Source organism: Hibiscus syriacus, unplaced genomic scaffold (assembly GCF_006381635.1).
Source record: "Hibiscus syriacus cultivar Baekdansim isolate YM2019G1 unplaced genomic scaffold, ASM638163v2 tig00110013_pilon, whole genome shotgun sequence".
In the NCBI taxonomy this organism is placed as follows: Eukaryota; Viridiplantae; Streptophyta; class Magnoliopsida; order Malvales; family Malvaceae; genus Hibiscus; species Hibiscus syriacus.
Genome location: NW_024062563.1, coordinates 2,615,714 through 2,687,802, shown reverse-complemented (window position 1 = coordinate 2,687,802; position 72,089 = coordinate 2,615,714). Strand labels below are relative to the sequence as shown.

General features: G+C 34.3%; 3 protein-coding genes, 1 long non-coding RNA gene and 5 pseudogenes across 4 annotated transcripts; 3 read left to right on the top strand and 6 right to left on the bottom strand.

Moving 5' to 3' along the window:
* Window positions 1-9,086: 9,086 nt before the first annotated feature.
* Window positions 9,087-10,864, bottom strand: LOC120212417 (annotated as a pseudogene).
* A 3,726-nt stretch (window positions 10,865-14,590) lies between these two features.
* LOC120212415 lies at window positions 14,591-16,023 on the top strand. Its single transcript, XM_039210724.1, has 4 exons — window positions 14,591-14,909; window positions 14,995-15,097; window positions 15,207-15,338; window positions 15,426-16,023. Exons 1-4 carry the CDS (start codon window positions 14,591-14,593, stop codon window positions 16,021-16,023), a joined length of 1,152 nt encoding a protein of 383 aa, XP_039066655.1.
* A 2,137-nt stretch (window positions 16,024-18,160) lies between these two features.
* Window positions 18,161-20,411, bottom strand: LOC120212308 (annotated as a pseudogene).
* Window positions 20,412-21,605: 1,194 nt separating this feature from the next.
* Window positions 21,606-22,143, top strand: LOC120212360. Its single transcript, XR_005524696.1, has 3 exons — window positions 21,606-21,776; window positions 21,853-21,914; window positions 22,000-22,143. It is a non-coding gene; the product is annotated as an uncharacterized LOC120212360 (long non-coding RNA).
* A 7,887-nt stretch (window positions 22,144-30,030) lies between these two features.
* On the bottom strand, window positions 30,031-36,066 carry LOC120212524 (annotated as a pseudogene).
* Window positions 36,067-54,305: 18,239 nt separating this feature from the next.
* LOC120212523 (hypersensitive-induced response protein 1-like) lies at window positions 54,306-55,751 on the top strand. The gene is made up of 5 exons (XM_039210799.1): window positions 54,306-54,548; window positions 54,634-54,754; window positions 54,846-54,937; window positions 55,036-55,132; window positions 55,205-55,751. The coding sequence occupies exons 1-5, from the start codon at window positions 54,360-54,362 to the stop codon at window positions 55,564-55,566; spliced, it is 861 nt and encodes a 286-aa protein (XP_039066730.1). The 5' UTR covers window positions 54,306-54,359; the 3' UTR covers window positions 55,567-55,751.
* A 271-nt stretch (window positions 55,752-56,022) lies between these two features.
* LOC120212353 lies at window positions 56,023-56,861 on the bottom strand (annotated as a pseudogene).
* Window positions 56,862-60,221: 3,360 nt separating this feature from the next.
* LOC120212307 lies at window positions 60,222-61,064 on the bottom strand. Its single transcript, XM_039210665.1, has one exon. It carries the CDS (start codon window positions 60,877-60,879, stop codon window positions 60,328-60,330), a length of 552 nt encoding a protein of 183 aa, XP_039066596.1. The 5' UTR covers window positions 60,880-61,064; the 3' UTR covers window positions 60,222-60,327.
* A 1,646-nt stretch (window positions 61,065-62,710) lies between these two features.
* On the bottom strand, window positions 62,711-65,133 carry LOC120212522 (annotated as a pseudogene).
* Window positions 65,134-72,089: the final 6,956 nt, after the last annotated feature.

The following is a 72,089-nucleotide window of genomic DNA, read 5'->3' as shown; positions in this document are numbered from 1 at the left end:
ACAGGCACCCTAGGACCGACAGGATCTGCAGGGTCAGACTAGGCAACGTCATCAACAGAACCGGTGGTTGAAGCGCCAAAATGCTGCGATGGGTATCTCGGGCAGAGCATGCGTAAAATCCGGGACAGCTGGCTAGAAAATATCTTCTCTCTCCTTGTATGCTCCTGAAATGCCATTTGAACTTGGCATTTTTATTTAGCTCAACAATATCCTTATATCACGGCATTTTAAATCCTCTTTTCCTTGCTTTCAACACCTGCACATCATCAGACAAGTACCTTTCCCATAAAGCAGTACCGCTGTAAAAATAAAATGCCACGGTAAACTGAAATCCACCACATGCAACTATATGCTCCTAAATGCATCTAAATGGTCCTAAATGGGCTCTTATACATTCAATAACTTAAGTTAAAATGTCCCAAAATATGACCTTTTCAAGGAGTTATCAGGGATAAAGTGTTTTTAAAGGTATCTCTATGGAAGAATGTGTTGAGGTTTGGTCGGAAAGGAAAGTTAAGTCCCCGGTTTATTGGACCATATGAGATTGTAAAAAGAGTGGGACCCATAGTATACCAATTGACTTTACCACCAGAAATGGAAAAGATTCACAATGTATTCCATGTCTCAATGCTTCAGAGATATCGATCGGATCCCTCCCATATCGTAAACCCAGAAGAGATCGAGGTACAACCAGATTTGACTTATGAGGAAGAACCGATTCAAATTTTAGCTCATGAGGTTAAGCAATTGAGGAATAAGACTATCCCATTGGTTAAAGTTTTATGGAATAATCACAAAGTAGAGGAGCAACATGGGAGCGTGAGGAGGATATGAGGAATCAGTATCCCCATCTCTTTTCTTATTAAAAATTCGTGGATGAATTTTCTTAAGGGAGGGAGATTTGTAACATCCTCCATGCCGGGTTAGTGATTAATTTTTAAAGTTTCAGCATTTGGTGATTTAAAGTAGAATGATGGAAAAGTTCAATGACTTATTTGAGTTATTTTGTGTAGGATTGAATTATAAAGAAGGAAGATTAGAAGGACAAAATGGTCTTTTTTATAACAATATAATTATTTGGGGTTAGTATTATATTAACCACATGAAAGTATAGGAAATTAAAAACAAGCTTCCAGAGTCCTCTTCTTCTTTCTTCTTCTTCATACGTGAGACCCAAACTAAGGTAAGATTCTCTTGTTAGTGAATTTATTGATGAATTTATGGTTGATTCATGACCATTAGGCAATAGTTAAACTTAAAGGAAGTTTAAATTGTTTTAAAACCTCAAGATGAGAAGTATATGAAGAATTAAAGAAAGGAAGTAGAAAAGTGAAATCTTAGATTAGAGTTCATAATAAGAATTGGAAGTGAGATTTGACTTGTCATCAAGTTAATTAAGGGATAGGAAGTGTTAGAATAGGAATTTGAACATGTTGCAAAACTAGTATAATTTTTGCAATTACATAGGAATGACTAGATTTGGAGTTAAAGAAGTGATTATGGAATAGAAATAAGTTTAAGTATGTGTATTAAAGTTAGGAGTATTAAAGGAAGTGAAATAGGAAGGTTTGAGCTGAAATAAGGTGATTTTCGAGCTCAAAATGGGATTTCTGGGCTAGGGGAATCAGTACCCATTCAAGGGGAATCGATCCCCCCTCAAATGAATATGAATTTCCAGAATGCTAGAGGGGAATCGATACCCCCAGGGGGAACCGATTCCCCCATAATAAAAAAAAGAAAAGAAAGAAGAGAGACTAAACTATCAATCCCTTAAATTGGTAGGCTATTAGAGGTTAATTTCAAGACTTAGGCATCTGATAATCATCTTGAAAATTTTGCTTATGTAGATATTGAGCCTAATCGAGTTCCGAAACCATCGACAAGTAGGATCAATCGAGGGAAAGAAAAAGAAATCTAGGTGAGTGCATATGCATAGCATGAATATGTATTTTATTCAGTTCTAGACTTGTGATAAGTCTAGATTCAATATTTTGATACATGATCGTAGTTCATATGATGATATATGACATGAATTCATACCATATGCATTATGGGACATGAATATGAAAGAAAACGTTATATGAGTTATATGATAAAGGTATGGAAATAATATGTCTACGTGATATAAATTAGATAAATTGTGAAAGCCCATGATATGTAAATGAGAACTATAGGTATAGTTGGCATGCCAAGGGTAGATGGACTATGTGGTCCTTTGGGACATATATGTATTCTTTGGAACATGTGTGAGGTCTGGTGAGACACATACTTGATCCTTGGTATATCTATATGATTCTTAAGGAATGATATGTGGTCCTTCGGGACATATATGTATTCTTTGGAACATGTGTGAGGTCTGGTGAGACACATACTTGATCCTTGGCATATGTATATGATTCTTAAGGAATGATATGTGGTCCTTATGAACATTATTATATGGCACTACGATGCAATTCTACGCGGAACTCCGGTGCAATTCTACGTGGCACTTAGGTGCAATTATATGAGCTGTGGTGACAGCATAGTGCACAACCTCACAATACTCACATACCTTAGGTTCTCTGTATGGTACCATGGGCTAATGAACTTACTAAGGCGAACTTATGAATGTGAATTTGATAAGTATATGTGTAAGAAACATGGTTTTGGTTATTGCATTGTTTACATACATCTTATTATTGCAACCCATCTCATTTTGGCATTTACTTTATATTTATTGATATTATTATTATATTGCCTCACTAATTCGATGACTTAGCGTGTGAGTGTTTCACACGTAGGATCCGATAAAGTAGACGATCGAGGTTAAGTAGCTGGACAACATTACTCCTGTAACTATCAGATCAGAAGCAACTTAATCAGTAGGTCATTTTGTTATGAAAATGGATGTTGGCATGTAATTAAAGAGTTAAGTTGTGTATGCTCTAAATATTTTGGTAAAATTATATTACCATATGTATATTATTGTATTTTTCGTAATATAAGTTCAAATATTTTACTTTTATTTGTAATGAGTTGTGTTTTAAAAGTCAATGTAATATCTCTGACTAGTATCCGGGTTGGGATACGGGTTGGGGTGTTACAAAGATATTTTTGGTTTCTAAAGGATCTTTGTACAACAAAGATGAAGCTTTATGGGGTCGAGAATGTGAATTTGGGAGAACATGTCTCAGCTGTCTTCCAACGAAAGTTACCACCGAAACTGAAAGACCAAGGTATGTTCGCAATACACTGTAAAATTGGTAAAGTTGGGATAAAACGAGTCATGTGTGACCTTAGCGCTTCTATTAATGTAATGCCTCTCTCTATTTACAATATGATTACTAACAAACATTTGAAGGATACAAAAATATCAATTCAGCTTACCGACATATATGTAATCTATCCGGAAGAACTCTTGGAAAATGTGATGGTGGAGGTAAACGATTTAATATTCCCCGCTGACTTTTATATAATTTATATAGAGAATGATCGCACCAACACATATTCTGATATCCTATTGGGGTGTTATTTCCTAAGTACTGAACACACAAAGATTGACGTAAAAAATTGAATTTTACCCTTGGAATTTGATGGTGAGATCGTTAAGTTTGATGTGTATGGCAATGAGATATCCTGATAAAGTGGAAAGTATAAATTCTGTTGGTATAATTGATCCATTAGCTGATGAATTTTTAAGGACTAATTTTCCTTTGATCTATGCAGGGAGTTAGAAAATCATGATGAGGAAATCAGGAAGTTGAAAATAATATATTCAGATTGTGCCAAATTAAAATTGATTTATTCTAAGCTTAGGGTTCTACATTCTGTTTTGCATACGCCTGAAGTTGAACTGAAACCATTTTCAGATCACTTGAAGTACGCTTTCCTCGGGGCAAATAACACTTTGCCAGTGATCATATCAAAAGGATTGTCCAAAGAAGAAGAAAAAAATTTAATAACGGTTATGTGCGCACACAAGGAGGCTATAGGATGGACCATCGCTGATATAAAAGGATTAAGTCCATCCACATGTATGCACAAAATTAAAATTGAAGAAGGCGCAAAACCGACCCGTGAAGGCCAACGCCGACTAAATCCACCAATGATGAAAGTGGTAAAAAATGAGATACAAAAACTCATTGATGCATATATTATATATCCAATTTCATATAGTAAATGGGTAAGTGCAACACATGTAGTTCCTAAAAAAATAGGAATTACTGTGATAAAAAATTTTGAAAGAGAATTCGTACAAACACGAGTTCAGAATGGATGGAGGGTATGCATCGATTACATGAAGTTGAATTCATTAACCCGAAAAAACCATTTTCCTCTTCCATTCATAGATCAAGTGATAGAAAGACTAGCTGGTAATACTCACTATTGTTGTATTGATGGATTTTTAGGGGTTTTTCCAAATTCCAGTAGCACTTGAAGATCAAGAAAAGACGACATTCACATGCCCCTTCGGCATATTTGCTTACCGACGAATGCCTTTCGGACTTTGCAATGCACCTGCCACATTCCAACAGTGTATGATTAGTATTTTTCTGATTATATTGAGAAATGTATTGAAGTCTTCATGGATGACTTCACTATTTACAATAATTCATTTAATAAGTGTCTATTAAACTTAACAAATGTGACGCGTCGGTGCCTAGAATTTAACCTTGTTTTGAATTATGAAAAATGTCATTTTATGGTTGATAAGGGTTTAATTCTATGCCATATTGTTTCTTCAAAAGGAATGCGGTAGACAAGGAGAAAATTTATATAATACTTTCACTTCCATACCCTACTACTGTGAGGGAATTCCACTCTTTTCTTGGTCATACAGGATTTTACCACATGTTTATTAAGGACTTTTCCATGGTGGCGCAACCATTATGTGAATTGTTAAAGAAAGATAAAACCTTCAATTTCGATCAAAAATGCAGAGAATAGTTTGACGTTTTAAAAGAGAAGTTGGTTTCGTCACCATAGTCCAATCGTCAAATTGGGACTTCCCCTTCGAAGTCATGTGTGATGCTTTAGATGGAAGTGTTGGATTTGTACTCGGACAAAGGATCAGAAAAGAACCTCACGCTATCGCCTATACGTCACACACCTTAGATTTTGCACAACGAAATTATTCAACAATAGAAAAAGAATTATTTGATATCATTTTTGCATTAGATAAATTTAGATCGTATCTTGGCACTAAAGTATTTGTTTTCTCTGATCATGCAGCCTTGTAGTATTTGCTTAGCAAAAAAGAGACGAAACCACGACTAATTCGTTGGATCTTACTCCTCCATGAATTTTATTTGGAAATCAAGGATAAGAAAGGATGTGATAATTTGGTGGTCGATCACTTAAGCCAGCTTCCAATCACTACAATTGATCCTCTCATTTGTGAGGAATTCTCGGAGGAAAGCTTGATGATGGCGCAGAAGTCAATGCCTTGGTTCGCAAATATAGTTAATTTCTTAGCTAAGTAAATTACCATATGATTTGACGAGAGCCGAAGTAAACCGCATTAAAAGAGAATCTTGATTTTTCATTTGAGATAATCCATATCTTTGGAAGCATTGTTCAGACCAGGTAATTCGGTGATGTGTTGCTGAAAGTGAGGTAAACTCAATTTTAATTTTTTGTCATTCTTATTCGTGTGGTGGACATTTCAGATCAAAGCGGACTACTCATAAAATTTTGGAATGCAATTTCTTTTGGCCTCATATTTTCCGTGATACTTACTTATTTTGCAAATTCTGTGATAATTGCCAACGTGAAGGTAATTTGACTCGAAGAAACGAAATGCCCATTAATCCTATTTACATATATGAAATATTTAATGTTTGGGGACTCGATTATATGAGTCCTTTTGTTTTTCCTTTGGCAATTGTTATATAATTCTTGCTCTTGACTATGTTTCGAAGTGGGTAGAAGCTAAAGCCACTAGAAACAACGATGCCAAAACTGCTGTTCAATTTCTAAAAAATTGTATTTTTCCAGATTTGGCACACCAAAAGCGATAATAAGCAACTGCGGCACACACTTTATCAATCGGGTAATCGATGCTCTTATGAAAAAGCATGGAGTAAATCACAGAATTTCCACGGCTTATCATCCGCAAACGAACGAACAAGGAAATCAAATCGTGAAGTAAAGACAATTCTTGAAAAGATAGTCAAGCCAAATCGCAATGATTTGAACTTGAAAATAATTTATGCTTTTGGGCTTATCGAACTGTATATAAAGGACCTATCGGCGTGTCACCATATCACCTTTTATTCGGTAAGCCATGTCATTTTCCAGTCGAGCTGGAACACAAGGCATATTGGGTTGTAAAACAATGCAATATGGAAGTTACATATACAGGAAATTGAGGAAATTCGGAGAGATGCTTATGACAATGTCGCGATATATAAAGACAAAACAAAAGAATTTCGTGATCGAAAAATTGCTTTTAAATATTTTCCTGTCAGACAAAAAATTCTTCTTTTTAATTCAAAGTTAAAACTTTTTGCATGTAAACTTCGATCAAAGTGGAGTGAACCTTATACGGTAACTGATTTTTTTTCTCATGTCGCAGCCGAACTTGAAGATGATTCGGCCACTTGATTTAAAGTTAATGGACACAGATTAAAACTGTATTATGTGAATAGTTAGACTTGCTTAATTGAAGATCTCGACTTAGAAGAACATGTAGTATGAATCAAGTCGTCGAGCTAACGATAAACAAAAGCTCTTTAAAGAAGGTAACACATTGTTTCTAATTCTGTTATTTTTTTTTTTATTTCGTCTAAGAAAATTTCATATTTTTTCCAGGAACCAAATGTTTTTAATCAAGCTTAAATGATGAAAGTTTGCGTAAATTATATTCGAACAATGCAAAATTCGGACCCCATGAGCAGTAAAAATCGTGCAAGGCATTGGAAAAATCTATTCCAAAGCCGTGCGCACCGTTTCTTTAATGTCGGCACACGTTAGTATCTCCCTTGAAGATCGGCACATATTAGCCGAACACAAATCACTTTTTTCCCCTTTTCGGTAACATTTCTACCGCCACATCTCCTTTCTTCTTTCTTTTCTTTTATGTGGGCCTCTCTCTTCCTTATCTTCACTTTTTGAATTTAAAACCTTTTCTCTTTTCTTTTTACTAAAACGCCTACTCCCAATCATATTCCCTATCACATATCATTTATTTATTTATTTTAACCACCCAATTTCACCCAAAATTAAAACTCTTTCCCTCAACGTGTTTTTGAAACCGCACCAAACCAAACTCACCCATCTTCCCCACATTATTTCATCCCTGTTAAACCTTTCGCTGGCTATACTCCAAACCGACGAGCCCTGCCTCCACCACGTCGAACGCTTTCCTTTCTGACCCAGCCACCGCCATGTTCTTACTCGGCTGCTACTCTCAACAATGGTTCGCACAAGGCACCAACAAAGCATCGCACCACCAATCTTCCTTGGTGGACGTCGCCTCCTCAACTCGTCGGCTTTCGTGGAAGTGCTCAGCGATTCGAATTCCCTTCCGTCATCGCCTAATCCTTGGCCGATTCAAGGTCGAGGCCATGCACCAAACGCTCCACCTTCGCCGTATCACTCGGTATTTTCACCCACCGCTTTACTCCACCCGGGCCAAGCACTGCCCGTCGTTCCTCTTCGTCATGCTAGTTGTCTCCGTCATTCAAATCTATGGCAATTGTGGCCACTTCTTTCGAAAGTCGATCTTCCCCTCATGTCCAATCATTTATCGGCATCGGATAATACTCCTGAGGTAAATTTCGATCCTATTTTCGTTCAACTATTACTAATATATTATCCCGTTTATAGTTTTACAAAGGATTTAGATGTTGGTTTTCCACCTGCTGCACACTTGATGATGTTTCTAGTTCACAACATCAACTCAGACAACCCACTTTTTCGTCCCAGCGGTCGTGGCCGTGACTGTGGTCGATAATAAATCCGGGAGTACTATTTTCTTTCTCATGTACTTTAATTTTACATTTTGAGGAAAAACGCTTTAAGTGAGGGGGAGTAGAGTCTATGTTGAAATTCCCTTTGTTTATCTCTATGTTTTAATGCTAGTATGTGTTGATTGGACTTGCATAAAATTTCATTGAATTTCTTTTTCTTGTTGAATATTTTTTGTATGCCTTGCTTGTTTGGGAACAGGTAATTATTTAGGTTAAGATATTTTTGATAGTGAATATCATGAATTGTGATCAAGTTAGATTCCTTGTGATATTCCATTATTTTGTTGGTTGAAATATTCTTAGCTCAATGCATGAAAATTATTTATTGAGATTTGAGCCTTTATGAGCATATCATTTTGCTCTCATTTTGTTAGATTGAGTGTGTCAAATTTGACATTGGCATTCTAGAATTTGTATTTTAAATACTGTTGAGATTACACATGAACATGATGCTTAAAAATGATTTGGGCATCTTAGGATTAATCACTCCGTTTTCCCGCACTATATTGCCTACCCTTATATTTTCTCATAGTTAACCACTCTTGAGTCTACTCATATTCTTTGTTTTCACCACATTTATAAACTCGAGTCTTTTTATTTTATCACTCTTTTCTACCATTTTCAGGAAAAGTGAACAGTTAATCCGATGTATGCTCCTGCAGTCATTTCCGATAGCTTTATTTTTGGTAATGATAGGGTTGGTTTTTACAACAATGTCGTAGAGACAAGGTGAGTCGACTTTGGCTTCATCTTACGATCATAAAATGCAGTCAGAGCTTCATTAGTAGGAAATAGTTATAGACATAAATAAGTTTTCTTTCATTGTTTGCAGTTGGAAATGATGGCAGACATTTCTTTTTTCAGTTTTGTGGGGAAGCATAAGTGTTGGTATTGCAGCTTTTGTGAGGGCTAACGGCATGATTTTCTGCAATCGGCCTCGTTTGCGATTTCATAGTAAATCTGGCTGTTGAGATACATCATTTACTAAGACGATTGGTTCACAAAATGTTTGGTTATCTCCGATAATAGATTCGGGTATGCTATAAAGAATGTGAAGAAAGACATTGTGTAGTTTATATTTTAAGCGGCTCGCGACGTTTCCTTTACAATAGTTATTATTTACATTAGTTAATCTTAAGGTTGGAATGCGTTAGACTGAACATTCAGCTCTTTCTGATGTGAGATCTTGACATTGAGCCATGGATGTTGTAGACACTGCTGGCAGTCGGTCGCTTCTCTGGTGCAAAATCCAGGAGAGGACAAAGAAAACCAATGAACTCACGAGCATCATTCTCTGAAATTTTGTATTTATCCACCTAAAATCTAACCAGTGGCCTTAACTTCAGCCTTCAAATCCTCTTTAGATCCCCATGTCTGTCGAAATAATCCTTCGATCTAGCCATGCCAATGGCAATCTGCTTGCAGGGAAGCATCAGATGACGTGTGTGTATCAGAACAGTTATATAAACATTAGAGGACATTACCTTTTTAGGCATCTTTCCAAGAAGTTCCATCATAAGAGCAAGGTGATCCTACAAAACAAAACCAATCACAAATGTTATTTGTGGCAGTCTTTTTCCCTTTTTATTTTATTTATGATCATTACTTATGTTACTCGGATTCAACTTTGAGTGTCGGATATGCATATATGTCATATTTATACATGATGCATGCAAAATATAGGACAATGATGCATGTATAGAATAGTGATACCTCATCTTCACTGAATCCTTTGCCAGCTTTAGGAGCAAACATCATATCACCAATAGCAAGCTCAAAGGCAGTACAAGCAAAAGACCATATATCAGCTGGAAAGGAATAACCAGAACCTAGTATCACCTCCGGAGCGCTATACTGTCTGGTCTGAATTTCATTGACAAATAGTTTGTTGGCCCAACATGCATTCCCGAAGTAAACAACATTTGCACCTCAAATCGATCTCATACATAGATTTCTCCAGTTTTGGAGCTTCAGCTTCTCATCCTATAGAAGCTCTTCTTGCTCTCCTTTTTAGTCTATTCTCAACCATGGACATGGATCTTCTGTTTAGACCACTCGCCATAGGCCTTTTGAGTATCGATGTTAGAGCGGACCTGATCGGATACTTGGCGGGATTAATGGTGGATAAGAGAAGGATATTTTCGTGTTTGAGATAGGTGTGAATGATGTCGAGTTCCCTATGCAAGTAATCCAGAACTATCAATACGTATTTGTATATCTCCCGAACTTTATTCAATTCAATCCCTTTGTAATGTCGGAAACTGATTAAACGGAGTAAGTTATCACCGATGAATTCGAGATGTTGGCCATTGGGGCCACTGTGCTTAAAGTTATTGATCAGGTGCACCTGACACTTGGAATCTGCAGAGTCACCATTGGTAATTGAAAAAAGCACTTCAATCTCATGAAGGGAAGCTTGAGCAAAATGTTCTGCACTTTTCTGAATCTTTAGAGCAACATATTTCTGATTGAAACAGAAAGGATTTAGATATCATTGTTGTACATACATACATATATACATATATATATATATACATACATACATACATACATATATACATACATACATATATACATACATACATACATACATACATACATACATACATACATACATACATACATACATACATACATACATACATACATACATACATACATGCATGTATACATGTATACATACATACATACATACATACATATATACATACATAGGGGAAAAAGACTTACTGAGGATTGAGTATCCTAAGCAAGCCATACGGTGGAGAAATGATCTCATCCCAGCTTCCGTTGAGCGATGTAACGAGAGGCGGCGAAAGGATCTCCTATTTGTACCGCATGATATCCCCTTTCCTGTATGAATCGAACCCCTCGTCCTCGTCCTCCGAACCGGATGACGATGAGTACGACATTTCCAATTACCCTTTTCCCTCCTTGTTTCTCTGTTAATGATATCGTTATTATTGGATCTCAGATAATGTTGAATACTTGGAGAAGCCCCTATTACATTTCAAAGGGTGAGTCTGTTTTGGTTTTTAAATGGTGAAATAGGGATGCAACAAATGTGTTTTATTTTTTGGTTTCCCACCTTTTCCTATTTTGGGTTCTCAACTTCATATTTTTCTATACGAGACAGACCTTGGGGCGAATTCAGTTCTAGAATTATAACATGAGACATTGTTTCGACAGCATCCTGTTGCACAGCTATGTCAGTTTCCAAAGCTTTTTCGATGTCTCTTTGTATCGAAATAGAAACTAACTCGATCACTATCATGCTACATGCTCCAGATCGTGGACTGTCTATCATCATTCCTTGCATCTATATATTCTAAGCTTTGGCGATCCAATCAAAACCAAAGTGTGGTTGGCTCCTATAGCTAGAATGGTTGCTCGAATCCATTGAGCTTGTTGCACAAGGTCCGTCCGCATAAAGATGAAAAAACAAAAAGACCTTTAAATTATTATTCAGCTTTTTTATCATTTCAAATTATGGAGATAGCTAAAAGGATATTGTTCTGGTTTTACACCTAATTTTGTATTGCAATTGTAGAATCAAAATTCTCTTCTTTCATGCTTGAGCCGAGGCACACACGAGGAGTAGTTGGCGATGAATCCTCTCTGGGTGCACGTTAGCATGACTAATGGGTCTTCAGGGTTGCTTCTTCGTTGCTGAATCTTTCTCTTTCTTTAGTGATTCTGAGTACTTGCGATCAGTTTGGTGGTGTCTATGGATTCAACGGCTTCGAATTTATATTGGAGGAAGTTGTTTGTGGAGAAGATGAGTAATCCCTAAATTACTTTCCACCTGAGGTCTCGGATGTGATTTCTATTGTCAAACCTCCATCTGCTGTGATTGATGAGGGGATTTCTGAATGGAGCCATGAGGTGGTGAGGCAATTCATAGGAGTGGCTCCAAACTTTAGCTCAATGCAGAGAATCACTGAAGTCCTTTAGGGGAAAGCTTCGACTGTCAAGGTAAGTCTAGCCGGTTAAAACATTTATGCATTTTCTTTCTCGAACAAGGATATGAGAGACTAGATTCTCCAGAATGGGCCTTGGCATGTGCAAAACAAACCGCTTGTGCTGAGGAAATGGGAGCCAAGCTTACAGAAACTTGATTTTGATCTAAAGAACATACCGGTCTGGGTTCAATTGTATAATGTACCCCTATAGCTCTACACTAGGATGAGCCTAAGTTACATTGCAAGTGTTGTGGGGCGTCCTCTATCTATGGATGCCATTACAGCATCCAAGGAGAGGTTTGAGTATGCCAAGGTCTATGTGGAGATCGGGGTAGGTGCTGAAATTCCTGAGATGGTCAATGTGGTGCTGAGTGATGGATTTGTAGTGAGGATTAGGGTTCATGTACCCTGGTTGCCTAAATTTTGCTCGCATTGTAAAACATTTGGGCACCACTCAAATTTGTGTGTTGAGGCAGCCATTGTTCCTTTGAAGAGCAAGGAAACTCAAATATGAAGAAAGAAAGTTAACTCTAATCCTACTGAGCTTAATGGAAGGGAGAGGCTGGCTGATAAGGAGAGAGAAAACCTTACTAGCTTATGTATCTGTTCTAATGCAGTTAAATCTAATGTTAGTATTGAGTGTACAAGGAATACTGAGCTGCAGGTTGGTGATGCTGAGGAGATGACTGTAAAGTCCCTCTAAGAGAATAGTGATGATACACTCATGACTGATGCAAGCCAAGCTAAGATGGATCAAGCTGATAAGGGTGAAACAAAATGTAAGTGATGAAGTAGTTGAGCAACTGGAGAAGGGTATGGCAGCTCCTAGTGGTATCTAAGATGTTCCTCCTGCTGGTAGTGAGTTTCCTTCCCTACAGGACTCCATGGTGCTTAAGAAGAAAGTTAAGGGGAGGAAAAGGAAAATGTTGGATCTTCTAGTAAAATGGAAATGTTGGCAGGTAGTGGAGGTTATGAAGAAGAATGATATGGTTGACAAGGTTAAAGGTAATAACATAAGTGCTAGGGCTGCTAGTGGAGGCCCTCCTTTCCATGCTTAATGATTATTTGTTTCTGGAATGTGAGGGGTATTAACAACTCCCTCAAGCAAGGAAAAGTATTCAAAAGATTAGAGAACTTAGGGGTGGATGTGGTCTGTTTCATGGAGACTAGAATTAGGAGAATTAATGTTCCTAAATGGGTTGATGCTATATCAGATGAATGGAATCATAAGGCAAATTATGATTTCACTGATGGTGGAAGAATTTGGATCCTGTGGAAGAAGAGATTATCATTTTCTATGACTGGGGGGTGTGACCAAACCCTTTCCATTGTAGGTGATATTGCTGGCCAAAGAGTATTGATTACTGCAGTTTATGGCAGTAACAACAGTCAATTAAGGCAGGGTCTGTGAGAATACCTAAGAAATCTGGATAGTGAGGCAGGCTCTAATCCTTGGGTAATTGGAGGTGATTTCAATGTAATAGCTGAGGTCCATGAGAGTTCTGACTATATTTCATTGGGATCACATTATTCTTCTGACATGGAAGAACTCCAAGGTTGTATGGAGGACTTGAAGTTACAAGATCACCCATTTGTAGGATTTCTATTCACTTGGTCTAACAAGTAAGAAATATCTTATTTAGCTATGAAACTGGATAGGATTCTAATTAATCCTCAGTGGCTACTGGAATTTCCATATTCTTTTTCTGAGTACAAGGCCCCTGGAGTGTCAGATCACTGTCCTGGGATATTTTGGACTCAGAATGAGGCTCATATTCATAAGCCAAAACCATTTAAGTTTTTCAACTGCTGGATTGCAAATGATAATTTTTTAAGCAGTGTTAAAGACTTCTGGTTGGAACATAGTGATGGTAATGCTATGCAGGTGTTGTTTAACAAATTGAAAAGATCGAAGCAATTTTGAAGGAGCTGAATATGACTTGTTTTTCTGATATCTCTGCTAGGGTAGCTGCTAAGAGAGCTGAACTGGAACATATTCAGCTCTCAAACCTTTATGTTGCTAATCAAACTAGGATGGAGGAGGAGGGGGAGAAGGCACAGACTGATTTAGTTGATCTTGAAATGGCAGAATTAGATTTTTACAGGCAGAGAGCAAAGGTACACTGGTTGCAGTAAGGAGATTTAAACACAAGGTTCTTTTCACTAGAAAGTTGAGTCTCAAAAGAAGAATAACACTATTAGAGTCCTCAAGAATGAAAATGGGCAATTTCTTGAGACATTTGATGGTATGGCTACAGAGCTGGTGGATTTTTACAGCAAACTAATAGGTGTTGTTGACCCTTTGGTTAAGGGATGCCATCCTGAATGGTTAAAAGACCTTCTAAACCAATCCTTACCTGCTGGTGCTGAGAGAGTCCTAGATGGTGACATTTCAGACAAGGAAATCAATGAAGCCTTGTTCATGCAAGGGAAAGATAAAAGCCCAGGTCCTGATGGGTATACCTCATGGTTTTTCAAGGTGGCTTGGAAATTGTGAATAAAGATTTCCTAAATGCAATGAGGTATTTTTTCCAGACCACTTATCTTTTACCAGACTTTAATGCCACTACTATAGTCTTAGTACCAAAGTCCTTGAATGTATGTATGGCCAAGGAATGTAGGCCTATCTCTTGTTGTTCAGTTGTTTACAAAACAATCACTAGAATCTTGGTCACTATGCTAGATCAGTTTTTTCCTGGAATGATTTCTGCTAGCCAGTCTGCTTTTGTTAAGGGCAGAAGTATTGCTGATAATACATTGTTAGCACAAGAGATAGTTAGAGGGTATTCAAGGAAGAACCTCTCCCCTAGGTGTGCAATAAAAGTTGACCTGCAGAAAGCATTAGATTCAATTAGCTGGGAATTTTTGTTGAATGTTCTTGGAGCTATGGGGCTTCCTGATAGATTCTGTGGCTGGATAAAAGCTTGTGTAACAACTTCTAGGTATTCAATAGCTTTGAATGGCAGCCTAGTAGGTTACTTTAGAGGTGCTAGAGGTGTTAGTCAAGGGGGCCCATTATCCCCTTACCTATTTGTAATTTTCATGAATGTGCTCTCAAACTTACTTGATGTTGTTGCCAGGAGTAGAATATTCAGATTCCATCCAAGATGTAAAAGGATCTTTCTTACACATATCTGCTTTTTTGATGACTTGCTATAGTTTTGTCATGGATCTTTGGATTCAGTAATGGGTGTGCTTAGCATTTTAGATAAATTTTATGAATTGTCTGGGCTTAAGCTGAATGCTTTGAAGACTGAGATTTATACCTTTGGAATTTCTGGGGGTGAATTAGAGTAGATTTGGAGAGCAACAGGTTTTATATTTGGTCAACTCCTTGTAAGGTATTTGGGGTACCCTTAGTGACTCGAAAACTCTCTGGGACAGATTGTAAAGCTTTGTTGGAGAGGATCAAAGACAAGCTGAGGCAATGGTCCAGTAGGAAACTGAGTTTTGGGGGGAGGTTGCAGCTTGTTAAAGCTGTTTTGTTTAGTATTTTCAATTACTAGAGCAGGCATCTTATTTTGCCTAAGGGAGTCATCCAGGATATTGAAAGATTGTGTATGAGGTTCTTTTGGAAGGGCAATGATTCATCTGCTCTAGGTGCTAGATTCAGTTGGAACAAAACATACTGCCTTATGCTTGTTAAAAACATCTTGGCTGGTGAAGGCTCTCTGTGGATTGTCTGGATCAAGGCTTACAGTTTTAAGCTTGAAGACTATTGGAGTGTTGAAAGCAAGCCTCACTTCAGCTGGACTCTTAGGAAATTGATTAATATGCGTGAGGAGGCTAAGAGTCTGTTTACTGCTTCTGTTAATTGGTCACAAGCTAGGGGAGGCTGGATATGGGACAATATTCGGGATAGGAATGAAAAAGTTGAATGGCATCGACTCATTTGGTTCCCTGCACACATCCCTAAGTTCTTTTTGATTACGTGGATGGTTATTCTTGACAGGCTGCCTACTAAGGAAAGACTTGTTCAATTTGCTATGGTGACTGATGCTAGATGTGGATTCTGTGGTGCTAAGCTGGAATCGAGAAATCACCTCTTCTCGGAATGCTCATACTCGAGGGAGGTCTGGGATGCTATACTGCAATCTTGTGGGTTGTAGCAGCAAAGTTTGAGTTGGGATGATTTGCTGTGTTGGTTGAATAGGAATTTAAAAGGCAAGTCTCTGTTAGTTCGTGTTCTTAAATTAGCATGGACAGGATATGTTTACTTCATTTGGGAAGAGCGCAATCACAGAATTTTTAGAGGATTGTCGCTTTCGATTGATACTATTGTAAATACTATTAAAGGGGCTATTAGAATCAAATTGTATAGGTATAGTATAAATACGCTGGATACTGTAAATAGGCAATTGTGTACTGATTGGGGGCTTGTCTAGTTGTTTGTACGTTTCTTGTAGTAGCTTGCTGCTTTCTTTGGATGAATACAAAATTGATTATCCAAAAAAAATTCTCTTTTGTTTCAGTTTCAAATTTTAAACAACAAATTCTCCAATCGTAGATGATCCTATAAAGAGGGGTTTCATAAGATGCTTTTGTCCCTTTGCCACTTCAACATCATTTTCAAAACTCCTAACCAACAGATCACATTCCCTCTGCCTATACATCAATTTTACTGGTTCAAGTTCATGTCCCAACTGGTCTGGTTTGGACAGTTTTTATTCTTCTAAATATATATTCACAAAAATCAATTTTACTGATTACAATTATAGATGGAGAGGAAATTAATTTGAATACAAACTCATTAGTCCAGTGATCAAATTAAGATTGAATATTGAGCTGTAAAAAGGATTTAAGAAATAGTTAAACGAAAAAAAATTAAAAATTAAAGTTTAATTTGATTAATTTAAACTATTAGGACTTAAAATTAAAAATTAAATTATCTAAAAGATTTTGGGGACGGTAGATCCCCTACTAGAGGAGCTTATCAAGTGAATCGATCACGAGTTGGGTAATTTTCAACTCGTGCTCATTAAAAAAATTGTTGCTTGATTCAATTCATTACTTGTTAAACTCGTTAAAGTTTTGCTCGACTCGTGCTTGTTAAAAAGGCTTGTTGCTCATTAAGTTCGATACTCGTTGCTCATTAAGCTTACCGAAATTTACCTTTTTTTAAACTATAAGTAAAATCTATTCATACTATATAAAGCTTACTATAAACTTAAATTAATAAACTTAACCCAAAAATTATCAAAAGAATGTACAAAACAATTTCAAAATCTAAGCACTAAAGTAATAATCCATAAATACGTTAAAATAATAAATATTGTTTAAATTTTGAGTGTAATAAAATATTAATTAATAATTTAATATTTTTTATTATTTATTAAAAAAATCAATAGTTTAGTAATTTAATAAAATATTTTTTTTAAGATGATCACTAAAAAATTATATAAAAAAATTAATGAACTACTTGGAACTTATCGAGTCGAGTTGAACTTTACTCGACTCAACGCGTTAAGGTCTCAAATCGAGCTTGAGTTCGAGTCGAGTCAACCTAAATCGATTTTTTTCCAAACTTTTGATCAAATCGAATTCAAACTATTCACAAATTGCTCAACATATTAATCACCCTAGCCCTACACCTTCCATTTGCCCCTGTCCCTGCATTAATCCATCTATAACCCTCAATTTTAGTTGTTTTATTCGATTTGCATATATAAGTACGTAAAAACAAAAATATTTTATTAATTTGTGACATCAAATTCAATCAAGACTATTAAATAACTTATGATAATTAAAATAATTTTAATTCTAAATGTTAATTAAATTGTTTTTATTAAATTATTTGTCAGAAAACATTAAACGGATTCTTCTATTTGAATTTTTTCTTAAAAAAGTTCAATGATTTTATTTCAAAAAATATATAAAACTAATATATGAGAGCAAAAATTTAGATTTACAAATTCCACACCCTATATTTTAATTAGAGTATCTTTACATTATTTATAATATTTATTTATTTATTTTATTCAACGTTGTCAACCAGACTTCTTATCAGATTTTAATTTACTTATTTAATTTTCTGATTTCATACGGTTAATTTCAACATTTTTTTACTATTAATCTCAACCATCTACCAAGTAGTCACCCAATCATCCAACAAAAAGGATTTTATCACATAAGAAATAAATATTGAACAAAGAGCTTGATCAAGTCACATTTCTATTATTAATAGACTAAATGGTTCCAATTATCTGAACATAAAACAAAATATACCACTAACAATAAAAAGAAGGGTTGGTCCTTAATTTAATTTTGGGTAAAATAGATGACATTGTGCACTAGAATGACCAAAATTAAAATATTTTAATCTTTAAACATGATTACCCAAATAACTTCAAACCAGGGCAAAAACAAAACAGAAAACATATACCAGAATCCTCTGCAGTAAAGATACGGGAACAAAACTCAAACCATGTCTAGTAATGGCAAGTTCCAAACGGAGGCTTTTCAGGGGTTCCTAGTTGTGGGGGTAATGGCCTTAAGGTTTACTCATCATCCTCGTCATCATCGCCATCTCCCCCGGCAGCCTTCTTGGCAGCTGCTCTCTGGTTCTTTCTCTTCACTCGGCCAGGACGGCCGCCTCCGAATGGACTTGTGAGAGAGAAGTCAATATGTTTTTGAGAGTCAACCCTTACCATGAAAGATGGGATGTTCACCACCTGCCTACCAACCCTATCAAGGATATAAAACAAACATCAAGATAAACCCAGCAATTCATGTATAGAGAGATATCATGTTCATATTTTAAATACATTTGTCTCCCAGTATAATGTCGTATTTTTTTAATGTCCGTGTTTCTCAAGGTTATGTAATTATCTCATGTTCAACATACATACAACATTTAGAGCATACACAAATTATCTTTCGAACAACAGAAGCATGTGTCCACAAATATATTCAAGTAGGCTAAAAATACAAAACTGCTCAAACAAGAACTCAATGGGATTGTAGGAAGTGGGCTATATATACAAATTTAAATATATTAATAATTCTATCAAAGAAATTTAAGACTTTCATGTACTTTTATAAAGTTTTGGTGTTCTCATCCTTTCTCCATGTCATGGCTAATATAAGCAATTCCTACAACAATTAGAGAAACCATAAATTACCTTTCAGAGTTTCAAACAACAAAAGGATGTATCAACAAATACACTCAAGTAGGCTACACGTGAAACTGTCCAATCAAGAACATAATATGAAAAATTCCAATCATACATCATTCCAACAAACTGTTATGATTTAATAACACTTTATCAAAAGATGGTCGGCAAACATGGGAAAGCGAGACTGGACAAAAATGGCAGCTAGTTCAAATAACAGATATATCATATGCAGAAAAAAGATGACTGGTGCAGTTTCCAGAAACAATCTAATCATAATATAAACACTGCAAAAACAAGCTCCTGCCTAGTTAATAGCAAGAAAAAAGTACTCTTTACCTGATATGTCTTTGCCTAATCAAAACACGAGCATGGTGAATCGATTGGCCATCCCAGACTTAAACACTAGTGTTGTAAGCGACGCTCAAGGAAGTTCTCCACAGTCAAAGCCAGACTAATCAAGTTTGTTTTGGCTCTCATCCAAAAGTCCATACCTGTTCATTCTACGAAGAAGTGCTTCACCTTCAAAAATACGACGGGATTCTCGCATCAAGAGTGAGAAGATCCCTGGCAGCATTCCGAATACGGCTCAATGCATACTGAACCCTCCACAACTCCCTCTTACATCGGAGTCCATACTCTCCTACAAGCCTCAACTCTGCATCCAATCGCTCCTTTTCATAGGGACGCCTTGGCTTCTTAAAGGTCTTCCCATCTACAATCATACATCGATTTCATTGATAATAAATTAATGTGAGTCCACTATTAGGAAGTCGGGGTCGAATAACCTCAAATGAGCACAAATAATCATAATGTCTCTCTCTCTTTCATTTAAATCAAGAAACAAGATTATATTGTTATTTACAAAATCATAAACAATATTCTGCCACATATAAATCAAAACCCCGTCATAGCCAAATTCAAACTTTAAACCTCAAACAGGAAAATTTTCAAACTACATGAAGTCTATTATACTATAATATTACCAAAAGAGTAATTGAATTGAATAATTCAACAGACAAACAAATAGATCAAAGCGGCTAATAAGAACTAAGAATGAAACAAAATCCAAGGCAAAAAGATAGCTGCTACTGACATCCTAAACTATCTTAAACAAAATAAACGCAGATTATAAATTAAAACATAGAATTACCTCATTATACCGACTAAATACAAACATCATTTCCGATAACCCAAAGATAATATCAAAAAAATGGAAAAAAAATAATGTAACTCAGTTGAAACTACAGATCAAGTAAAAAAATGATTGGAGCGGGGAAAGGGACAATAGCTTACAGTTTCGGTAGAAACTGACGTGAACCATGACGGCGCCGGTTTCCCGACAGAGGCGAGAAAGTGAGAATACATTAAACAATAGCACGGTTCCAAAAAATAAATAAATAATAATAATTTTATCACATGTCTTTAAATTATATATATTTTTATTTTAAACTAATTTAATGATTATTTGAATAATTTATTTAAAAAAATTAAGAACTAAAATGATAAAATCAGTGAAGTTAAAGGATAAAAAAAAGTCATTCTATCTATAATTACTAATAAAAAGAATAAACATCTTAATGATTTTTCTAATGCTCTAGCATTCCAAATTTGTTGGGATATTCCATTTCTAGTATCAAACATTTAGTCCCTATTATATTTTGGTACTTAGCCAGTTCATCATCTTAATCAGAATCAAAATCTATATTATGAGTACTGTTCAAGCAGCTTTATGAAACTGCACATATTATTGGCCTAGTTTATGTGAATTGTTGTAAAAAAAAATCTAATGTGTTACATATATGTAAAAGAAGTTAATGTTATAAATAAGTTTTATATCGTATTCAAAAGATATTAATTTTAACACGAATCAAACAACGTTAGTGATAAAAGAATTGTTGTTGTTTCTTGAGCTCGCAGGAATACCAAAAGTATAAGCGTTCAATATCAATAATTGAGAATTATTTTTAAACATATACTATAACTCTAGACTAATAAAAAAATACATTTTATTATAGAATTTGATATATTAACGGAAGCTTCTCTCAACCTACTGTTGAGGACAACCTACTATCTTACCTCCCTTACCCCATTACATATGGGAACAGGGACATCCATTTGATATAACGGTTGATTTTTTTTTTACAAACGATTTTAATCCATCATCATATGTACTTAATGAATATTCTAAATAAATAAACAATATACAGGATGATGAATTAAGATCACGATGAAAAATAAAGTTTATGATCAATATATGAAATAATAATCAATACATATATTCGAGCTGATCTGCCAACAATGAAAGTGCAAATGTTTATCCTTTTGCCTTTTAAACAAAGATTTGTTTTAAGAATAGAATAAGAAAAGCCCATAACTAGTAGTATATGTAAGTTCTGGTCAGTGGTTGCCGTGTGCAAAGTACATGCTCACCTGGATTGCCAAAGATTCTTGCACAATCCAAGTGGATTGCCAATGGTTATTTCTTTTCTAAAAAAATATGTACCAAGTCTGTCTTCTCGCACTCTTTTTATATATAAAAATATGCTGTCGAATTCCTCCCATTGAATCTGCAGAAACTTAAAAGGCTCAAGAAACTGTCGACAAAAACCTCAACTCTCCTCATTTTCCAAAAGCCCAGAACTCCCATTTCACAGAATCGTTCAACAAACAATGGATCGATCTTGCTTTCTCAAATTACTTCTTCTTCATGCTTTTGCTTCTCTCCTTCTCCAAAAGTCAAAGTCAAGGTATTACGTTGTATCTTCTCTCATGCATTTCTTTTTGTTTGATTTTGTACAACCTTTTTGTTTGTTGTTTTCTTAGGGTTTTGTAGCAGGAAATTGATGGAGGCTGTTGTGTTTGAAGAATCCACCGCTCAATTGGAGGTTTCTCTTCTCTCTCTCTCTCTCTTGGATTTCTTTGGGTTTAGGGTCTAAACCCGGTGTTTTTTTTTTAATGTTTGGATAGCAGGAAATTGCAGAAACGTCAAGGGGAATGATTGAAATAATGGATTATAAAGATCCAGGGCCTAATGTTAATCCCAAAACTGGTTACATATTCAACCCTCCTCCACAAGGCTAAGTTGGCAGAAGTGCAGCTTTTTTTTTCCTTATGTTTCATCAATGAATTAGAAGAAGAAGAAAGTTTGAGATGGGAGCTTTATTTTCATTTAGAAACTATTTATGGATTTTCCCCATAAATCTTAATGCTTCATATGTAAGAAAATGTCAAGTTATGCCATGCATGTGATGTGACCAGCAATGCATAGACATGAAAATGACGGTATCTTTTCTTATCGGTTCAGTTACTTTTGTGAAGATTAAAGTGCGACTGTGATTCGGTTGTAAAATAAGATACTTATTCTTAATATTTTATGGTACCAAAAACAAGTTGGATAATGTAAAGAATAAAGAATAATATCTTAACTATGAGAAAGAGAATGAGAAACAGAAAAGGGGAAAAGAAATATTCTGAATCTTTATTATATTCAAGGGGATGAATTTTACAAATCTTAAGGAATATATTTATATTGAGCAATACAGTCATAGCTAATGATGTAACTAATCTTCAACAACAAACTTCAACAAACTAACTGCTTCAACTTGATTAGCTGCAATGCACAACCATCATGCACAACAGTAGTACGTGTGCTCATGTCCCATGCACAACTTCATTCATTTACACTAACATTCCCCTTGCAACCTTCAACTTCAAACCTCCTTCAAAGCTCAAATTGAAATAATGTTCATGTGTTCATTTACACTAACATTCCCTTTGCAACCTTCAACTTCAAACCTCCTTCAAAGCTCAATCTGATATGTTTTTAAGTTGTGCCACCAGCAACCGTTGTCTGTGTTTGAAAAACAAAGACGCTGATAAAGGCTTGGTCAGCACATCAGCAACCTGCTCAGCTGCAGGCACTTCATGGACTTGTAGTTGTCCCATAGCCACCATTTCTCGGACAAAAAACAGATCTAACTCAACATTTTTGAACTTGGAATGCAGTACGGGATTAGCACACACTGCAACTGCACTTGTATTATCACACCACAACGTGGCCTTGCCATGAGTGACTATGTGCAGCTCTCCCAACAGTGATCGAAGCCACACCATCTCAGCAGCTGCGCAAGCCACACTTCTGTACTCAGCCTCAGCAGTTGAACGTGCAACAACCTGTTGCTTCTTAGAGCTCCACGAGACCAGGTTCCCACAAAAATATATACAGAACCCTGAGGTTGACCGTCTATCATCAATATCTGAACCCCAATTTGCATCTGCAAAACCAGCCAGAGCCATTCTCGAGGAGGGTGTAAACCGTAACCCAAAATCAACAGTGCCTTGTAGGTAACGAAGTATCCGCTTCACTGCCAGAAAATGAACATCCAGTGGGGCTTGCATGAATTGACACACTCTATTCACAGTAAACGCCACATCAGGTCGAGTGATCACAATGTACTGCAGGGCACCTACGATGCTTCTGTATCGTGCATCATCTGCAAGTGGTGTTCCTTCCTTGGCTGACAGATGTTAGAGACCATAGGGGTGGGAAGACTTTTCACTTCACCAAAGCCATGTTTCTGTAGAAGGTCTTGAATATACTTTTGTTGACTCAAAACAACATCACAACCTTCATAACTGACTTCCACTCCTAGGAAAAAACTCAATGGTCCAAGATCCTTCAACGAAAACTGAGCATTTAGTATGTCTATAACATTTTGAACAACCATCTCTTTATCCCCTTTTACGATGATATCATCAACGTACACCAGTAAGTACACCAAACTATCCGAGGTCTTTCGAACATAAAGAGAGGCATCCGACTTAGCAAGGCAAAAACCTTCAGATTCTAGGTATGCCTTCAGTCGCTCAAACCAGGCCCTCGGTGCTTGTTTCAGCCCATAAATCGCCTTGTGTAGCTTACATACCAGCTCACCATTTTCTTGCTCATACCCAGGTGGTTGATTCATGTACACTTCTTCAGTGAGCAGCCCGTTCAAGAAGGCATTGTTGACATCAATCTGTCTCAGCTTCCACCCTCGTGATAAAGCCAAGGAAATGATCACCCTGATCGTTGCAGGCTTAACCGCTGGGCTGAAGACTTCATCAAAGTCAATTCCTGGTTTTTGGAGAAAACCTTTCGCCACCAAGCGTGTTTTGTACCTTGAAACCGAGCCATCAGCATTTCGCTTTATTCGAAAAATCCATTTACAACTTATTACCTTCCTATCCCTAGGAAGAGGAACTAGAGTCCACGTTCCATTCCTCACCAGTGCATCATACTCTGCTTGTGCTGCTTCTTTCCAAAGAGGACTCATCAATGCCTCTGTGATATTAGTTGGCTCTCGATCTGAACTTGCAACATTATAAACTTTTGGCTTCCAGATTCCATGCTTACTCCTGGTCATCATGGGATGCACATTGGAGACTGGTTGTGGAACATCAATCCCCACTCCGGGTTGAACTTCAACGCACGTTTCTGCTGTACCCATCTCTTTTTGGACTCCATGTGAGCTGGCATCACTATCATTATTATTTAAAATGGCCGCACTACTATTATTGTTCAAATTTGCCACACTTTCATAGCTTCCTTGGACCCCATGCGCACCACGACAATCTCCTTGGAACCCATGTGCACCACGCATATCATTACTTAATTCAACAGGTGAGCCACCACCACTTGCCATACCTTTACAACTTTCTCCTTGGATTCCACGTGAGCTTTCATTTTCACTACTCCCATTATTATTTGAATTTGGCGCAACACTATATTGGACCCCATGTGAATTTCCATTTTCACTACTCCCATGTGCATGAGCATTGGATTCACACATATAATGGTCAGCCCCATTATTATTTGTCGCACCAGTATCATCCCCTTGGACCATGCCATGTGCACATCTCCAATTATTATTTGTTGAAGGCATCATGCCATGCGCATCATGCCATGTTCAAGAGCACTTTGCACACCACCATGCGTATTGTTGTGAACGGTTGTTAATTCAAATGGTGTGACCCCATGTTCATGCACAATGTCTGGCATACCTCCAAGCGGCGTGGTCCCACGGTCATGAGCATTGTCTTGCATAGCTCCAAGCGGTGTGGTCCCAAGGTTATCACCATGTGCAAAAGACGAGGTGGCTCCATGTGCGTCATTACAAATGACCCCAACCCCATGTGCATTATTATGATTGCCAAGCGGTATGGCTCCACGCTTATTATAAACTATAGGCAACTATCCAGTAGAAACAATTTCTTGTCTATGACACTTGCATTGATTCTTATCAAAAGGAAATACTTGCTCGTCAAACCTCACATGCCGAGACACAAAAACTCTGCCATCACTGTCTAGACATTTGTATCCATGATGTGAGGTGCTGGGCCCAAGAAACACACACTGCCTTAACCGAAAATCTAATTTATATTGATTAAACAGTCTCAAGAAGGAAAAACAAGCACACCCAAACACTCTCATTCCCGAGTAGTCAGGAGCTTTCTGATAGAGAACCTCAAATGGGGTCTTGCCTAAAATAATCTCAGATGGGAACATATTTATGATATACACTGCCATAGTAAAGGCATGACTCCATAACTTTATTGGCAGTGATGCTTGAGCTAACATGGCTAGTCCCATCTCAACAATGTGATGATGTTTTCGTTCAGCCTTCCCATTCTGTTCTGACGTGCTGGGACAGGAGATTCGATGTTGTACACCATTGGTAAAAAACCAACTCTTCAGGGCTTGGTATTCACCTCCACCATCGCTTTGTAGTGCTTTGATTTTCTTCCCAAACTGAACTTTAGCAATTTTAACAAGGTTGAGAAAGCATTGGCTGACTTCAGATTTCTTTCTAATTAAATACACCCAGGTATGTCTGCTAAACACATCAATAAACGATACATAATATGCATAACCCTCAGTCGAAACTACAGGTGCAGGTCCCCACACATCTGACACAACCAGCTGAAAAATTTCTTTGTATTCAGTCAATGAATTACAAAAAGACAGCTTGTGAGCCTTGCCTTGCAAACACACAGAACAAACATTATTCAACATGTTTTCACTAGAAGAAACATTACACATTTTCATAACATCTTTGACAGTCTTCACACAGGAGTGTCCTAAACGCTTATGCCAAAGTTCCAAGCTGCTTGAAGCCTTGGACACATTATTCACCATACAACATGATTTGTTCTCTACATACGGTAGAAGCTGGTATAAACCTTCACGTGTGAGCTTCCCTCTCAGCAGAATGGTCAGAGTCTGTGCATACTTTACCAAGCATTCAAAGGGGTAAAACTCAATAAATACATTGTTATCACGAGTGAATTGAGATAATGACATCAATTTCTTCTTAATGTTTGGGACATGTAGCATATTTTGCAACACCAGAGGTCTGAGGCTAGAAGACAGAGAGCCTTGACCAATATGATCAATTTTAATTCCTTCACCATTACCCATTAGAAGAGTGTTGTTACGTTTGTATGTCATACCTGAATTGAATGGTAAGATCGTTTGATACCCGTTTCTGGATACCACAAAGCATTGGAGTGGTTTGGAGCACTGTGAGCTGCTGCCATTCTAGGCACAGTGGATACAAAAGCTGTAGGTGCAGTATGAACAAATGACTCTTGTCCTTCTGTTTTTGCAGGATGAGTTTCGTAGTCCCCAGGGAAGGTATTCATTACCTGACTCGAGGAGTAAGGCAGTCCTTGATGAGTCAAAACATAGGGCATACCATGCATGGAGCTGGATGGATAGTGGTAGAAGACAGGAGATTGCACCGTGTGACTATACGCATGTCCATTCACAGGAACTATCTGTTCAACTGGTTTCTTCCACTGCTCAGCAGATTGGTCTTCATTTCCAACTCCAGTGAATTCTCGATCAAAGCGACGATAACACCGCTGAACAATGTGTCCAAACTTTCCACACAACTAACACTGTGGTCTATTTGAATTGTTAAACCTTCCCCTGCCTCGACCGCGATAGCCTCTCTGCTGACTTCCCTGTTGACCTCCCGAATAAAACTGCTTTTCTGTTGCATCTGTTTCAATGGCAGCCCTCACCTTGTCCCTTTCTCTTCTTTCGACTCCACAACCATATTTGCAGCAATACCATCGCTTAAAAAGGTTTTCTGTCTAGCCTCACAATCCAGGAGCATTTCAGTGAGACTATCCAGTGACACTACATCACGAGATGTTATAGCAATAATGGACTCAAATTCCATTGACAATCCAACAAGAATCACACTTACTTGTTCTTGTTCAGGTACAACACAACCTGCAGCATTCAACAAATCACATATTGTCTTGATCTTGGCTAAATAATCACTCACAGGCAAGCCAACTTTCATTTCAGTGAGACTATCTAGGGACACTACATCACGAGATGCTAGCAATAATGGACTCAATTCCATTGACATCCAACAAGAATCACACTTACTTGTTCTTGTTCAGGTACAACACAACCTGCAGCATTCAACAAATCACATATTGTCTTGATCTTGGCTAAATAATCACTCACAGGCAAGCCAACTTTCCTCTGAGAGTGCAAACTGTGTCTGAGAGAAGAAATCTTGGCACTAGAACGAACTCCAAACAATCTAGAAACTACATTCCAGATTGTGCGAGAGGATGTGAGCCCCGTAAGATGTGGCAAAACCTCCATGCTAACCGTTGTGAACAACCACGAAGCAAGCAACTTGTCTTGTTGCCTATCAAAGATGCATCGAATTTTCCTCAAGCTGCCCAGACTCATTTGTAACAAACTGAGATGGAGCAGGACTATCACCAGAGATGTAAGCCAACACCCATAGCCATCAATTATAGGGTCCCTGATGCTTCCAAAGAAGTATGTTGACTCAGTAAGCTTTATGACATCCTATTTGGGTATATGTGTACACTGGCAGGACTGAAGAACCATATGACGTTGAAGTAACTGTGGTATACACCGAGACTGAAGTCCAACTTGTTGCAAGTCCACCATCTTTAAAGAAAAGCAAGAACCTTCAAGAACCTCCAAGAAAAGAAGTAAACCAGAAACTGCAGGACGTTTTGGCGACTGATACCATGTAAGAATAAAGAATAATAATGAACTATGAGAAAGAGAATGAGAACAGAAAAGGAGAAAAGAAATATTCTGAATCTTTATTATTCAAGGGATGAATTTTACAAATCTAAGGAATGTATTATATTGAGCAATACAATCATAGCTAATGATGTAACTAATCTTCAACAACAAACTTCAACAACTAACTGCTTCAACTTGATTAGCTGCAATGCACAACCATCGTGCACAGCAGTAGTACGTGTGCTCATGTCCCATGCACAACTTCATTCATTCATTTACACTAACAAAACGTAAATCAATTTAAATATAGTAATATTGGATTCAAGTAATTTATTTTGAAATTATTTTTTTTATAGTTAGCATTGGCCCACTCTTCCGCTAAGTACTATGCAGATGTTACATAGTTTATTAGGCAGTTTTTTAATTTTTTTTTGTTTCATGGCAGCGGTGGTAATCTTCTCAGCCACCACCCTGTCATTTTTAGTTATTTTAGCGTATTTTTTAATAATTATCTTTTGTTTTTTCTAGTAAAGGGTATCATAATTATCGGTATTTTAAGACTTTCGTGTATATTTTTTTATTGATCTTCTTCTCGGTCTTTGTTTTTCATTGAATACATGGTTAGTTGCTTTCTCGACGTCCAACTCCTCTGTTTGTTTATACAAGATGGTTTGTTGGTTATTGCATATATGTATCAGATAAGATTATTGTTAAGGGGAGATCGCTTTTTCCGTTGGCCATTTGGTTATTCTTCAAGTTTCTTTCTTCCATTTTTGATGTTCGAAGGCGTTAGTGTGTTCAATTTATGTACGTCGTTGTTTATCAGCTATCACTAAGCGATCATTGTTATATTTATTTTCGATAGTTTTGATGTATTTGTTCATCTGTAATTACAAGATGTTTGTTGATACGGCTTTCTATAATGAAACATCATGGTTATTTTTTTAAAAAAAAGAAGTAATTTATTTTGGCTTTACTTTTTGTTTTTCAATTTAATCCAAGAAAGTATAAGCAAACTTGAAATTATACACGTGAATTTAATTCATATTAAATAAATGCAAAACAATATAATATTTTAAATTAATTAATTTATTTAACATTAATAAAATTATCATTATATCGTACCTACAAGTAAATAATTTGGTTTGAAATCTAATAATGGTCGAGATACTTTGGGCGAGAGAGATGAAAAATCGCAAAATTCGAAACCTAATATAAAATGATTTGACTTGTAATCTTCTTATAATGTTTGTCAAATAAAAAAGGTTCTCTTATATGCATGCATGCCACCTTGAGGACCAAGCTGATTTTATTTAATTTCTGTTGGTCCGTTACCTGTTTTACGTAGTAATATATACATTCTCGGATAAAATTCAATTACAAAATGTACAATTTTTTAGTTTATATAGATTTAAAATTATTAAATAAGTGAAAATAATTAAGATTCAATAACAAATAAGATATTCACTAGAAAAAGAATAATAGTTAATCTCAACCGTTTTTTTCAACTAATCAATGGTCTTAAATCTGTATAAAATTAAAAGAAATATTCATTAAGTAAATCTTAACATATATATATATATATGGGATAAATCAAATTACACTATAAAAAAACTCTTTTAATTTTATACCTTTTTAGGACCATTGAAAGAGAAAAATTAAAGCTGAAATTATCCGTACAAATGAGATGATATTCCCTGGAAAAATTATGAGTTAATCTCAACATTTGATTTCTCTTAATCCAATGATCTTAAAAAGGTTGTAAACTATAGTATAAGTGAGATCCTAACCCTATATATATATATATACACGTATTAAAAGTTCAGAAAAATATTTATGATGTTAACAACATACATAAACCTAATACGGACCGTAAACACTACAATTCAAACAATATTTTGTATCCTTTCTAATTAAGAAGTAAAAGGCCATCCAAGAAACAGTAGAAAATTTTATTGAAAATTTTCATAAGTATAAAACACCAATGTATACAAGAAGAGAGAAGATCACCTCCATTTTACAAAGCTACAGCCACACTCTTTGCGAATGCCAGCAAGAGTCTCTTCATCTTTTTTTTTAAATCTTTTAATGGCATTTTTGCCCAACCTTACGATTTGGTTAAAGCCCGAAAAAAAAAAGAAACAAAAACATAAAACCACAACGGGAATTATCAACATTTACCAGTTCTCTGGGAGCCTCCTGGAAAGGAACAAACTTGGTGCTTGTATTGCGGAAAATCATACCACCTATCCGTAGATAGACGTTGTATAGCCAAAAATTGTACCACTGAGCAGTTGCAAAGACTATGTAGCAAAAAAACTTGGAATGGGATGGAGCATGACTAGCTTACAACTATTGGAACATTCGGAGGAAGTGTTTGCGTAAGCCATCGGTTTGACGTCAGGGTGAGGCTGTGCAGCAAATCAGATACGCAAATCAGTCACTCAAGCTTCCATTCATGACCATTTTCCTGACAACAACAATAAGTGGACAACAATAACAAAAACACCACAAACTACTAACCACTGCTGAGAATGTAATAATATTTGGCTCCAAATCAGGGCTTCAAACCGAATAAATGCACCCTTGTTACCCATCTGAAACAAACCATTTGATAAGTCATGTTAGGATACAAAATATATAATCTAAAATAGCGAGCAAATCAGGAGGCAGACATACAACACCGAAAATAGAATTTCCACCAAAGTACTCTGTTTCAACTTCAAACAGACGGATCAAATAAAACAATAGCAGACCTAGTAAGAAATGGATAGTACCAACTATAGACATGGACAATGAATTCATGCATATTGACTAATAAAAAATTGCATGTTTTGTAGATAAAGTAGACCTCACTATAGAATTTATTATTGTCTTAAACTTTGTAATATGTATATCAACACACGCAAACTCACACACGTATTGCACGTTACTTCACTTGGGCTTGCATTTTTCCCCTTTGTGCCCGAGGCAATATAAAGGTTCTAGACGAGCACTCTGGACAAAATATCACTGAATACTAGTGGAAACTTGAAGTTCCCACAATATGCCTTTTAATATTGCCGTGTAGTTGAAAATGACTGTAAAAATGCAGAATAATATGGGGGAAAATGGAGGACACACATAATGAATTTAACAAAGACTATATAATACAAGTCAGAAGCATGCACATTCACTATCCATATGAAGCTAGCAAGATGAGAAACACAAGCAACTTCTTTGCATACAGAAATATTCATATGAGATGATTACACAAGCTCTGGCCTCTGAGGATAACTTAACGAATGATCCTATTTATGAAGAAAGAATTTGAGATTAAATTACCTGATCACAGTAATTTGGTGCAGAGAAAACAGTAATAAGTTTACCATCATGCTCAATCTCATAGCCTTCATCTTTCACTTCATGAGACCTCACAACTAAATCTGTCAATTAAGCATGTATTCACCAAAATCAAACATCAATTTAATTTCCCCACTTTTTTGTACTTCTACAAAAACCAAAGCACAAACAAACGGATAAATACCTAGATTGTTATCCTGCAAGAATCTTTTGTCACATCTCCACCAAAAGAAAGACCTACTCCCCTCTTGCTAGGGCCTCGTCCTGGGTAAGGTTGAGGATCACTCCAAAGTAATTCGCACATCAACCCTGAAGAAATCAGCAAAGAACCATGAGACAAATTCAAAAGAACATATCATTATTTTACACTACCTTTTTGCTCCTAAATTTGTATCAGCTTCTTCATAGATTTGCAATTTTAGATTACTATATTTTCATGGCATTTTACATCTGAATTTAATTACAATCAATAGTCATGCTGACTACAGATGATAAAGTTTAATTTTGTCAACAAAGAAGATGTAAAAAAGGACATGAAAAAAATTCAAGCAAATTTGTACTCTATAGTTTAATTCTATTAGTGTTTTCTTATGAAAAAAAAGGAAGAAAGAATATCTAAACCTTCCAAAAGGGCATGGAAATCCATAAAAAATGTCCCATGCCTCCTAAGCCACATTACTATATTATATAGATAAAATAGAGATAATACTGGAGAAACATCCATATTCCAAACTAATAAAAGAGGATGAACAAATAAATGTAGACAATGTAGTTCCTTAACTTAAGAATAAGAAAAATCAATAGTCGTCACTTTACGTATTAAATTGCACCAAACTTACTTCACAGAAACTTAAGGAAAACACTGTTTGCAATTTACCTTCCTCAGGAGGCTCACAAAACCGATCTATTGCCCGGATGTCGGATAGTTTCACCCCATCAACACTGAAAAGGCCTCCATGAATGACAAAAACCTTCTGATTTATTACATGAGCCAAAGACAAATAACAGAATACTTCGGCAAAGAGTTCCACAAATGTCTCACTCAGCTTGGACCTGACCTCACCCTCAAAACCATATATCTTGTTCATGCTCTTACTCTCATGGTTGCCTCTAGCAAGATAAATAGCTGAAGATTCCCATGTTAGATGCAACAAAGTGAAACGAAAATTGTATATATTTCATACTAATAGGGAACCACAAGTCCTGCAGATCACACCAGAAGAGACTATCAATTTAGGGAGTGTCCAATCAAGAGGATCAATATGGAATCTCCAATCAAGAAGTTCCGTTGTTAGAGTCCTAAAAGAAGTGCTCGGATAATGCTCCTTACTACTCCAGTGACAATTTCATTTAAGCAAATAAGAAAACAGAAGTGGAAAAGATGCATCTAAATATCAAAATCAGCAGAAAAGGGAAACACTGGACTGACGCAATTCATGTAAAGGCCAAGGCGGAAATTTGAGGTAGAATAATGTTGGAAGTGGATTTCACCTGATGGACACATGCACTTGAATGCAAATAGTGTGAGGATGACCTCCACAGAGAAAGATCCTCTATCCACAAAGTCACCATTAAAGAGATATGGATTCTCTTCTGAAGGAAGACCATTAAGCTCAAAAATGTTTATCAGATCGTAGAACTACAGGAAATGGAACAATAAAAACGTTAATAAACAAAAAGCACTAAAAGAAAGAAAAATGAAGCATGCTAATTATTCCATCGTTAGCTATGTTATCATAGTTGTAAATGATACGTACTCTAGACAGTATCATACCTACTTGCATCCAACATCAATGGATGGTGACACTATATACATCATCATGCCTCTTAAATGCAGTAAATCATTTATCCTCTGTTCATTACCTGACCATGCACATCACCACAGACAGTTAAAAGACTGCGATCAGGAACATTAATGTCAACAAGAGATGGCAGAGCCTGCAACATTTCTCTCATTTGCAAGACAATCTGGAATGCATATCTGTACCAATAATATTATTCAGCAAAAAACCAATTGTCATTTAGAAAGAACAAAATCCATAACTGCAATTACTAGACGAGTTGTCATACCTTTTATGCAAACACTTTTGGTTCTTGAAGTCATTCATCATTTTCTTAACAAAGTCCGAAGTAACAACATCTCCCTCTATTCTTGCACCTGAATATTGTTGCTCCACAACTTAAAAAAAAAAAACAATTTTGTTTATGCCAATGTGGAAGACCATTTCTAGAAGACACCTAAAAATAAATAAATTAGGAATAAATTGTAGATATAATGGGGAAAAGAAATACTTATGCTATGATAGTCTATAGAGTCAGCTACAGAACGCCTCTCGGACTCCGGTACAGAAATTGCTTCTTCAAATTTTAATTTCATTACTGCCTTCTCACACTCCTTTAATCTCTTTGTAGCATCGGGATCATTGGGACAAATCCTTTTGACCTGATTCCAGATGGAAGAAAATATATTTCAGACATCACAAATCACAGTTCACACGTTAAATGTATAGCAATTATATGAATTTCCAGGGAGAGGAAAAAAAAGAAACATGGCAGAATATGATGATCTCAAGTAAAACAACAACAACATCAACCTATACGTTTTCTTTCTAAAAAGAAAATGTATGCATAAGTGCAGCTCATAAAATGGAGAACGTGATGTTATGTCAAATCTAGACCTACCAAGCAGATTTCACTAGCCCATACAACCTCTAATTAGGGGTGAACAGAAGTCGGTTAAAACCGACTTAACAGTCACACTTGTTATAGTCAGTTTCAGTTAAGATGGTTATTTTGGTTAACTCAGTATAGACTTCTGTTAAAATGGGTAAGTTTAGGTCGGTTATTGGTTATTGAATTTAATAAAAATACCAACCAACTTAATATATTATTTTATTAATTTTAAATATATTTGTAATATATACGATATAATATAAATTAAACCCAACCTGAATTTATACTAAACCCAAAAAATAAAAAACAATAGGAAAAAAAGTCGGTAACTGACTTGACGGACAGATGCAAAGTTGGTTCAGTTAGGTCATTTAAACCTATGTTTGCCCGTCAGTTGGAAGTTAGTCGATTAAGAGTTAAGACATGTAAGAAAAAACAACCGAACCCTACCTCTAACACTAGAAGGAGAAACAACTAGTGAAGCTCAGTCTTAAATGGAGGAAACATTCTACAATAAATCCTAGAGTGTAAATTAAAACAAAGAGAATTTATAATAAAATGAAAAATAATTGCTACACTTATTACATGAAAAATAAATAGCCAAAAAAGATGCATGAGAAATATATTTCAGACAGCTGCACCACCCTCTGTATGAAAAAAGTTACAAAGATATGAAACAAACAAATTTTGCAATAACCTCTTGAAAATCCTTCAGTGCTTCCTTAAACTTCCCCATTGCAAGATAAGCAGCACCTCGTCTGTAATAACCCTGTAAGTCAGAGAACCATCAGAACAACAACAAAATAGATATTTTATAAAAGGCTGAATCGTTTCACTATGTAAAACATGCCTTTGAATATTTAGGATCCACTTCAATTGCCTTAGTCGCATCCTGTATGGCACTACCATACTCTTCCAATTTGGTGTGAGCAAATGAACGATTGGCCCAGTATATTGCATTCTGACAATTTAGCTCTATAGCCTGTGTGTACAAGTCAATAGCCTGACCATATTTGTGTGCTGAACAAAAGCAAAACAACATCTCCAACACAAAGAAATTGCAAACATCATTATCGCAATAATGATAGAGTCATTAAAATATCCACATTCAAAACTTTCTCTATGCAGAGCCAAACACTTTAACTCAATCAATATTCAATTTAACAAAATCAACATCCGTGATACTGAGATTTGCATGCTCACTACGCTGGTACCTTTAAATGCTTCATTAGCTTGGTTTTTAATTTCTTCGGCTCGCGACACATTGGAACTTTCATTTTCCATATCGGGCATAACCTTTTTAGTGCGCTGATAAAACCCGTTAAATTATTAGTGAATAGCTTATCTCCTTACAAACCCCTGCATCATCCACAACAACATTAAGCAAACAACACGTTAGCAAAACGGCCACGTTTTCATCTTCTGAAACGAGAGGATCCTATTCAAGAACTAACATCTAAAACAAAAGTATCAGAGAAAAAACTTCGAAAATGGCAATGCCTAAAACACAGTGAAGAAATAACAAGTCTGAGATCACCATTAAAATTCAAATAAATAAATAAATATCATTCACATGCAACTCAAAAAGAAGAGAAAATCATCCAAAACTCTATCTTTGGTAATCGAATACTCAAAACTGCATACCCAGAGAAAGAAATTTCAAATAAAAAAAATAGTTTTAGGGTTACGAAAACCTAAGTGTAGATTAGTGAAGAAGAACGAACATCACCTGGAAATAGAAGATTTAAGAGGGGAAATCAGCTGTATTTGAGCTTGACTGTCGAGCGACAGAAACATAGAGAAAAAGGCGGGGGGGGGGGGCTTTGGCTGAAAGAGAAACCCTGACCAACCTATTTATTATTGTTTTATTTTAGGGTTAGTGGAGAGAACCAAGGAAAAATCTCGAGGTTTCTTTTAGGCTTTTAGCACATACACTAAAGCGAATGCTAAGAAGACGAAATCAGTATAGCAACTGTTTTTTCGTTAGTTTTGCCAGAGGACTCTTCAAATTTGCAGCGGCTGAATTTTACATCTTATCATCAACAACAAATACTAAAGGGAAATTATGACTGTGATAACTTCAGATTATTTACCTTTTTTTCGTTTTGGATAAAAATTATTGTCAATAATTCTCATGAATTCCAAAAAAAAAATTAATGCATAATGAAATTAATGGAGAGATATAAATAGAGGGTTCGATCATTTATTTTAATTTTATATAATTTTTTTTAGTATCAATGTCAGATATATGATAATAATAATTATTTGTAAGTTGACGGAGATATATTATTTTATGATAAATTTAACTTTAACTTATCGTATAAATATGTTAATAATCATGTTATAAGATTACAACTGTCCGAAAAACATAAAATTAAAAAGATTTTTAAAACCTCGATATATAAAATATAGATAATAAAGGTACGATTTGCGTAGGAAATCCGCCCAAAGTGTAATAGAAATAGAATTTACTTTCAAGTATAATATAAATGAAATTTGGAAGGTAAAATGTAAGAATAAGTAGAACATTTTTTAATTATCATTGATGCGTTCAAGATTTAAATAATTGGTTATAGTGTGATCTCATTAATTATTAGTATTTTTTTATTATTGTCTAAAATTTTCCATTGTTTAAGTTGATTTCTAAATGTTATTTTTTTAAGAACGTCAACAATTCATTATCTTTTTTCGTCTAATAAAAATTAATATTTATTTACAATTTTTTAGTCTATTAATATTGTATATATTATCTACAAGCATAATTATTCAATTTTGAATTTTTAAAAAAATAATATTTTTTTACCACTAAAATTATTCGACATATTGATTGTAACTACGGACTAACCTAAAATTTGACGTAGGGACAGTGAAGTAGATGTAGGAAATATGTTATCATATTTTTCTTTGATATTTGCTTTTTTACTTTACATATATCTCAAATAATTGAGAAAATAACCTCGGTGATAAAAAATGCCTTATAATATATGATTTTAACCAAATTTTTTTTGGATTTGCCAAAATGACCAACTAAATCGCAATGCGATCGATAATTCGCAACGCGATCTCCGGTATTGCAAATCAGTTTCCAGATTCGTAACGCGATTCTGACTATCGCATTGCGATTTTCCAAATTCGCGTTGCGACTTTCCTAATTCGCAATGCGAATACGTAAATCGCAATGCGAATACGTAAATCGCAATGCGAATACGTAAATCGCAACGCGAATCTAACTATCGTAACGAGATTCTGACTATCGCAACGAGATTCTGACTATCGCAACGAGATTCTGACTATCGCAACGCGATTCTGACTATCGCAATACTGAATTTCAAATTCGCAACTCGATTTCTGAATTCGCAACAGGTTTTAGTTTCGCAACACAAATGTTTTGGGTATATAACTACGCAGCAGCAGCAGCAACTCATAACCTAAATCCCTAAATCGTAACTCATTCCATCTCCATCTATCACTCTCTCCGGCGACATCCGTTCCTATATCCAACGACATCATTCCCCATCCGGCAACAGGTTTTAGTTTCGCAGCTCGTTTGTTTAGTAAATTAATTTACAATAATGAAATCATCTAATGTTAATCATGTTTGGATAGATTTGTGTTTTGGAGGGTCATGGGAGAATGTTCATGGTGTTTTACAATATATGCCTTTACCCATAAATCTTCAACTAAAACTGTCATTATAAAAGTTAACTTATGAAACTCTAATGTTACGTGTTGCAAATAAATTGAATTTAGAGCCCCTAAGTGGATTTAGGCTATCTTATCAGAGAAATGGTAAAGTTTATTTGTTAACCGACAATGAAGATGTTGAACGATTCATTGCTTACATTAGTGTTTCAAGTGATGATGTTACATTGTATGTTGTTGAACCTAGAAGTAGTGAAGTGGGTCAGTAGCGGGTAGTAATCAACTAAGTTTTTCAACCCCAGTTTATGGTGCTCAAAATTTAATGGTTCCACTACAATTTCATCACAAAGCAAATATTGTTTCACCACATTTCCAATACCAAACACAATCTCAAAACCCACAACCTTTCCCTAATCCAAATCCCAATCAACTTTCAGCACCAAATTTCGGTTTTCGTATTGACCAGTTAGACGATGATGAGCCAACAGAAAAAATTGTGAGTACTAGTAAGTATTTGAAATTTCATCTTGGTCAATACCCGGACTTTGATCTTGGTCAATACTCAGATTTTGATGATTTTTCAGAAGAAGAAACAGACCCTGCGTGTAATGATTTTGATATTGGTCAATACCCGAATTTTAATGATGAAACAGCCGTTGTCGAGGAAGATGTTGTTGATGATAATGAGGAGGAAGTTACGACTGTAAATGAACATGTTGAACATCCATTCTGTAATTCATATAACCCTGAAGAAGAAAAAGAAGAAGAAGAAATCCCCAAAGAAAAGTCCCCGAAGAAAATGCCACGGGAGTATAACTGGAATATGCCAGAATTGCTTCAGATACCGGAAGAAGAGTTGGTAAAGATAGCAGTTGATTGTTACACAAAAATTATTCGTATCAAGAAAGATGATTGTTTTGATACAAAGGAAGACTTGAAGATAGCTTTGTATACGAAATGTGTGGAAGATGGCTATCAACTAAAAGTTAACAAATCAAGCAAAGATCGTTTCGAAACAAGGTGTATGATTGACAAAAATTGTACGTGGCGTATGATTGCAAAGAGGATAAAAGATTGCGAAATGTTTCAAGTTAGGACTTTTATTGATAAACATACATGTTCAAGAACCCAAGTTTTTCCTCACCATAGATAGGCAAACAAAAAGGTTTTGGGTGGTTTTCTGGCTGAGTTAATGTTTTTGAATGGCATGGTATATCGGGGACATGGAATTATGACTGACATGAATGCTCGGTTCAAGATTAGTATCTCATATTCTCAAGCTTGGAGAGCCAAATGTTATGCCTTGGAATTGTTGAGGGGGTCGCCAGAAGCATCATTTGCCCAACTGCCGGCTTATTGTCACAATTTAAAGCTGAAAAATCCTGGGTCGGTAACTCATAACAAAACAGATAGAGATGGACGCTTTGAGTTGCTGTTTATCGCCATTGGTGCTACGGTTAGTAAATCAATATAATTTTGTTGACTCATTTTTGTTAGTTACATGCATTTCACATTTAAATGATTATATTTCTTGTGTATATGATTTTGTAGATTCGTTCGTTTATTACTTGCATGCGCCCAGTTATTATAGTTGACAGAGCACATTTAAAAGGTCGATACCTTGGAGTAAACTTATTAGCAGTAGACATGGATGCTAACAATGGGATACTGCCAATAGCTTACGGGGTTGGCAAATCTGAAACCTCTGATTCATGGACATGGTTTATGGGGCATCTTAGGGATTGCATAGGTCCTATTAGCAATCTGACAATCATATCCGATATGGCAAACTCAATTGACAATGTTGTTAGAAGGTGTTTCCCAGATGCTTTTCATGGACTTTGTGGTGTTCATTTGTATAGAAATCTAAAATCAAGGTATTCCGGTATAAAAAAATCACAAATGGACATACTGGAAGGCTGTAAAAGCTTATCGGGAAGTGGATTTTAATAAGCATATAAATTGTTTAAGACGTGTTTTGCCTCAGTGTGCTCAAACACTAAAAGATGTCGGGTTTGAAATATGGTCAAGAGTACATCAACTTGGAGCAAGATATGGTTTCATGACGTCTAATAGTGCAGAATCAATCAACGCTCTAAGTCGTCATTCCCGAAAATTACCTATTACTATGTTATTGGAGTTTTTTCGAGCCTCTATTCAAGAGTGGTACTACAAGAAAAGAAACCATGCATGTATTATTCTTTAAATTCGTAACTTATCATATATTTTACTAAGTATTATTTATTTAAATTTACAGGAACATTGGAACATCGTGTTACACCATGGACTGAAAAAAAGATAACGAAACGTGTTGTGAAGTCAACGTCATGGAGAGTTGAACCATGTTCAAACACTTTGTTTGAAGTACTGGATAATAACTTAAATGGGCTTGTCGATCTAAATGCAAAGACGTGTAGTTGTATGAAATGGCAAACATCTGGTTATCCATGTGGCCATGTTATAAAAGTTGCTCTTCATCTAAACCAAGATGATTCAAGCGTATACGCTATGGATTACTACACTACAGAAGTATATCGACATACTTATGTCGAGATTGTCTACCCTATTCCACATCCTTCTGAGTGGGACATACCAGATGACTTACAAACAGTTTTGCCACCAGCCATGGACAGAAGGCTACCTGGCCGACCAAAAAGTCACGATCGTATACCGTCTAAGGGTGAAGAGAAGAAGAGATCGGCATGTAGTCGGTGCAAGGAAAATGGTAATACAAGGTTGACATGTGGATCACCAGTGCCATCACAATCATCTTTTCCTCTACCAAAATATGGATCCTCATCAAAATCCCAATCACAACCGGCTTCACCTTTTGGGACTATTAACTTAGGTGATTTTTAAATGCAAACGTTGTATTATGTGTATATTATATGTGAACTTTTAACATTTTCAGTTAGGCATGTATTAGTAACTTGAGTTTGAACATTGCTATGATATGTTCAGTTGTTATCACTTATTAGACATTCATTTGACTATCGCAACGTGAATGTGACTATCGCAACACGGAAATGACTATCGCAACGCGGAATTGACTATCGCAACGAGAGAATCGCAATGCGAAATGAAAATCGCAATGCGAAAATGAAAATCGCAACGCGAATTTAGTTTCGCGTTGCGATTTTCATTTTCGCATTGCGATTTTCATTTCGCATTGCGATTCTCTCGTTGCGATAGTCATTTCCGCGTTGCGATAGTCTGTTTTGCATTCAACATAATGCAGATTGAAATCAACAAATCAACTATTACATTTCAATCAATTAAACAAGCACAAATAATAATTATGTACACATCAATTAAACAAATCAACATTTACAAATCATCTTTTACAAATCAATTAAACAATCAAAAAATAATAATAAGAATTATTTCCTCATCAATTATTGAATCAACTTTTGCACCCATACATCCATTTCACGCAACTCACTTCAGGATTAACCTGCAGAAACCAAACATTGAATCAACAACACTTTCTACACATCTAAAACCTACAAACAGCAAATTATTGAATTCTAGTTACTTAACCAAACATTTTCAAACCAAAAAGAGTATATATGTTTAACAACACTTGCATTTGACTTACAAATTGTTTATGGACACTTTCATAACACAGATGCAGGTAGGCAGCGTCTCGCATATATCGTTCTAGCTATAAAATGCCGAAACTACAAGCCTACTGCACCTCTATCTCTATCGGTGGGAGGTAGAAACTGTGTACTTCCTGTCGTCAAACGCTCCAAGCACATGCATACGAGAGGACCACAATCCCCTCTGGCTTCCTTCGTTTGTTGTGGCACGGTCTCGTCTATGATAACTGTAACATTGAACTTCTTTGGCTTCTTGTTTCCAAAATTAGTCCAATAATTAATTGCATCCAAGAATTTAGCCAAATGAGAGCTCCATCCCTTAATAATATCTCTCAAATCAGACAATGATATATAATTTATCATGATGTCATATACTATTGTCTTTAGGGATGGGAGCTGAAGCTCGACGAGAAGCCAATGAGTACGTTCCAAAACAGGGATAAACACATGCATCGAAATGTAATAATTCAAATTGCGCACTTATTTATGAACACCTTTAAAATATTTAAACAAATAAATATTAACCTTATCGACATCCCACCATGAAGGATAAAGTTTAGCTTGTCCATTAGCCAACACATATGATTCATGTCGTTGATTCTTCAAGTGAACTACGTGAAAAGACGTCGGCATAATTGTATATCGCATTTTTTTATATTTTTCTTTAATTTCCTTACAATTAGAAGACGTTCACCCATGCATCAATATGTTGTTTTACAAAAAAATATATATATTAGTGAATTACATAAATTTTTAAAAAAATTAATCAAACTGAAATATAAGAAGAAATATAAGACTTACCCCCCATCGAAATAGCCGTTGTCTTCAACCCCTAATAATACACCCCACCAAGACCGTTCAATCAACAAATTCATATCATCGTTGAGTTTGTATATGTCAGCGTAACACCCTTGGCTCCGCTCATGTAGATAAAAATCAACTGCGGTCTTAGCCCAAAGGGTATTATCCATAATTGTTTCCGGTAGTTGTTTCCTCTTCACTTCATCTGCCGGAATGGTACTGGCCGGTAACTTATACGAAAGCCAACAGTCATCCATCATGTCCGGCACGTGAGGGGGCTTCTCAATAATTCGGTATATTACGTCGTGTGAATATTACTCTAGAATGTTGGGAGGGACCTCTTCAACGATGACAGTGGCCTCTTGAACGGTGAGAGATGACTCTTGAGGGATGATAGGGGCCTCTTGAACGATAGGAGAGGCCTCTTGAACGATGATAGGTGAGTCGGGCTTTTTCTTACGGATTCTTCGCACTATTGGGGTGAACGGAGACGTAATGGCACGTGCACGCCGTTTGATGCGTGAACTCCGTCTTGCAAGAAAAACCCGACGTAGAGCATCCACCTTAGCGAGCTGCTAAAAATAAATTAATACATAAATCAGTAAATAAACAGACATGATATTAAACAGTGAAAACAAAGACAAATATATTTCAAACTTGCACGGTATTCACCCAAGTCATTATTATATCATTGTTCACAAAATGCATCAGATAACATTCCAGAAGTAAGCACTTATATAAACATTTAAAAGGACAACATATAGGTTTAGTGTAGGTTCAATGACAACATAAAGAGTAGTAGTTTATTCTTGAAACTTAAATTTTCAACACTATGAAGTTAGTATTTGTCTTTTGGTTGAAGTAATGCAATTCATTCAAGTTTCAATTTGCAGAAGAAGAATAGAATCTGAAACTTAAAATTGCAACGCGAAAATGACTATCGCAACGCGAAAATGACTATCGCAATGCTAATTTGACTATCGCAACAAGAGAATCGCAATGCAATTTTCATTTCGCATTGCGATTCTTTCGTTGCGATAGTCAAATTCGCATTGCGATAGTCATTTTGCATTGCGATAGTCATTTTCGCGTGTGTTGCGATTTTGTTGTTGCGATTTTCATTTCGCATTGCGATTCTCTCGTTGCGATAGTCATTTTCGCATTGCGATAGTAAACTATTCTTCTTCTGCAAATTGAAACTTGAATGGATTGCATTACTTCAACCAAAAGATAACCAAAAACAAATACTAACTTAACAGGGTTAAAGAATAAACAGTTAAACAGTATTGGCAGCAACCGAATGAATTTACTAAGCAATCTAAGTGAAATTACGAGTAAATTTATCATCAAGTTAAATATGAAAAATATTAAACTTACCTCGTTGCGTAGAGTATGAACCTCGTTCTGCAACGATGATATAATCTCACGTAGAGCTGCTACCTCACCACGTAAAGTAGACACCTCAACACGCCATGCACCATTGTCATCGCGTAAAGTACTGACCTCCTCACGCAAGGCATTGACCTCATTACGTAACTCCCCTAACTCATCCCGTGGAGGTGGAGAACAGGGAGATAAACATCGTGGCATCTTTGCCGGTTGCCTATCATGAGGTGATGGTGGAGAAGAGGCTTGATAATGTGACAGAATAGGTGATGACTCTCGTTGTGGAGGTGTATATTTGGGTCGATAAGGTGATGGCTCTGAGTGTGGTGATGGCTCTCGAAGTGGTGGCTGCTCATTATCCGTGCCATCAAAAAAAGCTTACTAGCTTGCCACCAATCAGTGGCAAGCTCAGCTTCCGTGGGTGTCAGCCTCTGTAATGGAGTGTTGGCCTCCTAACAATATAAAAGCTGAAACAAAGTTAAACGTGTACTAGTAATAACTTGTTTATAAACATATGGTAGTATTTGTGTTAACTTACATTATTTATTGTAGTATACGGTAGTAAATCTTCCCATTGCTGCAAGGACCGTTTCCTCTTCCAGGAAATAGCCCTAGGAATATCATTAGAAGTTGTTAATGCATATGTCTGCATGGCGGGAAAGGCCTCAAATATCCAAATCTACAAACAATATAATAACAAACATTAGTAATTGTTAAAGAATTAATTATAATTTTGGAAACATTATATAAAAATTATTACCTTAAAGGCCCAAATAAAGCCTGACAAAGTGTATTTGGAATCATCGCCACGCAAACTTTTCCGATCATTAAAGGCAGACGACAACTTATTCCATGTAGCTTTCCATAGATACGAACCCCACGGAAATAGGTTCCATGCATTTAGGTCCTCTACCAATTTAATTAGATCATTAGGAATAGGTTGCCGGGCCTCTCTGCCTAAAAAACCGGCTTGCAAAAGTATTAGAAGGCATACTCGGACAACATCGACGTCATCCATCCGAGTAAAACCATCTTTCTTATTCAATAATCTCGTCAAGTCTTCCACGTGTAAATTCGACTTCTCCGTTGACAGCTCAGGAAAAACCCGGGAAAACCATGATAGGCGGGTAATATGTCTAGTGTACCGATCTACATCATCGTGTCTGAAGCGTAGACCGGTGATTAAGCAAAACTCCTCCCGCCCAAAACACGTATACGCCGGTGGAAAATCAAACCATATCTCTTCATCACGACGTTGTATAGTCTCTGGTAGATCGCTAGTCATGGTTTGAAGAAACAGATGGGTCAACATAGCATCTCCACCCGAATGTTGTACTTTCAGCCATTGCCCGAAGCAAGTATCCTCAAATATTTTTCTTTGTGCAGGTGAAAGCTTCGACGCAATTGTTTTGGTCAGGCTTACTTTATATCTTAAGGTCAATTGAGCCGAATAAAAGTTCTGCAAAAACAATAAACATACCAAGTTAGATATACCAAAAACTACACTGTGAAGATATAACAAGAACAATAAACATAAAGAGTAGTAGTTTATTCTTCAAACTTAAATTTGCAACACTGCGAATTTAGTATTTGTCTTTGTTTTTTGGTTGAAGTAATGCAATTCATTCATGTTTCAATTTGCAGAAGAAGAATAGTTTCTGAAACTTAAAATCGCAACACGAAAATGAAAATCGCAACACGAAAATGACTATCGCAACGCGAATTTAACTATCATAACGCGAAATGAAAATCGTAACGACAGAATCACATTGCGATAATCATTCTCGGTTTCAAATACTAAAATTGAAAGAAACTTGAATGGATTGTATTACTTCAACCAAAAGACAAAAAAAAGACAAATACTAACTTCACAGGGTTAAAGACTAAACAGTTTAGCAGTATTGGCAGCAATCGAATGAATATAATAAGCAATCTAAGTGAAATGGTTAATCTATTATTGAAAACACCAGTAAACTTATCATCAATTTCAATATGAAAAACCTAATAATAATGCAAAATTTTCAAAATAAAAATAATTAAAAAACCCTCGGTGGCTGATTTGGTTGATTTTCCATTTCTGACCGTGAATGATTTCGCCAGAGATGGAGACTGATATCGTCGGAGATGGGGACTGATTTCGTCAGAGATGGGAACGGATGTCGCCTTAGAGAGTGAGAGATAGAGATGAGACTGAGTTGTGATTTAGGGTTTTAGGTTATGAGTTACGATTACGGGATATACTGTGGACGGTTCAGTGTTCCGATATATTAATATATTCGTGTTTGGAATTAAAAAAAAAATACGCGTTGGATACGAATGGCGCTATGTAAATCACATTGCGATAGTCAGATTCGCGTTGCGATCTACGTATTCGCATTGCGATTTACGTATTCGCATTGCGATTTACGAATTCATATTGCGAATTAGGAAAGTCGCAACGCGAATTTGGAAAATCGCAATGCGATAGTCAGAATCGCGTTGCGAATTTGGAAACTGATTTGCGATACCGGAGATCGCGTTGCGAATTATCGATCGCATTGCGATTTAGTTGGTCATTTTGGCAAATCCAAAAAAAATTAGTTAAAATCGTATATTATAAGGCATTTTTGGTCACTGAGGTTATTTTCTCCAAATAATTTGACTTCCTCGCCATGGTTTTAGTTTGTCAGTCTCATGACCATGTATCTTTCTTATTCTTGGTAGGAAACTAGGAATCCCCGCTGTCAGTGATGAACGAGGGCGTGGCTGGGGATTGAATTTTTAAAAAATTTTTTTATATATTTTTTATATTTTATAAAAATATATATTCTAAAATTTTATATGTTTATCTCTTCATAATCGGAGGCGGAGCTCTTTCTTGACTCAAAGGGGGCAATGCCCTTATAAAAAAATTATGTTCGATAAATTTTGATCTAATAGTATTTTAATTAATGTAAAAATAATTATTCAAATTAAAAAAAAATAATAATTTATTAAATATTTAATCAAGTAGGAGTTAAACTAAAGAATGATAATCTAACGTTCTCAATTATTTTATCTAATAACAATTTATATCATTATAAATTTAAATATTAAACAAATTATACATTATCTTATGAATTTTAAGTTTATATCGAATAAGTTATTGTATTCTTCTTAAATATTCAATATTTCTATCCTTGTCAATATTTATGTAACACTCTTAGTCCGCATATATCTCGTAATACGAGCTAAAGATGTTAGCTCAACTCAATTGATATTTTATGAACTTAAATGCTTCAAAAATTTGTTTCATTTAATAATTTCTTTTTAACTTTAAAGTTTTTTGTTAATCATATAAATTTATAAAATATTGTTTGATCATTGAAAACAAATTCGATTTCAGTTAGTAATTAGACAGTTTAGTGTTATTTCATATTCATATACAACTGTCTAATTCCGCTTGATTTTAAACAATTTAAAATATAACATTTATACTATTCACTCAAAAATACAATTAATACTAAAATTAGACAAAACCAAATAAAATAAACCTAATTAATATTACAAACCCTTTTAAAATAAATAACTGAAAATTATAGCCCAATATATATGTAAGTTATCGTAAAATATATATGTAAGTATAGCTAAAACATAAAATCCATAAAATACAAACAATAAACTGAAAATTTAAATAAAAACAATTAAAACTTCAAGCCGGACTAGTCAGACTGTTTTCCTTCTAAAATCCTGAAAATCATCATCTCATAATTTTATCAAAAATCATGTAAGTTATCATCAAATATCATAAATAACTGTTTTTCTTTTCATTCAAACGTATTTGATAACTTTCTTTTCAATTTTATGTTCTTTTCTTTTATATATTGTCATAACTTTCACACTTACTGTTATAGCACAATATATATATAAGAGAATACAAGGTACGTGAGTATAAGGTGCGCACTAGGCACAACACAATGTCAAATCATAAATGAAATTGCGATATGATACACTTTAGTGCAATCATAACCTGAGCACCAACGGTGCTGAACATTGGTACATGAATATACTAAAGTTGAACTAATAACTGATAACTGATAAGCACTCACTTAATGGCATGTCAAATGTATCTACGACTCTCAATGAAACATACAATGGGATTATATTTATCATCATCGAATCATTTATTAATCTACATTTGATAACTGTAAAATATCTTATTACTGTAAACATCTGATAATTGAAAATCATCTGATAACTCTAAATATTTAATAACTGAAAATCATCTAATAAATGTAAATATCTTATAACTGTGAAATGTCTGATAACTGTAAACATTTAGAATCTATCATCATAAATATCATACTTAGGCAGTTCATACCCAAAATCATTCATAAAGCTTGATGAAAAATATTATAGAAAAATTCCATACTGAAAATTTATAAAGCATACTAAAAAATAAAATGAGATTGACTTATCGCAAGTCGTCCTCGATTACATTAATTAAATAAATAACTAGACTCATTTGAACAATTTACTTATAAATAAAATATAAGTTTCATTAAGCTTTAAAAATTGCTTCCTCTACACGAGTCATTGAAATTTCATATTATAGTAGTTTGCACTACCTTCAAATAAATATTATTCTGTATTAATTTATTTATTGAAAAATTATTTCGCTTGCACCAATAAAAACTAGACTCGAATAAAAATCTAACCATATAAGGTAATCCGTCTAGTTCCACTTGTACAATTTATAGCACATTTTCAAAGTTGACTGATAGAAGTTGTTTTGGACAAAATCTGTTGTCTTATTTTCTGACCTATCACTGATTAAAAATTCATATCATTTTGTATACTCCTCGAAATCAGTTTCCGTTTGTTCTAAACAAAACTAGACTGATAGAAAAATCCAATGGTATAATATTCATCATCTAATCATTTTTTTAGAATTCATGATGATTTTCTAAACTTACTGTTTAAAACATAATTTTTAGGCAGATTTTACCAACTAGTGTCCTTGACTTATTCACTAATTCTATTAGCTTACTAAATAAACATATAAACTTGAATAACATTAAGAGTCACTTCTTAACGTAAATTCGACACTGGCTCATCACAAGCCAATGTTTGGTCGAAACATATATACAAATGAAATACATTTACCTTTGTCTCGCTATCAAATCTTCTCCACGATAATCTTCTTGATCCCACACTTTTTCCTTTCCTTTGAAGCTACTTGATTCACTAAATTCACCGTGGACTGACGACGTCATATAATAACATGGAATATTCAAACTATTTGTTAGTATCGAATTAACTTAATCTAAATTTAAATATAAAATTCGATAGAAATAAATCCGATACTTAACTTGATATAAAACTAAATCGTACTTCCATCGTAATTTCAAACTTCTCAAAATATTCCTTAAATTTCATGAATATTTCGTTTCAATATCAACTCTTCAACTTTTACTAATTTCATAATCCAACCACTAATTATGAATTCTTTTTAGAATTCATGTTAACTTTCTTATTTAATCCATAATGACCCTTCACCATTATGATCATTTCACATTAATCACATAAAATTTCCAGCACCTCAATAAAATATTCAAATCAACACTTAAACATTAAAAAGCTTGCAATTTCATCCTAAACTTTCTTAGACTTTCCAAATTCAACCACACAACTTGATAAACTTGAAATTAAATCTCAACCTAAGAATTAAACCCAAAAATCAGCATATTAAATAAATTTTCAGCATTACAATAATTTACTCAAATGATACTTCAACATTTTCAACTATAAAAAATCATCATTAACCCTTCGAATATTATATTCTTGCAATAATATCCCACAATTCTCAAAACTTGCATATTAACCCGTTTACTATCTCAAGGCTCCAAATTGATCCAAATTGATCACTAAGTCATATATAACAGTTCTAATATCAATTTTAGACCATAGGAAAATTTTCAATATTTTCCGTAATTTTTCCCCAATTGGCTGAATATCACTATGTACATAGGGTGGACTTTTCATTCAATTTCAAGCATGAATTCAAGTTCTTTATATTAAATTCATGTATTCTACCCATAACAACATCAAAGTACATCAAAATCCCAACATTTCCAAAAACCCTAATTAGGCCAAATGATATACAAACACGTACACATCAAATTAATCATCATACACGTCTTAGAATTAATCTCCAACCTCAAAAACCTAAAAATCCTTCATCGATCTTTCAAAATCCTAAAACCCTACATAAACCCTAATTCTCAATCTCAACACACAATCATATTCACCTTGAAATATTAGTGCCAAATGATAGAGAATTTCATGTAGACTAATTTTCTATTTCACAACTTAATCCAAATACTAATTATGTAGCTTTAAAAATCACAGTAAAATCCTTACCTTGGAAACCCTTGAACTTTTGGTCTAAGGAGAAAAAATGGCTAAAAATGCTTAATTCTCTTGATAATTTTAGTATTTAATATCTAATTCACTTGGCATAAAATTAATTTAATTGAATTTAAAATTTAATTAATGAGAAATTCCAAAAATTCCATTAATGAACATTGATAATTACCAAATGCCATTGCATTTTCTTCCAATAAAATATTCCTTAGTCAAAGATGAATCAACTTGCTTTGTCTTTTCACTTTGGCCATGCAATTTTCAAAAATTACATTTTAGTCATTAATTTTCGAATGTTCAACTAACTCTGAAAATTACATTATTCTAAGTCAATTTTTTCATATATAATATGGAAATAATATTTCCAACCATTCTCTAACATCTTTCAAATTTTCGTAAAATTCTAGCTCGATCTGATTATTCAATTTCAATGTCGAATTTTATCACTTTATAATTTTTAGCACAAATCTTGTACCGAAAATCTGATTCTCACGAAAATCCATGTTTTAGGCCAATCTGTTCATTTACAAGCTAAAATATATAACTTTTAAAAATTATATTTTAGTCCCTAAACTTTTACAAAGTTTATACTTTAGCCCTCAAACCTTCAAAACTTACATTTTAATCACTAGTCAAAATAATGTATTACAATTTAATCGTGTCTTCGTCCCTATCTATAATATTATATGTTTGCTTCCAATATAAAATTTTATATATATGTCCCTATCTACCATTTGTTTAGTTGTCCATGTATTTAGGGATTTCCCGTGCTGTTTGTACAGAGGAAAGGAACACCAATGCACCCCTATGTACATTGTTTGCGGAAATTAAGCCAACGGCTTATATGGGAGAAATGTTGTCTGTTACATTGATGGCTGTTTGTACAGGGTATAAGCAAGCAAATTAGATATTTTATGCCAAAATGAACTGTCATGGCTCCTTCATATCTTCTCCTTAAAAGATTTCTTTCGTAGGCCACGTTAGAATATATATCTTTTAGAGATTTATATTTTTTTGACCAATTAAATCATTTGATGTGATCATTAATATATCCAAGTAATTTGTTAGAGTTAAATATTTTATTTAACATATAAATTTATTTAATCCGTCAACTTACAAATAGGCAAAATGATTTTAGAGCTGACACCAATACTAAAGATTGATTAAGATTGATTTTAGAGATGGCACCAATGCTAAAGATTGGTGTATATACACAAACCAGCTTGCTAATTATTGAATGACTTAAGTTGAAATTGTACCTTGCGCACAAGCGCAAGGGTGAAAATCCAAGCTCGCCGAATCTATTAGGATGGGGGTGTACCTGCATGACATGGGCAACGAAAATGTTCGGATTGAGTTTGAGGCTTACGGATATTTTACCCACTATTAATTAAATATTTGAATTAAAAAGGATACTTTTCTTACTAATTTGGTATGACTTGTTGTTCATGATTGTTTCTAATTATGAAAGTATTAATTGATTATTTTCGATTTTATTCTGATACTAATTAATATTCAAAATATATTATTTTTAATTTTCTTCTAAGTGAAAACACTATAAATATAGTGTAAATTAACTAGGTTTTACAAAACCAAAAATATTTTCTTTTCTCTATTTTTGGTGATATTCCCTAGCAAGAAAAAGTTTGTGATCTCGCAAGTTGTGTTATTTTGAGCTGATCATATCATTGTTGTATCCTGAGAGACAGACGACCAAGATATCTCGAACACTAAGGAGTAGCCGAAAATCTGTCTTAAAAAAACTCTGTAATTTTAGGCCTCAACTTGTACAAATTATTACTCAGGTTATGTACTCTTAACTATATCTCTTCTCCTTTGCTAATAAAATTCTATTCTATTTTATTTTCGTCTCGAATTGTGTAATAATTACAAAGTAGTATCTCTTCTAAATATTATTAACCATTTTACAATGAATGCTAAATTATCCTATTGCATTCATTTATACTCAAATAGTGACCTTTAAAAATTACAACTATTCCTTTAACCACTTATATAAGTTGGTTTGTACACTTCTCTACACTTGTATAAATGATTTGAAGTTAACCCCTTTTTATAGTGTTAATAGAATGAGTAAAAACCCGTTAAATACAATTCTCTATTTAAATGATCCACACAATATTAAACTATTCTATTTATTATTTATTTCATAATAATTTAATTAATTTAAAATAAAATAAAATAATTAATTATTAATTATTATTTAATTAATTAAAATTTATAAATTTAATAAATATTTTATCTCATAATTAATTTATATTAATTAGAAAAATATGATGTGATGTGAGATGATACATTTTAATTTACAAATTTGGTTTAATTCACTGAATTGGTAATTTACTAAAACTGAGAGACAATTAATGCTTCTTCCATGTGATGGAATATTGCATTGCTAGATGTATACCATCAATTTCAAGGCATCGACTTACCAATGCATTAATCTTCTTTTTCTTCATTTTGTTATATATTTGCTTCAATTATTAAAATTTTCAAAACTATTACTTTTAAAACTTTTTAAAGTTTTATCAAAGAATATTATATAAGTATTCCATTTTCATTTTTAAAAATTCGTTAGCTTTATTGTTTATTTAATAAAAATAATTAATATTATTTATCAAATAATATATGGATATCAACTATCACTTGATCTAGTGAGATTATATACTATATTTTCTAAACAAGATTAGATGTTTGAATCTTAATGTTTTGAATGGAACAAATTGAGTTAGAAGAGTTATCCTCGTAATAAGTCTCTATAACATTTGATCTAAAATAATCGATTTCTAAATTATATATTGATGGTTAATTCAAAATAATAATAATAATAATAATAATAATAATAATAATAGATTTTTTAATTTATTTTGAGAGAGTCTCTTGACTTTATGGTACAAGGACCTCTAAATATATTTATTCCAATATTTTAGCATTTCATTGCAATGGATAAATTGAAAGTAATATTCTTTGCAATTTCCACCCATTTCCCCTCTTGTTTCCTTGTGTTTGACATTTTAGAACTTAGTGGGACCTTAAACTTTAGCTGAGATTCATACCATAAAATAGTTGAAATGAAGAGTTGATTTAGGGAAGTTTGTTTTCCTCTTAATGGAATTATTCAACGCGTTTATTTCGTACTTCTGAATGATTCAGTGCTGACTGATTCAGTAAAACAGTGTTGAATGATTCAGCACAGAAGTACATTTTGAATGATTCAGAGCCATTATCAAACAACATGTCACATTTAGAGCTAATTCATACAGAGCTTCTGAATCATTCAGTATTTGAATCATTCAGCGCTTAATCAGTCTGAAGTAAACAAACAGTCCCTTAGTGATTTTTTTATTCCAACAAGTTATTATTTGAAAAATAATTTAAAATTAACGTTATTTAAAAGTTCAACTTCTTGATCTAATATTAAAATCAAGTGCAAAGTCTAAGGATATAATCGATGTCTCTGTCCGACTCATTCAACACGGTTGAAATTTAATGGTAAAACGCATAAAAGATCTCTAAATTATAGTACATTATTTTATCGGGTCATTTAATTATTAAAAGTTACAAAATGATCTTATAACTATAAGTACTGTTTGTTGAGTTACCAACTATTAAAAGTTACAAAATGATCATCTTACTATTCATATGCTCTAAACTCGTCTTTTTTCGTTAAAAAAATTAATGAGCGTTTGAACTAAACGTTAACCCGCTCACTGAGATATGATAAAATCTGATTTCAAAACTATTTGATTTGCATTTTATGGATCGCAATGTAATCCATTCATCGTTGAAACAATATAGATGGCGTGGAAACCGATGCTTTGATGTATACATGTAACAATGTGAATAAACTTCCAAAAATACAAAAAAGATTCCCTCAATAGCCTGATTAAATTATTAAACAAAAGCATTATTTATTGGTTCCTTCTTCGTTTTATTTTTGTTTGTTGGGTTGATATTAAGCATTTCAAAGTCCATTCACTATTAAATATACTCGTTTATTAATCAAATTCTTCTTTATTTTTATGGAATCCAGCTTGGCAATTAGCATCAGTAGTAAGAGGCAGACCACGTAATTTTATTTTCTGAATATGAATTTAGAAAATTATATTACAAATTTAAGAACATAAAATTATAAAATTTTAAGACACGCGAGATTAGACAATCAATAAAAACTACTAAAAAATTATCTAAACTATACAAGAATTTGAAAATTTTTAGGTTTCGATGGTATCTTCATAACTCTCGAACCATCCGATGTCAGCAATGGGATAAAGCTAGTCACAATCCGCTGGCTTTCATTAGTTGAAAAGGGGTTGTATGGGCAGTATTTATATGCCATCCTTGATATAGTCCAATGTGCACCCAAAAGAACAATTTGTTTTCAGACAAACATAGAAGATAGAAAGGAAAAGAGGATGGGCAACCTGTTCTGTTGTGTCCAAGTAGACCAATCTACGGTGGCCATAAAGGAAAGATTCGGAAAGTTCGACGACGTACTAGAGCCGGGATGCCATTGCTTACCGTGGTGCCTAGGGAGCCAACTTGCTGGTCATCTCACTCTCCGGTTACAGCAGCTCGATGTTCGTTGCGAGACCAAGACTAAGGTTTGATCCATGTTTAACTCGTTAAAAATCCAGGACATAGTCCCTATTGTACTTATGTTTTCGACTCGAAATATCGTTGTTGCAGGACAATGTGTTCGTCAACGTCGTTGCGTCAGTACAATACCGTGCCTTGGCGGAGAAGGCAAACGATGCTTTCTACAAACTTAGCAACCCCAGGACTCAAATTCAAGCCTATGTCTTTGATGGTGTCACAATCAACTTGTGTTTAATTTAATATCCTTCCTTTGTTGCCAAATGGTATACCTTAAAAGACTCAGATTTTTCTTCTTTATGTAGTTATCAGGGCAAGCGTTCCGAAACTGGACCTGGACAATGCTTTTGAGCAAAAGAACGATATTGCTAAAGCCGTCGAAGATGAGCTCGAAAAGGTAATTGATCAAACTCAAAACAGTTTTTGATTTGTATGTCGAAACGAGCTCGAACTTCTTACTATACAGCCCTATTGATTTTCATTGTGATTTAATAGGCTATGTCTGCTTATGGATATGAGATTGTCCAGACTCTCATTGTTGATATAGAACCGGATGAACATGTCAAAAGGGCCATGAACGAAATTAATGCTGGTGAGCTTTATCTCAATAATCCGACCGATTTGATCTCCGGTCCGACCTTATTGATTTTGTTTTGTTTCACAGCTGCCAGGATGAGAGTTGCAGCAAACGAGAAAGCAGAGGCAGAGAAGATTATACAGATAAAGAGAGCAGAGGGAGAGGCCGAATCAAAGTATCTGTCGGGCGTGGGGATCGCGAGGCAACGACAGGCCATCGTCGATGGTCTAAGGGACAGTGTGCTTGGATTCTCAGTCAATGTTCCAGGGACAACGGCTAAGGATGTTTTGGATATGGTCCTTATTACTCAGTATTTTGATACCATGAAAGAAATTGGTGCTGCCTCTAAATCTTCATCGGTGTTCATACCCCACGGACCCGGTGCCGTTCGAGACATTGCCACCCAGATTCGAGATGGACTACTTCAGGCATCCCAGCATCATGAATAAAAGTGGTCGGACTCGTGATCATGCAATCGATGTCTTGTAATAAAAAGAATTGCAGGTGAAAGCTTATATGGTATTGAAACCAAATATGGTTTAGTGTGTTTAAGTGAACTCTATGTTCAGATGCTTAGAAATATGAAATGTAATGTGATATATGTAAAGTTAATGGAAGTGAAATTTTCTTGTTACATTTAGGGTAAATTACACGTTCAGTGTCTCAACTATCACTTTTGTTCTGTTTTGGTCACTCAACTATTTTTTGTTTCAAATTCATACCTAACATTATGTATTAGTTTCGTTTTGATCATTCACCGTTGAAAAATTAACGATGATATTGACATGTCACCATAAGAAAAATCATACCTAAGGTAATGTCACCACTCACCAACGAAAACAATTCTTATTAGCAACTAGCAAGAGAAAACAGTGAATTAAGGTTTACGAAATAAATGGTAAGAAACTGTTTATTATTTGCAGAAAATGTTTTAAAAACTCTGTATGGAAGCTTGATCAGTCCCCCAAGCTGAAGGACAGAAAGTTATTACATATTCTTTTGAGGCAAAATTCACCAATGGTGGAGGCAGCATACCTGTAATAAGAAGGTCAAGCTTCCTTAAATATCTTCGAATACAAACTCGGTTTGCATTTTTCCGGTGTCCCGTATTCGTTTCAGCAACAAAACGAGTCGACGTCGAACGCCAAGCAAGCACTTTTGCAAGCAACAACCTCCCCATTTTTGTTTGCAACTTGAAGCTCTTGAGGGCACAAATTGTTCGGCTTTTTTCGAGCAGCTTCCGATGGCGCGTTTGGTCGAAAAAGGTCGTGTGCCGACCGAAACAGGAAGGTTGTAGCTATGGACCAGACTAACGTCGTAGAAATTCGGTTTGCCTTTATCACCTTGAAGTGCAATTTGGATTAAAGTGACCGGAGGTTTTCCTATTAGTCCATCGCATTGGAGCCTTCCATCACAGTCTCCGGTTTCACAAGCCGGTTGCCAATTCGAGTCGATCTTGCAACCCGTCCGTGCTCAAATTCGTCCGTTCCACAACCAGGGCGCATCGAATTGCAGCGTCTGGCCCGGAGGGCCGTTGCTGGCCATATGGGAAAGGGACATTTGTTGTGTACATAAAATGTTACCGTATGTGCTAGTGCTTGCCCTGAAAAGTTTATTTTCTTTCCTTGGATTAAATATCGCTAAAACCATTTCTGTTATTCAACACAAATTAGATAATTAATGTAGGGAAATTACCAGAAAACAGGGGCAGGAGAAGAACAGCAGCAACCTGCAATGACTTCATATTTCAGTCCGGAAGACAAAAGGGTTTGGAATTATACATCATTTATAAATAATTTGGAATCATAATTTATTAATTTTAGATTCTGCTTAGAATGTAATCTATGGTTTGATGTGTTTATTAATCTTTGCAGACAAGGTAATCTTGCTTCGAGGAAAATCAAACAGCTTTGAGGAAGTTGACATTTGCTGTAAGAAAAAACCGTGTTAATCACTTATTTAATACGATATAACCATCCTACTAGCAGCAATAAACCGATGCTAAGCATTAATATCATCTTGAAAAATCCATTAGATAATCTTAGTGATAAAATGGAATATTATTCTTCTTAAAAGACTTGGATTCGGACAAATGCACCTCTAAGATATGTTGATTGTCAATAAATTAAAAATATATATTACCATAGCCGTTGAAATAATCGAACACGAATTAGCAACTTCATCCAGTTTAAATAATTTTTAAGCCTATCATTTTCAAATTTAAACAAATTAGATCATAATCTCTTAATTTTCAATTTTAATTTGACGTAACTCATGTGGAATTAATTATACTTTTAGGCGAAACAATTTGAAGGAATCCATTTTATCTTAAAAAATCTAATGTCAAGACTCAAGAACTTGCTTCAAGTTTTAACCATTTGAAACCACCAAGGCCGCAACTAGGGTGTTCATAATTTCTGTTAACCAATCGAATCAAATTTTTTTCGGTAAATAGATCGGTTAACGGTTAAAGATTTTTCACAGTTCGATTATCAGTTAATTCGATTCAAAATCGATTAATTAAACAATTTTTTAAAATATTTAATATAATATTTATATATTAATTGCTTTAGTGTTTGAATTTCGATTTTAACCAAATTAACCGACTGAATTAATCAAATTAACCAAAAATATTAAATATTTAATATATAATATATTATTTAAAATTTCAGTTAATTCGATTAACCGGCAGATAAATCGAACTTTGTTTGGATCGATTAATTATTTTCAAAAAAAAATCGGTTCTGTTAACGGTTAAAGCGAAAAAAAATTTGGTTAAAGAATTTTTGAAAGTTCAGTTCGATTACCGATTGAACACCCCTTGCCACAACCGTCTGAACTCCGAATAAGATTGACCTTTACTATTATTAAAAATTATACTAAAAAGAGTTATATGAAAAATTTAAGGGTACGAAATAGAAAATATAAGAAATTAAAATTTCCAAAGAGTACAAACATGACCATCCCTCGACAACCCCCTCACAGTCTCACTCCATCTTGGTCCATCCCTGAAAGTTCAAATGCAATTTTGTCTCAATGCCTCAAGCTCCTTATAGATATCACAACATAACCAAAATCTTGTATAAAATGTTGCTCGAGCTTTTCTTTTCAGAATATCTACATCTGACATGTATCTAAACATAGATATGACATTCAAATCTTTCTACGAGGATATAATGTTCCAAAGCCCCCAAATACATGGAAAAACCTTTAAAAGGTTGATATATGCGTCGGATACGTGCCCATATCTAACAATCACACTCGAACCGACTCAATCCGACTAACATAGTAAGTAGCCGATCAGCCATTCATCACTTCTTATACACCAGAAGCTGAAACTCCACAAACAACAAAGTGGTGCATAGATGAACGAGAGTATTAACTCAGATATGAATCGAAACTAGGTCATTTTCCAGCTCAAGCTATAGAAAGAGCTAAATTGAGTATCCTATTAGTAGACTCGAATAACTCATGAACCTAATTAATCCTTTTTTAATATTTATTTTATTTTTAATTAATACTGAAAATTATCAATGTGAATTTCAGCTCAAGCCTAAGAATAAAAAACCAAGTTAAATGTTGATGCTGGTACACCAGCTCTGGCTGAATTAAAGGCTGTCAAAGCCGGTACCCTCCTCTGTATAGGGTCCAACTGGGGTGTTAAGGGTCGGCTGATCTTGGAATGTGATTGTAGGAATATTGTGGAGTGGCTAAAGGAGCCTTTGAGATGCCGTAGTTCCTATGAGTTTATAGTTAAGGAGATTGTTGCTATGGTTAGTAGGGAATAAATAATTGTTAGGGTGATTAGTAGGAACGCTAATAGGGAAGCGATCAAACTTGCAAAAAAAGGGATAGGGTAATCCTAGGAATTCTCAGGCTGTCTTTTCTTGCTAGGGCAGGGATGTATTTGGGGTCTGTTGTGATCTTCGTAACTTCGGGATTTTATCCCTTTGTCAATAAAATCTGAGGTACTCTTTTCCTCCTTCCGCTTTTTTCCGAATTCTTATGAATTTAGCAATTATGAAGGGGGTTTTTAACGAGACCTCCAATTCTTATGAAAAAAATGTTGTGCATGGGAATCAAGCTAATTATTAATCATGTAAACAAGCTTAAGTGGCTCGATCTTGATTTTACTTCAACCTTTAAAGTGAAACTCAACTGAGCTAAAAACAAGCTTTGAGCCTCAAATTTCAAGTTGAGTTCCAAGCTTCTAACATCTACAGCCCAGCAAAGCTCGATTGGACCCCTATGAACTGCTAACATGTACGAATGATGGATAACGTTTACTGATTTTATACAAAAGTGATAGACACATGTTAAATATTCTAAAGGTCAAAACTTTACACCAAGCCGCCAAAAGCAGTACACATGAGGCAACCTGATCCAATCACCATTTCATAATGTTAAACATCAAAAAGAAAAAGAAAACCTTCACCAACTAAAACCAAAAGAGATGGATTCTTATTTTGATTGCAAAAGAGCAGGAAGGATCATCAAATTTCCTTAGCATGAAACTAATCAATAAGACTATAATATTCTTACACTCGAGAAATTAAACATTTCCAGCATATACGATGCAAACATATTAATAGCAATAAGTCTAGGAGGAATGTATGGAAATTGAAACCGACAAAAAAATCTCATATAATGCTTGTAGAAAGAACAAACATAAGTAGGTTTATGGAACAATAAGTAGAATACATGAATACTTAAATGGTTTGGATACATATTTTCCCAAAAAAAAAAATAGTTCCCAATATGCTCTGCATACCTTCTAAAATCCAAATTATAATGCATGGTGCATTCAATGTATGCTTCAAAACATCCAAACCAAGATAGCAGATTGATAAATGGTGTGAACCAAATTAAGAGTCTGATCATATGATTGCAAAACGCATCCTCATCAATGCAATTTCCATAATTCTAGTGAACTAGATATATCCACAAAGGTAAAAGATTGATGAAAATTATGAGGGCAACCAATGTTTTAGTCCCATTCAATAGAGAATCTGGTTATGTAATGCTAAAATAAAGCGGGTAATAAAATGATAGGATAATGAAGTTTCAATCTGACCTGTAAAATCTACATCTTAAGTAACAACTAAGAATCCATCATTAATTGTCAGCAGCACATCATGAAAAATTCATTTTGGAATTCTGACAAAGGGCACTAAAAAAAACTAACACTGTAACAATGAGCCCTCCAAATCTCATGCTTCAACAGCATTCCCAAGTTCAAATGAGAAATATTCACGAACAGGTGAAAACTCCACCAATCCAATGTCCATCGCATACCCAGAAACAGGCAACTTCAACTCTCTCAACACACAAAAAGCCTCAGCAATCCTTGTTTTCGGCACTTCCTGGGCTACTGCACAATAGGGAATCCAAGAATCAGCTTCGAACCCTTCCCCAATTTCGATCCCTTCTTTTTTAATTGCCTCAAACAATTGAGCCTGGAACTGTAGGAGGGCCATTGTTGGAACTGGTGCAAGAAAAATAACATTTTTATCATTTGGGAAAGTCCCAATTGAGGAAAAAGATAGAGGTAAAGGTCCTTGTTTGGAAGCAAAAGACTTTAGAACAGATTCGAGCTTGGGAGGGTCAAGAAAAGGGCTTGAAAAGAGAGTAATGTGAGGCCTGGACTCGATTTCAATCAACTGAGTGCTGATTTGACGACGAGCCAGAACGTTCCATGCTTTCAAGACTTGATTTTCGAGTGCTGGATCAAAGTAAAGCTCGATCGAAAAGCCTTGCGACATCGAATCTTTGCTGGAAATAAAAAAGGAACCCAGATTTTGAAAGGGAGATCTAAGACTACCCAAATATTGGAACTTTGAATTGGAATTGAAGTGACCCAGAGAGGGGGGTAACACTTCAAAACCTTAAACGGAACATGCAAAATGAAAGAAACCCAGATTGGGTTTGACCAAGTTAAAAGAAAAATGTGCGAGAAGGAAAAGGAAAGATTTTTTTATGGGTTAATCAAGAGACAAATTAATAAAGAGATGGGGTTCTTCATACAGACGACGACATTCCAATTTGTTTTGGGGAAATTTAAAATCAAATTAAATAATATAAAAACCGATTTGATCAGAATATATAAAAAAATAATCGCATCCGTTCATCTGATTTATTAGTTTAAAAGTTAATAAAAACATAGTTATTATCTAGTGTACTTGTAATAATGTTGTTATATAGATATAATTAAAATAAAGTTAATGAGAACAGCGCATGCACGAGCCTTGCCCCCTTTATCCTTGAGGGATAATGCTGTGACATGAGAAAAGGCCAATGCAGAAGTAAGAAAGTTACATTTTCCTTTAATTTTTGTTTTGTTTTTGTATTTTGTACTTAAAAATAATAATAGAAATACTAACAATATATTTTAGCCCAATTCACAATAACAAGGCCCAATAAATGCAAAACAAACCCGACCCAAATAGTAAAGATTCAATAAATAATTCAAAAGTTGAAGTCTCAACAGGCAATTGAGATCTGCAAAATATTGAGAGAAAATTGGATGTCTACAATTGAGGGCTGCAAAATAGGGAATATGGTCAGAGTGCATATATGCTATGGAGCGAGGATGAAAGGACAAAAAGGAAACACTTGGAAGTGGGAAAGAACATATTCTAATCTAGTACGAAAGTGGTTTTTGTTCTTCACATGAACTTCCACTGAGTTGGACGATTGGACTTACAATGTTGACCCTAAACAATCCAAATGCCACTTTGGTTGGCCTTTAATCTCCATGCCTTGATTTCTCTTTTTCCTGTTGTAGCCCATTCTCGAGTTTAAGCAGCATTATGTTTCGATATAGTAACATAAATTTCTCTTAGGTATAACTAATAAATATACCGGTAAAGAGGATAAATAATGGAGCGGAGTGAGCGAAGCGAACATCATCTGTCCTTACAAAGAAAGTCTTGTAGTGGGGGTTACGATTATATGGGTCGGGGGTGCGGGGGCGCAGCACCACAATACGGTACATGGTTATTTTTGTAAATATGTACCAGAGTTTATTTATTATAAAAGGAGAAGTAACCAAAAACCTATGAGATATTGAATAAAAATTCTAGCGCCGCCTAGGACGCCGAAGACGTAAGCTCATTGCTGAAACTCGTTAAAATTCTAGTGTTATTTCCATTTTTTTTACCTGATTATTTCAACACTTTCATTAGAAATATATACTATAAAATAGACGGATTAGCATTAATAAGTGAAAGATTTTACTGTATCACGGTAGTATTAATTCTTTTATTTTGTTATCTTATACTTGTAGCATTAATCAGCTTATTTTACAGTACATATTTCTTACAACCTAAGCAAGAAGTACAATGAGCTACAACTGAGAAAAATAATATTGTATCGTGGTAGTGTTAATCCGCCTGTTTTATTATCTCGATGTTAATTCATTTATTTATAATACATATTTCTTACAAGCTTTTATAGGCCAGTCTTGGTTTCTAGGTGTCAGATGTTGAAGAATGATGCCGATTTGTATATATCTATATATATATATATAATAATAAGCTGAAAAGGGTAGGTGTTGCTGTGTAGCTTAAACAAAGATTATTACCATTCCGTTGACTTTATTCATTTACTTCACCCCATACACCAGGCTTTTGATATCACACCTTTTTTGTTAGGTCATCTTCATATGTTGTCTTAAAGCATGACATATTATGAAACAGTATACATATTTTTGCAGGATATCCTTCAGGACCAGACCCACCATCCTAATGTCTCCTCATGCTGCTGCTCCTGCTCTGTGGCTACCGTGAACACATTGGAGAAGTAGCTGTGGCCATCGTCGCTGCCATCGTCTTCCTCCGAATGAACCCCATTGATAGGGCCAATACATCTAGGGTATTCATCGCTCAGAAAGTAGGAGGAATCGCCCCTGTCGACTAGCTGCGGAGCGTCCTCGTCGACCACTGTGCTCCCGACGCTGCCGGTGCTCAAACGGTCCTCTACCTTAACACTGAATTGGAGGGCTGAAACCATCTCGGCCGGTAAGGCCCCATCCTTTTGACCTGTTATTGCTTCTGTTGCCACATCTTTGGCTTGTAGCTTTTCAGTCAAGGAAGCTACCTATAGTGGGCAATTAATATATGTCAATGTTGCAACCGTGGAGATTACATTTTTGGGTTGTAAAATATATACATATATTATGTTTTATACCAATTGTTTTATCTTCTAGTGGGGCCCTAAGCATACTTCTAGAAAGCTACTATGGCATATTCATCTTTTAATTTGCTTTTTTTTTCCTTAACCCGTCGCTCAAAACCATGAGGGGTTAGGAACATATGCTGCTTTATATTACAATTATAGAAAAAATATCAAATTTCAAATATATTGAGTGGTTTGGTGGTTAGAGGAAATATTTTTTATAGGTTTTTAGTTCGAACAATTGTGTATATAAAATAGATCATTAATAAACTAAGAAAACATTTGAACAAATATTATCTTATAATCATCCAGATTATTAAAAATAATATGGAATCTCCATGATTAGGTGTTGGTGTTTCAATTAAGCTTTACAGGGCTTCATACGTATACATGCCAGACGTTAAAAGGGTTGAAATGGGGGAGTACCTCATATTTGAGCTTGGCATTTTCTTTGAGAATAGAGTCATAATTTGACTGAAGGGAATCAAGGGAAGATTTAAGGAGATCGTAATCCCTTTCAAGCTGCTTTGTCTTCCACCTTGCACGGCGGTTCTGGAACCAAACCGCCACCTGCCTTGGCTGCAGTCCTAACTTCTTAGCCAACTGGCTCTTCCTCTCCGGCTCCAGCTTGTTCTCGGACTCGAAGCTCTTCTCTAGCAGATACACCTTCACATCAAATGGTTCTCATCAGTTCCCCTTCAACCTCTAGACCCCAAAAATCCCTTTTTATTTTGGGTTTATTAGATTCCCTACAATCTCAATCCAACATCAAAAGAGAATTTGATTCTGATATGGTGAATATTTTTCAAATCTTTAAAAGTGGTGGAGTATATGTTCCTATTAGTATCATATGCCTTTTTTTTCTTAATATTTATTGAAAAAAAAACTCATCCATCCTTTTAAGCATGTTATCTATTTAAAAGTTTCCTTTATTAGAACTTATTAAGCCATTTGTAAGGGAGGATTGTTGTCCTAAAATTCTCAAGTTCAAAGTAGGATGTGCATCTTCAATCTTTAAATTTTTTTTAAACATATACTATTTTATAATCATGAAATATTAGACTATTAAATAAACACTTTCTTCATTAACCTGCTCTGATGTGAGACGACACTTTTTCTCCTGCAGTGCTGGTCGTAAAAATCCTCCGGTGAGCTGAAGAACAGTCGCCTCTTTGAGTTTTCCTCCATGCTATGCATCGTTCTTCCTCCTTTGATATATGTAAGCCAAAAAAAGAGTCAAAGAAAAGAAATGATCCAATATATATTTAATAGCGACGAAATATTGTATTTGTCACTATAAATATAAGACGACGAAAAGTAAATCACCTCGAAAGATGGGTTCACTGTTCCCGAGAAACAACATGTTGCTGTTGCAGGTGGAGGGATTGAAAAAAAGGCGGCCGGACTCCATCTTTATAGCTTCTCTTATGTATTGTATGTAAATGTTTTTAGCGACGGAATTTCGTGAGTAAAAGACAATAACTGTTGGTAAAAAGGAACAAGTAAAGATTGTTGTGTGCACACAGATTAAATCTGTTTTCTACTTTTTCTATAAAATTAAAAGATCATGAGCTTGTGGCGAAAGAAACTAGTAGTCCACAGCAACCTTGCTGGTGTCTCCAATGGACAAATACAAGATCCCATCACACTCCCCCTTACCCTTTACTGTAAAAGCTTGTAAAAATGGGGAAAAAAGAAGAAGAAAAAAAGAGGATTTTATAAGGAAAGAAAATTTTCGTAGCTCTCAACCCAGTTTTTTCCTTTCCCACGGAAAAAACCTTTTAGCGACGAAGAAGAAATGAAGAAAACGAAAGGAATATTTTCGTCGCCTTTCGTGTCGCTCTTGTAAGTGTTTTTTTTAGCTAAAGGTTCGTCGAGAGGAGGGGTAGGATGATTTATATTAATGTTGGAATTTCTGAAAGACTAAAATACCCTTATAAAATGATTCTTATAATTTTGAAAGAAAGGGTGTTTTGGTAATCTTGAGTTGTATTTTCTTGACGCGGTGGTGGGCTTGGGGGGTGACTTCACTAACTTGTGCAGTAGATGTAGCAGGTTTTGGATTAGATCTTGACCGTTGGATTTTGAATATTTTTATATTGACAGTTGTAATGGGATCTTGGGGACATAGTAAGTTGTGCCAGAGTGTTTAATAGGTCCCATGCTTTGCGGTTGGGAAACTGTCGGATCTAGTTGACTCTATCTTGTTCCATACTATTAACGGTTGTGATTTATCTTGTGATTTCAATGTTCTAAATTTTGACTTTTAACTCCTTAAATGTGTGATATTTTTTTATTATATCAGTGTTGCAGATTACTCAGATAGCAGTTCAGTGAGAAGAAGATTGAAATATAGTTTTCTAATTGATAATTAATATTAAGATGAGTATAAAATTAATGATTTTGCTTCAAATACACTCTCTCTAACTATTATTTGTTACATAACATTTTAGATGAAAATAAAAGTTGATAATTTTATTTAAAGCAAAAAATATCTAAAATTATAATAAAAGTAAATTAAAAATATGATTAGGATATTTTTTAATTTCAATTGATAATCACTTGAGATCATATAAATACCATATAAGGTAAATGTTGAAAATAAATCCAACATTCGAACATAATATAGATACAAAAGGGTCTAATTGTATTGACAGATAAACCACGATCTAACTACTGAAAGATCACAATAACTACAAATCAAATTCGAGCATCACGAGAAAACTATCTCTAAACGCAAACAACATATCCATATCCACTCAAATGATCCAAAGCAAGGAAGATCAATAGATAACAAATAAGCACCATTTTGATCAATCGAGACAATATCAAATATAACCCAAAGAAAAATTCAACTAAGAGAACGACCAAAAGGTCAATAAAGAAGACAAAAACATATTAGAAAACAGGGGAAAACGTATCATAAAAGTAGAGAAAAACATGTTAAAAAAAATTATTAAAAATTAAAATAAATCAAAGATGTAATATAAAAATTAAAAGAACATTAAGAAATATCGACAATTGATAACAAGTACTAGACTGGTGCTGCCGATAACCATACACAAATAGAAAAAAAGAGTCAAATGGTGTGAGAAAAAAACTAAGATAAGCTATATTTGTTACATAATTTTAATAAATATCATGAAGTAAAACTTTATATGGGTCATTGGATCATTGGATCGTGTAATTTTTTTTCCTAGTTTTATAAACTTTATGATCATTGGATGAATAAAACTGGACAACCAATATTAACAATAATAAATAATAATATATTTGCTTGAAACACATGGGTGAAACTAAAATTTTGAATTAAATGTAAATAGATCCTTTTTATATGGGTTAGGATATACATACATAATGTAATTTTTTTTTCAGTTTTACACTAGCTTGGGATAGTTGAGTAAGTAGAAATAAATGGTAGAGTGTATATATATGTGTGAGTGTATTAGATAAGATCAAATTATACAATATAATTTTTTTTAGTTTTACGTAAATTTTGGGTTGATGGATGAATGAGAATAAACTACTGTAATTGATCAAAAGAAAGTTGGATACTATATAAACACACATACAAACATATTTATATATAATGTCTTTTTATTGTGATGCATTTCCATACACAAAACTTGGGTTCCAAAGTGCCAAGCACTGAAAAAAGCATATTGATTTAAAATCTCTTCAATATTACTTAAAGGTCTTTTTCAAGGAATAAAATTCTTAATTCCATATAGATCACATTCATTGCATCTTTAATTTAAAATAAAATAACTTTTTTCTAATCATATTGATAAAAAATATGTCATGAGCATCACACCTTTTAAAGACTATATATTCTTATGTAATTGTTAACATATACCCATTTTCAAAGGTCTATTTGGCTAGGGATTAGGTTTGAAACTAAATTAAATTTAGATTAAAAAAATAAATCTTTCAGTTTATCGAAATGGTATGTTAGATCCCTTAAGTAAAATTAAGAAATTGAATTCTAAAATTATGAATGAAATAAATTAGGTTGGATGGTCGTTTATATAATAAAATTTTCTACAATACATGATCTGCATTAATCAACTAATGAATCAAATAAATATAGTTACACTAAAAATAGATTAAAGAATGTTAGACACATTTGAACCTAACCTCCTTATTTCACCTTATAATAATGAATATATATACACCATATTGCTATAAAGTACAACAAATAACATTAGTTGACCTATGAATGTGCAGATGCAAAAACAAGCAAAAGCTTGAGATAGTGGTAAAGCATGTGTCTTCACTTTCCTTGAGTTTGATTAGATGTATGGTTGCTTAGTGCACCCATCCACTATCACTTTGATCATTTTTATAATTATATGCCAAGGACTCTTAAAATTATTATTTAATTTTATTTGGATTAAAAGTTGAATAGTATAAACTATTTCCCTTTTATTTTAATAAAAAATCAAATAAAGAAAAAATGGAAAATGTTTGAGATATAAATCTAAACTTTATCATACTTGATTTAGGATTGGATCAAGCTGAATATGCTTTAGACAAATCTTTTAATAATTTAAACTGGTCAAGTCTAAATGTCTAACATAATGATTGTTGGGTAAATAAAATTATTATATTATTTAAATTTAAATGTAAATATAAGAATATTTTGTGAACATTAAATATGATCTATTGATGAAATTCTATATCGATTTAATTCAATCTAGATAATATTTTTTTATTATAAAATTATAGTTTAAATTAAATTATTGTACTATACATTTCTAAATTAATCCTTAAACTTTTAAATATTTCAAATTCATCTCAAACTATTGATGTATGTCAATCACATCCCTGATAATAAAACCATTGTATCATATCTTATAAACACTAATATGTATTATGTTATAATATGATATGATATAAAAATAACATTGTATCATATCTCCTAAAATCATTATTCAAAATCAAATTAAAAGATTCTTTGGGTTTAATTTTTGTCCTCTCAAATTATTTATAATTCTCTCTACGTTTTAAAGTTAAAATTGTTGTTTTATTTAAATTAACATTAATTATCGTTTATGCCATACCAATATTTCCATGACCATTATCAACTTTTATAACGCTTTTATTAACATGAGAAATGAGTAGAATATAATGATAGTTTGAGGATGAAATTGAAATATTCAAAAGTTTGGATAGCATTTTAGAATGAGAGTTATACTTTGGGATGAATTTAAAACATTCAAAAATTTGACAGACCAATTTAGAATAAAAAATATAATTTATGGATGAAATTAAAAATATAAGTTTCAAAACAATTTAAAATAAAAATCGTAGTTTAAAGGCATATGAAGTAATTAATTAATTCAAATTGACTAATAGACAAATGATAAATCTAAGCATCACATCTTGAAATTAATTATTTAGACCAATTAAAATTTTAGTTTCAATTTCATTTTATTATTAACATTTTAGCAATAAATTAGAGTGAGTATACATTGTATGATAAGGGATATACTAATTCATTTGATGGGTAGCATTATTTTTATTTTAAAGAAAATCCCAATCATACCAATAATTTATACATCTATTTTCCTTTGTATTTAATACTCCAACTATAATTTAAGCAAAAAAAATAAAAAATAAAAACTCCCCGTCTCCAACCATACTATCCAACATCATTGTACAACCCACTTGAATGATATTCATACTTATATAACTTAATAGAGTAACCTACCCCACGATAACTAAAGTATGAGAGTGTCGATACTGGTTTGAGTATCAATACCAAAATCAGGTTCGAAGTTTTGAAAAATACCCCAGTATTGATACTCTCATGAGTATCGATATCAAAATTGCTTACTGAAATCTGCTAACTGAACTCGACATCGATACCACCCTATGAGTATCGATACTCTATCTAAGTATCGATACCCATTGAAGGAGTATCGATACTTCCATTTCAAAACCCCTTTTGTTTTTAACATATGAAGAACAATATCGGTACTGTTCCTCTAGTATCAATACTCGTGCCAGAAATACCCTATTTTGAGCATAAAAAATTCCTAACTTTCCTACCCAAGCGCCCTACTGAGGGTCCTAATTATTATTAAAGTCTTATGAGTGTTAAAAGGGATCATAATAGGTCTTTTAACATGATGAAAACACCAAAAGATGCAAACTACCATGAATATGTTTCCTAACTCATGCAACCTACCAAAACTTATCTAATGATCTACATGTGGTAGAGTTGAGTTAGAAGTGTGTAACCTTTGATTTCTAAGCTGCTGGAAGTGTCCAAGGCTTAACCCAAGGTAAACTTTTTATTCCCCTTTCTCTTGGAGCTCTTTCTAACTTCTCTCACTAAGCAAAAATCAACATATAGATTACTAATGTTGTTGAGAAGTTTATGAAGGAATTTAGAACATCTCTTAAAACTTAATTCTTTTTTAAAAAATGGTTGGTTTGCTATTGTTATCTAAAACCCCTACTAAACCCACATTTTGGGAACCATGAAGAAATAAAATGATTGAAGATTTGAAGCTTTAGGAATTCTGATTTTGATTCTTACCTTCAATGAAACAGGCTCGGGTTGCTGGTTAACAAGTTCTAACCTTTGTTCTTGCAAGAGGGAGAAGGAATGTAACATCCCAAATACAAGATTAGTGACCAAAGTGTAAGGTTTATAAGTTTGGTGGTTAAATTGTGATAAACTGAAAAGTACATGGACTTAATTGGAATATCTTTGTGTATGGTTGAATAAAAAAAAGGAAAGTAGGAAGGTCATCTTGGTCATTAGTCAAGAAAATAATTAAAAACTCATTACGGTTGTTTTATATAACACGTGGAAGAGGGGAGAAATAAATCAGAAAACACTAGACATTTTCTTCATCCTTTCTTCCTCAACCTACCATGACTCCATAAGTTAAGGTAAATATTCTTCTAATTGGTTATTCTTTGTAATTTATAAGAGGTTTTGATTTTTGAGGTATATGAAAAACTTAAGGAAAGCTTAAGGGTGCTTAAAACTCAAAGATGGATAAGTTATAAGAGATTGAATATAAGAGGTTTTTAGGTGAATTGTTGAGAAAGAGTTAGTAAGTAAAGTTTGAGGTTAAATTTGACTTGTCATCAGTTAGAATAAGAGATTTATGAGGCTATAAATGTTTTATAACAAAGTTGAAAAATTGGTATGGTTTTTTATTCCAAGTATACTATAGCGAATTTGGATATTTAGGAGTACTAAAGTGAAATAAGTTGGTTTGGGAGAGTATAGTTGAGTTTAAAAGGTTTAAGGAAGAGTTAAATGGGAAAGTTAGCAAAGTTTGGAAAATTTTTGAGTTAAATGAGTCAGTTCTGGGTTAGGAGTATCGGTACTGGATGAACAGTACTGATACTTCAAAGTGAAAATAAGTGATATTTGGGTATGGGTATGGATAATGGATGAATAATATCGATACCATAAGTCAAAAGTTGGTAAATTATTCATGGAGTATCGAAACTGAAGTAGTAGCATCGGTACTAGGGGTATTGATACCAATGTAGAAGTATCAATACCATTTTTATAAATGGAATTCCATAACCAAGAAAGGGTATCGATACTGAAGTATAGTATCGATACCATAGTAAAGAAGTATCGGTAATGTACCTAAGGTACCGATACTATGGAAATTGTGAAATTAAGTGTTTTGTTTAGCATGTGTTCTTAAGGAATTATTTATAGTAATTGAGCTCCGATATTCATATAGGTCGTATATTTGTGTAGATATCGATTGAAGGCAAATCCAAGACGATTCGAAAATAGACTTACAACAAGTCTATTTTCGATACTTTGAATATATGATTGCATGAGTAGAAGTATGATCATGGCTTTGTACTATGTGAATATGCCTTGTTTGCATTATATGTTATGTGGTATGAACCTATGTGATATAAGTTATATGACAATGATCTATGTGACCATATGAAAATGTGACATGCCTATGTGATATAAGTTATGTGAACTGTTATAAATGGTAAAGCCCATAGTATGTGATATGAGAGCTGAGGGTATAATTGGCATGCCATATGAGTCGAAGGTTCTATATAGTCATTCGGGACAATTCTACGTAGTCCTTCGGGATAATACTATGTGGTCCTTCAAGACATTTATATGTGGCACTTCGGTGCAATTTCTACGCGACACTTCGGTGCAATTTATACTAGCTGTGGTGACAGCATTTGTGCACAACCTCAATGCACTAACATACCTTAAGTTCTATGTAATGTACCATGGGCTACCAAAAGACATAAGATGAACTAATAATGCATAATGTAAAAAGTTCTTGTTGGATTAAGTGCTTAATGATATATGTATTTTTGTTAATTGAATATATGATATTTTATGTACATAATGAAAGTATGTGATTGTATGTGTCATGATTTCATTCATTTATTATATGCCTCACTAAGTTAATGACTTAGCGTGTGAATGTTTCACATGTAGGTACAAAGAAGTAGGAAGAACAGAGTTAGGATCGATCAAGGCAACATATCTCTAAAAGAAGATCATATCAAAAGTGATTTAAAATGTATGCCATTTTGTTGTATTAATTATGTTGGCATGTAATTAAATTTTGAATCACATATGCTCTGATCGTTTTTTAAACACTAATATATTTATATAAATTATATAGTTTTAATTTCAATATAAGTTGAAATTTTGTTTATTTACTTTTTGATAAAAGATTTTATTATTTTATTCTTAGTAAATGTTTGAATTTCCACTATGTTTTAAAAGTAAATGTTTTGAAAAGATAATGTGACACCTCAGATTCGTATC

What these genes read in the sequence shown, in the direction of transcription:
- LOC120212307 (XM_039210665.1), bottom strand. Translation starts at nt 60,879, where the DNA reads ATGTCGCAAGGCTTTTCGATCGAGCTTTACTTTGATCCAGCACTCGAA.
- LOC120212523 (XM_039210799.1), top strand. Translation starts at nt 54,360, where the DNA reads ATGGGCAACCTGTTCTGTTGTGTCCAAGTAGACCAATCTACGGTGGCC. An exon ending in GTTGCGAGACCAAGACTAAG is followed by an intron (nt 54,549 to 54,633) that starts GTTTGATCCATG and finishes TCGTTGTTGCAG; the next exon opens with GACAATGTGTTCGTCAACGT. An exon ending in TCGAAGATGAGCTCGAAAAG is followed by an intron (nt 54,938 to 55,035) that starts GTAATTGATCAA and finishes GTGATTTAATAG; the next exon opens with GCTATGTCTGCTTATGGATA.
- LOC120212415 (XM_039210724.1), top strand. Translation starts at nt 14,591, where the DNA reads ATGCTAGATCAGTTTTTTCCTGGAATGATTTCTGCTAGCCAGTCTGCT. An exon ending in TTACTTTAGAGGTGCTAGAG is followed by an intron (nt 14,910 to 14,994) that starts GTGTTAGTCAAG and finishes TGTTGTTGCCAG; the next exon opens with GAGTAGAATATTCAGATTCC. An exon ending in AGGATCAAAGACAAGCTGAG is followed by an intron (nt 15,339 to 15,425) that starts GCAATGGTCCAG and finishes TTACTAGAGCAG; the next exon opens with GCATCTTATTTTGCCTAAGG.